The 66,304-nt window shown below is 43.0% G+C and overlaps 1 protein-coding gene, 1 long non-coding RNA gene and 3 pseudogenes across 6 annotated transcripts; 3 read left to right on the top strand and 2 right to left on the bottom strand.

Moving 5' to 3' along the window:
* The first annotated feature begins 5,570 nt into the window (after positions 1-5,570).
* ZNF350 (zinc finger protein 350) lies at positions 5,571-19,895 on the top strand. Of its 5 annotated transcripts, XM_045046243.1 has the most exons (6): positions 5,733-5,854; positions 7,871-7,964; positions 11,788-11,945; positions 12,326-12,452; positions 13,998-14,093; positions 17,701-19,895. In XM_045046243.1, the coding sequence occupies exons 3-6, from the start codon at positions 11,931-11,933 to the stop codon at positions 19,059-19,061; spliced, it is 1,599 nt and encodes a 532-aa protein (XP_044902178.1). In that variant the 5' UTR covers positions 5,733-5,854; positions 7,871-7,964; positions 11,788-11,930; the 3' UTR covers positions 19,062-19,895. The 5 variants fall into 5 exon arrangements, with proteins under 5 accessions (XP_019674137.1, XP_044902179.1, XP_023100744.1 ...); XM_019818578.3 differs by lacking the exons at positions 5,733-5,854; positions 7,871-7,964 and adding an exon at positions 5,571-5,719; XM_023244976.2 differs by lacking the exon at positions 7,871-7,964 and having other exon boundaries at positions 5,720-5,854.
* A 3,779-nt stretch (positions 19,896-23,674) lies between these two features.
* On the top strand, positions 23,675-42,102 carry LOC111558101 (annotated as a pseudogene).
* Positions 42,103-49,441: 7,339 nt separating this feature from the next.
* On the top strand, positions 49,442-52,527 carry LOC109494594. The gene is made up of 3 exons (XR_006590480.1): positions 49,442-49,581; positions 51,328-51,563; positions 52,470-52,527. It is a non-coding gene; the product is annotated as an uncharacterized LOC109494594 (long non-coding RNA).
* FELCATV1R-PS74 (vomeronasal 1 receptor felCatV1R-ps74 pseudogene) lies at positions 57,020-58,006 on the bottom strand (annotated as a pseudogene).
* FELCATV1R-PS73 (vomeronasal 1 receptor felCatV1R-ps73 pseudogene) lies at positions 58,194-58,645 on the bottom strand (annotated as a pseudogene).

The raw sequence follows: 66,304 nt of genomic DNA, 5'->3' as shown, positions 1-66,304 counted from the left end.
AATGCCCTTCAGCCAGCTGTTTCCAAAGGTAAAACTTACATAACCGTAGTCCAATATCAAATAGAGGAAAGTGAAATTATTATACTACTTTCAACCACAGGATTTACTTGGATCTCACCAGTTTTCACATGCACTCGTTTTTGTTCTTTATATATAGTTTTAAGAAACTTTATCACATATGTAGGTTTCTGTAACCAACACCACAGTAAAAATTCAGAATGTGTTGTCGACACAAACTCCCCATGCCACCCCTTCAAGTGACACTTTTCCCTGACCCTAAACCCTGGCATCAGAGATTCTATAAATTTGTCATTTATAGAACATTAATTAGAAAAGTAGAGTCATTTAGCACTTACTCTTTGAAGTTGGCTATTTGACCTTATGAGATAATAGGAAATATATAGGTCTCTGCCCCTTGTGGCCAGCTGCCCCTGGTTGCCGGCACACGCTCCTGAAACCCTTGTAAATTCCTAAGTGATAAGTGCATTAGGAGCAATTTTTATTCTAATGAGGTGACTCTGGGTGGGCTCCTGTAAGGCTTCTGGATGAGGACCAAGCCATAATTAAAAAGTTTGCAACATTCTGCCCAACACCCATCCTCCAGGGAGGGGAGCGGGAAATTGAGTCAATAATTGGTCAGTCCTGAAGAAGCCTCCATAAAATCCCCAAGGATGGGTGAGCTTCCAGGTAGGTGAACACCTGGTTGGGGGAGGGCAACATAACACAACTCCACCAGGACAGAAGCTTGTGCTTGGGACCCTTCCAGGTCTCATTCCATGTGTCTCCTCATCTGGCCGTTCACCTATATGCTTTAACCTAGCTTTTAATTGGTGTCCGTGTTTCTCTGAGTTCTGTGAGCTGCTCTAGCAAATCAATGGAACTGGAGGAAGGAGTTGTGGGGAACTCCCACTTGTAAGCAAGTCCGAAGTTGTAGGTACCCTGGGGACCTACTACTGGTCCCTGGGGTATGAAATGAGGAGGGGGGTTCATTCGTGGGGCCGAGCCCTTCACCTGTGGGACCTGACACTCCAGGTAGCTCGTGTCGGGATGGAGTTACACTGCAGGGCCCAGCTGTTGTCCTGGAGAATTGCGGGGGTGTGCGGAAATCCCCACACGCATTTGGTGACCGGAAGTGTCCCAAGGGTCGTGTGGCAGCCAGTGTGAGTAAAGGAGAAGCACGGGAGGAGGCCGAAACTGTAGGTTTGTCCAATACAGACCTCAGGAAAAGTCAACCCAAGATCCAGCCAGAAGCTCTGTGGCGTCTTCTCTGCACTTGGACGCCGGACTTCACGCAAACTGGCTGCACCCCAGGTGCTCCTGCCTAAGTGCTCAGCTTGCCCTTTTCCCCAAACTGATGATCAGAATGCGCCCCCACGGTCACATGGGCTTCGGGTAGGTTCCCGCCTCCGAAGAGGCCTGTGACCGTCTCTTTCGAGGAGGGGAAGGCCCCGGGTGCCCTCATGACGGTTCCGATTCTTCCCGCCGGACAGAGGGCCGGCAGCAAAACGACTGCTCCGGTCAGAAGCGCTAGGAGCGCTCAGTGAGGCGACGGGGTCACCTCCCACCCGAGTGCCCTCAGGCCCGGAGCGAGCGAGCCGAGACGCACATCCGGAAGCCCCGAGCCCGCCGCACACGCCCCTCGCCGCCCAGACCCCGGTGTGGGTCCCGAGCAAGCGAGGGGCCAGGCCCGGGAGGCGGGAATGCGCCTGGGGACGTCCTCAGTCCCCGAGGAAGGCGGGCGCGCGCTCGGGCGAAGTCTTTGGGGCCCGACGGCCGAGGGCGGCCGGTGGGGACCGGGGGCTTGTGTGTTAACTTCGCGGGGCGAGCTGCGGACCCACGAACACCGCGCCTCGGCGACCTCAGCGATTTCACCTGGGGCTCCGAAGGGGCAGGTGCGTCCACGCGCGAGGAGAGCTCCTGCGGTAACCTTGACATCGAATCTGAGGTCAATGTTGTTTTGGGGAGTGCAGGATTTGAGAGCCTAAGAGTCTAGAAGTTTTGAGACTCATAACCCCAGGCCTCTGTGTGTGTGTGTGTGTGTGTGTGTGTGTGTGTGTGTGTGTGATTTAACGTTCATTTTTGAGAGAGAGAGAGAGTACAAGTGGGAGAGAGGCAGAGAAAGGGGGAGACAGGGGATCCCAAGCGGGCTCTGTGCTGATAGCAGCGAGCTGATGCTAGGCTCCAACACAGGAACCACGAGGTCATGACCTGAGCGATGCTCAGCGGACTGAGCCACCCAGGTGCCCCATGAGGCTCAACCTTCTGGATGGGGGAAGTATTTCCTTTCAGTCTTTTGAGTCCCTTCTCAAGATTCCTAACAAAAATTCGAATCAAAATTTGTCTCCTGCATCCCCTCTCCTCACTGTCCCTGCAAAAATCAGAGAGTAGACTTCACACTTAAAAGCAGACTTGAACTCATGACCCTGAGATCAAGACCTGACCTGAGATGCTTAACCCACTGAGCTACCCAGGTGCCCCAGGATTTTTATTTTATGGCAAAAGTCTCCTCAGGTATTTCCTTGCAGGTTTGACACAAGCAACCATTTTCGTAAATTCCCCTTCTCCACGAGAGCTATTTCATTAAATTAAAAAAAAAATTTAATGTTTATTTATTTTTGACACAGAGACAGAGACAGAGCATGAGTGGGGGATGGGCAGAGAGAGAGGGAGACACAGAATTTGAAGCAGGCTCCAGGCTCTTATGTCACTATCACCACTATCCAATTTTTTTGAATTTTCATGACCCCCAAAAGTGACTGGATGGTTGTTTTGGTATTGTTGAGTTTTGGCAATTCTTAATATATTCTGAATATAAGTCCTTTATCAGATGTACAATGTGGAGATATTTTCTCCCAATTCCTGGCTCCACTCTTCTTAAATGTTGTGCTTAGAAAGTACAAATGTTTAAAAGAAAAAAAAAAGTACAAATGTTTTTAATTTTTTTTTTAAAAAAATTTTTTTTCAACTTTTATTTATTTTTGGGACAGAGAGAGAGAGAGCATGAATGGGGGAGGGGCAGAGAGAGAGGGAGACACAGAATCGGAAGCAGGCTCCAGGCTCTGAGCCATCAGCCCAGAGCCTGACGCGGGGCTCGAACTCACAGACCGCGAGATCGTGACCCGGCTGAAGTCCGACGCTCAACCAACTGTGCCACCCAGGCGCCCCTAAATGTTTTTAATTTTAACCAAGTCCAATTTATCACCTTTTATGGCTCATCCATTACTGTCTTGTCTCACGAACTCTCTGGCTAACTTATTTGGTTTATGAACATTACCTCCCATTTGCCTCTCTCCCTTATATTTAGGTCTGGGATCTATCTTGAGTGAATTTTTGTATATGTTTAGAGTTAAAGGTCTTAATTTATTTTTCTGCAAATAGAAATACAATTATCCCAGCATCCTTTGTTGAAAAGACCAATCCCATTCAATCATCTTGGTACCTTGGGAAAAAAGCTATTGACCTTAATATTTTTGGACTCTCAATTCTGGTTGTAACTTTCTCATTGACTCCAGACCCTTGTTGGCCACACTTTAGTGGCCTTTTCCTGAGGCCCCAATCTCAGTCCCAATTTAGGTTCCTCCCAGCTGCTCTTTCCTCTAGTTGGTGTTGGCCAGCCTCATGCTGATGAGGGACAGAAGCAGAAGAATGTTCACTTTTAGTCTGCAAGGCTGACCAATAGCCAGCATAGTTCTAATAAGGATTAAATATGTACTGGTTGCTACCTTCTTCTTTTTTATTTTATTTTTTTAAAATCTTTATTTATTTTTGAGAGAGAGACAGAGTGTGAGCAGGGGAGGAGCAGAGAGAGAGGGAGACACAGAAGCCGAAGCAGGCTCCAGGCCCTGAGCTGTCAGCATAGAGCCTGACGCAAGGCCCGAACTCACAAGCCGTGAGATCATGACTGAGCCACTCAGGCGCCCCTACTTCTTTTTTTTTAAAGTTTATTTATCTTGCGAGAGACAGAAACAGTGCCAGTAGGAGAGGGGCAGAGAGAGAGAATCCCAAGCAGGTTCCTCATTGTCAGCACAGAGCCTGACACCGGGCTCGATCTCTTGAAACCTTGAGATCATGACCTGAGCTGAAACCAGGAGTCTGACACTTACCCAAACTGAGCCACCCAGGCACCCCTAGGTTGCTACATTCTTTTTTTTTTTTTTTTAATTTTTTTTTTCAATGTTTATTTATTTTTGGGACAGAGAGAGACAGAGCATGAACGGGGGAGGGGCAGAGAGAGAGGGAGACACAGAATCGGAAACAGGCTCCAGGCTCCGAGCCATCAGCCCAGAGCCATCAGCCCAGAGCCTGACGCGGGGCTCGAACTCACGGACCGCGAGATCGTGACCTGGCTGAAGTCGGAAGCTCAACCGACTGCGCCACCCCGGCACCCCTAGGTTGCTACATTCTTAAAGGGCCTCATGACTGCCTGTAAATCTCACGGATAGTTACTATCAAACTGAATGATAAGCACCAGAGATATCTTGGGTAAGTAGTTTCATGAGTCGAAATTCTAAGAGAACATTTATGATCCAATACTCCCTGCGTGTCCCCTTGCCTTTGAGTAGTAAGCATATAACCACCAGATTCATACAGCAAAAGTGCAGCTTTTTCTGCCCACAGGTCCTGTCCGGGTGCTGCTTAAATTAACTTAGTAAGTTGCACCACAAAAGTCTCAAGAATTCTTTCTTCACCATTTAGCTCAACAATCTCACAATATTGTACCAGTTGCTCAAAATTTTTTTCTGTTCTTAAAAACCTCCTCCTGCAAGCAATTTTTCACCAGAAGCTTTCCGTGGGTGCCTGTTACCAGATGTATTTTCCTCTTTCCAGAAGTTTGTTCTCTGCTGCACCATCCACACTTGAACTTTTACTGTTTGGAAACTTTTTTTTTTTTCTTCCAGAGAGAGAATCCCGGAGGCACAGAGACAGGGAGAGAGAAAGTGAGAGAGAAGCGGGGCTCCAGCTCATCTAATGGGGGCTGGAGCAAACAAACGGTGAGATCATGACCTGAGCCCAAGTCCGATGCTGAAGGACTGAGCCACCCAGGTACCCGGAAACCTTTTTTAAAAAATAAGGCGTGGAGGGGCGCCTGGGTGGCTCAGTCAGTTAAGCATTGGACTTTGGCTCAGGTCATGATCTATCCTTCCTGAGTTCCAGCTCCAGGTCAGGCTCTGCACTGACAGCTCAGAGTCTGGAGCCTGCTACGGATTCTGTGTCTCCCTCTCTCTCTGCCCCTCCCTCGCTTGTGCTCTGTATTTCAAAAATAAATAAAATAAAATACAGAATGTATACTATACACTCGGGCCTTGTCACTTCCTGCATAGCTCGAGAATGCAATTTAACTCACACCAAGTTTGCCTCCAAGAAATTGAGTCTGAAAATCTACCCGTCTCCCGCAAGACCCGACTTTAAGTAAATGAGATAATTTCGGCGGCTTCTGACTTCCGGGCCATCACTGGCTCGCAACCGCAAACCCGCCGCCTTGCCTCGTGTACGTCACTTGTCCCCCACTCGTTCCAGGATGGCCGCCCCCAAAGCCACAGCCAGCGGGCGCGGACATACTGCTCCCGGAAATACCGGCCAACTGTTCGCCTTTCTTCGAAGTCTTAGGGTCCTCCTCGGCCGCCATAGGCTGTCGAAAACTTGGAGCGACGGTTCCAGGAATAGCAGCAGTTCGCGGAAGTGTTACCTTTAGGTCTCCTTGTTTCCTGGAGAAAACCAGGTCGGTGTGTGCTTTTGTCCCTTGAAGGTTTTCGGTTTGTCCCATAGGAGGTTTGTTTCTCATGGGATGACGCGGTGTCCACATCGTGGAAGTGGAGTAGGGTGGACCTGTGGAATTACTGGCTCAAAAGTGGAGGTATTTGAGGGGAACCACGTGGGAGTCTGTGACGCCTGTGTCTGTGGTTGGGGTACTTTTGGGGTCATTAAGACCGTTAAGGGTCGGTCTGTAGAGATCACGACCGTGTCCGCGCTGTAGAGCGTATGCAGTCCTGCAGCAGGCGGGGCAGATCATTTACGATGATCGAAGTGTCTGGTTCCGGGTGGGGGGGGTATTTAATTTGGGGCTCAGTGATGTTGGGGCTCCGGTGGGTGCTCATGACATGGGGGTGTCTCGCCCGGTTTTCGGATTAATAAGGGCGGTGTGATCGGTGTCTGGTACAGAGATATTTGTCAGGGCTGCAGCTTTGGACGCCAAGGACCTGGGGCTGGAGTTTGGGTTGAAGTTCTTAGCTGGGCTGCTGGGACCGAAGACTGCAGAGCGCAGGAGGGTAGTTCCAAACCCTCTGTGGTTTTGTTTGTTTTGTTTTGTTGTAAAGCCTTTTGTGCAGGGGTTGACTTATTGCAGACCGAGGGGCTAAATCGCCACCGCCGTCTGTTAGTCGTCGTCTATGGCTGTTTTCCCGGGGCAGAGGAAGAATTGAGTCCTTGCGACAGAGATCTTAAGTTGAAAATGTGTAATATCTATCCGTTTGCAGAAAAATGTTTGCCAGCGCCCGCACTCACCTCTTAATACAGAGCAGCGGGGAACACTGTTGCTTACTTGCCTGCCCTACGTCCACACTTTGTTCTTTGCCAACAGAATGCCCGTTTTGCTTAGTATCCACCCCTCTTGCAGGGTGACCCACATGTCGGTTTATTACTAAGTACCGGTTGGTGTTAGTCAGCCGTGGTGGCCCCAGTTCCGATTGCTAATGACTGAATTTCTGTGAAATGAGCTTAGTATGTGGTGCGGTTCCAGCTAGCTATCTGTGAAAATCTGCTTACTGGTTTCTGGGGGAGCATTTTCTCTTTTATGTCAGTAATTCTTTGAATCTCTTTTTTTATGTCCATGATGATGTTGTCTGAGTATAATCTTAATTTTCATTCCGGTTTCCAATGTTTATAATTTATTATAATTTATATTATTTTGAGCAAGGCCTCAAAAATAAAGGAAATATAAATGAAAATGCAATTTATTTATTTAAAAATTTTTAAAAATGTTTATTTTTGAGAGAGACAGAGACAGAGAGCAGGGAAGGGACAGAGAGAGAGGGAGACACAGAATCCAAAGCAGGCTCTAGGTTCTGAGCTGTTAGCACAGAGCCCTCCGCAGGACTCCACAGTTTGAACTCACCAGCCGTGAGATCATGAGGTGATCCGACATCGGTCGCTTAATTGACTGAGCCACCCCGGCACCCCAGGTCCATTTTTGTTGTATACGTTTCAAGGCTATGATGTTGCGTGCATAGAAATTCAAATTTTTATAATGTGGTGGATTGGACCTCTTAACCAGTGAGTGTTGTTTCTCTTTTTCTCTAGTAATTTTTGGGCTTTTTGGTCCATTTTGTCTGAGAATATAGTTAAACCAGATTATGCTTACTCTTTTCGTGGTATACTTTCTTCCTAATCTTTTTTTCTGGAGCTTTCCATGTCATTGTTTCAGACATGTAACCTATACTAGCATGTTATTAGGTTTTAAATTTTAATCCAGTGGGACAATTTTGAGGCATTTGTGTTTAATGTAATTAACTGGAATCCTGGTTATCCTTAATATAATTCTTATGTTTGGTTTGGTTTAAAAACAGTCATCCAAGTGCATTGTAGTTACCCCACTTATTCTCAGTTTCTTACTCTTTTTTGCCTTGTTTTGGGTGCGTTTCATGCCATTATATTTTCCCATTCTGTCAGCATGAAAATTGTGAACGTCAAGACAATTACTGGTTTTTGTCAGGACACTGGACATTATCTGTATGGCATGGAACCTTCCTTTGTCAGATTCTCATGTTAATTAGTTCTTTTACACTCTTCTCCAGCGATGCAGGAATCTTAGAACACTTCGACTTCATTTACCACTTTTCAATTTATTTTTATTTTTAATTTTTAATTTTTTTAGAGAGAATGAACTGGGAAGGGCCAGAGGAAGAGGGAGCGAGAGAATCCCAAGCAGGCTCCACACCCAGCCCAGACCCCAAGTCTGAGCCACTCAGGTGCCCCACCACTTTCCAACTTATTTGCAATGTTCTGTACTTTTGTTTCTTATGTATTGAAAACCTCCTAAGATATTACCGTTATTGCTGATAAAACCATGCTTCTGATTTTCCCAGTACTTTGGTTTTTAAACTGAAGTGCCTGTACTCACAGGCTGTACAAAAAGCTCTGAAGATATACTTGAGCACATGTGGTTTAAAGGAAAACAGTGCCCTGATCCTCTTCTGTGTGGTCTGTTGTGTGCAAGTGATCTGCCTGATTCCCCTTCTCCTGAGGCATGTGTTGGGTGGATCTCCTTTGCCTCGTCTCATGTCAGACTCCCCCACTTACACATCACACGATGAAGGAAAACCTTCGCCACATTCAGAACCTCAGGCTTTACTGAAGAATAAATCTTCTGGGGTATTAAATAAAGGGACACTGAGTAGAGGTGCCTGCGTGGCTCAGTTGATTAAGCGTCCAACTCTTGATCTCGGTTCAGGTCATGATCTCATGGTTTGTGAGTTCTAGCCCTGCATTGGGCTTCTGTGCTGTGTGGAGCATGCTTGGGATTCTATCTCTCCCTCTCTCTGCCTCTCCCCTGCTTGTGCTTTCCTTCTCTCTCAAAGTAAATAAACTTAAAAAAAAAAAAAAAAAAAAGGACACTTAGCAATACTACAGGTATTTGTTAAGGTGAGTGCCCAGGAGTAGTGACAGCATCTGGGCCCAGAGGAAGTGCACCACTCAGACTACGTCATCTCCTCAACCCACAAGTCCTGATGCCCCAGGAGTAAAAGGATCATGTGAAGGAGAAAGAAGTTACGGATATGGTGTCAGTTTTTATGGGATGAAGATTGAGATTTTTTTTTTTTAATTTATTTTCAAGATAGTTAACATACAGTGTAGTCTTGGATTCAGGAGTAGAATTTAGTGATTCATCTCTTACATATCACACCCAGTGCTCATCCTGAAAAGTGCCCTCTTAATGCCCATCACCCATTTACCCCATCCCGTCACCTACCTCCTCTCCAGCAATCCTCATTTTGTTCTCTGTATTTAGAGTCTTTCTCTCTCTCTTTTTTTTTCTAAATCACACTTCTCTTTAATAATGCTTCAAAGTAGAATTTTGGCTTCTTTTCTTTCTTTCTTTTCCCTTCCCTTCCGTCTCATCCCCTCCCCTCCCCTTCCCTCCCATCCCTTCCCGTCTCCTCCCCTCCCCTTCCCTTCTTTCCACCCAAGTTAATTAGCATATAGTGCATAATGATTTCAGGAGTAGAATCCTGTGATTCATCCCCTACATATAACACCCAGTGCTCATCCCAACAAGTGTCTTCCTTAATGCCCCTTTGCCCATTTAGCCCATCCCCCACCACAACCCCTCCGGCAATCCTCAGTTTGTTCTCTATATTTAGGAGTCTCATATGTTTTGTCCCTTTCCCTGTTTTTTTTAGCTTTAATTTTTTCACCCCCTTCCTGTTTTTATATTATTTTTGCTTCCCTTCCCTTATGTTCATCTGTTTTATACCTTAAAGTCCACATATGAGTGAAGTCATATGATACGCCTTTCTCTGACTGACTTACATTGCTTAGCAAAATACACTCTAGTTCCATCCACATTGTTGCAAATGGCAAGATTTCATTCTTTTTGATTGTCGATTAATACTCCATTGTGTATATGTATATATCACATCTTAATCCATTCATCAGTTGATGGGACATTTGGGGTCTTTCCATATTGGGCTATTGTTGATAGCACGGCTATAAACATTGGGGTGCATGTGACCCTATGAATCAGTAATCCTGTATCCTTTTTATAATTACCTAATAGTGCAATTGCTGGGTTGTAGGGTAGTTCTATTTTCAATTTTTGGAGGAATTTCTATACTGTTTTCCAGAGTGGCTGCACAAGTTTGCATTACCACCTAGCATTGCAAGAAGGTTCCTCTTTTTCCACAGCCTCACCAAGATCTGTGGTTGCCTGAGTTGTTAATTTTAGCAAGTCATACTGGTGTGAGGTGGTATCTCATTGTAGTTTTGATTTGTGTTTCCCTGATGATGAATGATGAGCATTTTTTTATGTGTCTTTTTTGGAGAAGTGTCTATTCATGTCTTTTGCCCATTTCTTCACTGGATTATTTGTTTTTTGGGTGTTGAATTTGATAAGCTCTTTATAGATTTTGGATACCCTTTATCTGATATGTCATTTGCAAATATCTTCTCTCATTCCATTGGCTGCCTTTTAATTTTGCTGATTGTTTCCTTTTCCATGCAGAAGCTTTTTCATCTTGGTGAGATCCCAATGGTTTATTTTTGCTTTTATTTCCCTTGCCTCCAGAGACATGTTGAGTAAGAAGGTGTTGTTGCCGAAGTCAAAAAGTTTTTGCCTGCTTTCTCCTTTAGAATTTTGATGGTTTCCCATCTTATATTTAAGTCCTCTATCCATTTTGAGTTTATTTTTGTGTATGGTAAGAAAGTGGTCCAGGTTCATTCTTCTGCATGTTGCTGTCCAGTTTTCCCAACACCATTTGCTGAAGAGACTATTCCTTTGGATATTCTTTCCTGCTTAGTCAAAGATTTGTTAGCCATACATTTGTGGGTCTATTTCTGGGTTCTCTATTCTATTCCATTGATCTAAGTGTCTGTTTTGTGCCAGTACCATACTGTCTTGATGATTACAGCTGTGTAATACAGGTTGAAATCCCTAATTGTGATGCCTCCAGCCTTGGTTTTCTTTTTTAGTATTGCTTTGGCTATTTGGCGTCATTTCTGGTTCCATACAAATTTTAGGATTGTTGGTTCTACCTCTGTGAAGAATACTGGTGTTATTTCGGTAGGGATTGCATTGAATATGTAGATTGCTTTGAGTAGTATTGACATTTTAACAATATCTGTTCTTCCAATTCATGAGCGTGGAATGGTTGTGTGTGTGTGTGTGTGTGTGTGTGTGTGTGTGTGTGTGTGTTTTTCAATTTCTTTCATAAGCTTTCTATGGTTTTCAGTGTATAGATTTTTCAACTCTTTGGTTAGGTTCATTCCTAGATATTTTATGGGTTTTGGTGCAATTGTAAGTGGGATCAATTCCTTGATTTCTCTTTCTGTTGCTTCATTATTGGTGTATAGAATGCAACCGATTTCTGTGCATTGATTCTATATCCTGCGACTTTCCTGAATTCATGGATCAGTTCTAGCAGTTTTTTGGTGGAATCTTTTGGGTTTTCCATATAGAGTATCATACTGTCTGCGAAGAGTGAGAGTTTGACTTCCTCCTTGCCTATTTGGATGCCTTTTACTTCTTCGTTGTCTGGTTGCTGAGGTTAGGACTTCCAATACTGTGTTGAACATGGTGAGAGTGGACATCTCTGTCATGTTCTGTTTAAGAGTCTCTTATGGTTTGCCCCTTCTCTTCTGTTTTTATTATGATTTTCCTTCCCTTCCCCCATGTTCATCTGTTGAGTTTCTCAGATTCCACATATGAGTGAAATCATGTGATACCTGTTTTTCTCTGATGACGTATTTCACTTAGCATAATACCCTCTAGTTCCATCCACGTTGTCGCAAATGGCAAGATTTAATTCTTTTTGATTGCCAAGTAATGTTCCATTGTATATATATACCACATCTTCTTTATCCATTCGTTAGTGGGACATTTGGGCTCTTTCCATACTTTGGCTACTGTTGATAGCACTACTATGAACACTGGGGTGCATGTGCCCCCTCGAGTCAGCGTTTTTGTGTCCTTTGGGTAAATACCTAGTAGTAGGACAAGCCCCATTTTAACAACATGTTCATGTTTTCATTCTGCTTTTTTTTTTAAATCAAAATATATTTATTTATTTTTTTCAGGAATAAAATTTAGTGATTCATCATTTACATATAACACCCAATGCTCATCCAGGACTGAGATTTCTGAAGAGAAGTTAAGAGTAGATCCAGAAGACACAAAGCAGAGCTTCCCCATTGCCAGCTATTTTCAGAGAGCAGAAAAAATGATCCAGGCACAGGTGACTTTTGGTTTATTTTATTCTTTCCTTTGTTCCCTACTGGTGTTGTAGAGACCTATAAAAAAATCAGTTCGATTAATCTGAAAAGTATACATACATATATCTTTTGTCTGTCATCTCCATATGGATGGTGTTTCTAGGTTAACAAGATTGAACTTCTACATGTTATAGAAACTTCTCATTGGAAGAATGGATGGATGACTGAGTGCATAATTACAGAATATTTAATTAGGTATTTGCTTCGTCCACATTGTACCAAAATAAAAGCACCACTACATGTCTAGATAAAACCTATAGAGTGGAAATAGGCAGAAAAATTTTAACATTTCTTCCATACCATCAAAAGGACATCACTTCATTAGAGAGCACTGTTATTACAGGAATCCCTGACGTTTGATGATGTGGCTGTGAACTTCACATGGGAGGAGTGGCAGCTCCTGGCCCCTGCTCAGAAGAACCTGTACCGGGATGTGATGTTGGAGAACTATAGGAACCTGGTGTCATTGGGTGAGGACAGCTCCCCTGTGTCACTCAGAGGGTCCCCATCAGTGGCCTTTCCTTTCTCGGCTTCTTAAAGCTCTGGAGTATGTATGCTGCTCTGAAATTAGATTCTCAGTCCCCTCCCTGGCTCCAGAGACATGGGTATGTTCTCCCTTCACCTAAGTGCACAACCTTTACTTTGTACAAATGTATGATATTGTGATATATATATATTTATGTATATACATGTATGCTTTTGTATACATATATACATATGTACATGTATATTTTAACATATATACCTACATATGCATATGTATGTATATGTACATATATGTATATCTTTTTGGCCTTCATCTCCAATTTTGGCACAGAGCTCCTGCAACAGTTGTGATTTCCTAGGTTATAAGAAGATAAATGTAAAATGGGTGTCTTTTGTTATTTATATAACAAGACCCTTTCAACCATATTTGGATTTATGTTGATGAGGTGATTTTGGAAAGCCACTATATGACCTAAGGATGGAGTCTGGTTGCCAGGGGAACCAACTACGATTAGAGGGTTGCAACTTTCAGTTCCACCTCACCTCTGGAGAGGAGAGAACAGCTGGAATTTGAATCAGTCACCAAAGGCTAATGATTTAATTTACTTAATCGTGCCTACTTAATGAAGCCTCCATAAAAACCCACAAGATGGGGCGCCTGGGTGGCGCAGTCGGTTAAGCGTCCGACTTCAGCCAGGTCACGATCTCGTGGTCCGTGAGTTCGAGCCCCGCGTCAGGCTCTGGGCTGATGGCTCAGAGCCTGGAGCCTGTTTCTGATTCTGCGTCTCCCTCTCTCTCTGCCCCTCCCCCGTTCATGCTCTGTCTCTCTCTGTCCCAAAAATAAATAAATGTTGAAAAAAAAAAATTAAAAAAAAAAAAACCCCACAAGAACAGGTTTAGAGACCTCTTGAAATGGTGAACACACGGAGGTGCGGGGAATGTGGGATGCCGAGACACAGCATGGAAGCTCCACACCCCTTCCCACATACCTTGTACTGTATATCTCTTTCACTGGGCTATGTCTGAGTTATATCTGTTTATAATAAACCAGTAACATAATAAGTAAATTGTTCTACTAAGTTCTGTGGGTTGCCCCAGCAAATTAATTGAACCTGAAAAGGGGGGTCATGGGAACCTCCAGTCCATATTTAGTCTATCAGAAGCTCAAGAAACAACTTGGACTTGTGATTGGCGTCTGAAGTGGAGGAGGTGTGCAGTCTTGTGGTAGTGAACCCCTAACCTGTGGGATCGGAAGCCGTCACCAGGTGGAGATTGTCAGAACTGATCTAAGTTGTCAGACACCCAGTCGGTGTCCTTTGGTGTCACAGAATTCCTTGATGTGTGAAAACCCCATGGATCAGGTGTCAGAAGTCAAGTACTTAGTAGAGTATCAACGGGAGAGGAGACATGCTGGGCAGTATGTTTTTCCTTTGTAATGTGAAAATTGTTTTGTCGTCACCTATAACATTTCTGTGGTCTTCAGAGACCCCAAGCCCAATGCTTAGTCTTCTGTCATTTCCCATGAACAGGTTTTTACCCCAGGAAACCAGATGTGCTCACCAAGTTGGATCAAGGAAAACCAACAGGGACAGTGGAAGATGACATCCCCTTTCGAACCTGTTCAGGTGAGTCAGAGAACCAGGAGGGGGCTGGGCTGTGGAAATCATATTCTAGTTGGCCAGATAAGAGTCATAGCTGTGAGAGGGTTTGAGGATAGGCAGGCAGTGCCTCCATGCATCTCTCTCCCAACATGCGACCTCTTTTTTTTTGTAGGAGTTTAGAGAAAAATATACTCTTTGCCTATTCTGGGATCTATTCCATTTTTATCTACATGTTAATATTTTGCTTATTTGCATAGTTTTCTTCTTCCTAAGATTCTCTGATCTTTCCCTTCCTCTTCATTCCCTTTGACCTCCCTTGCTATAAAATTCCATTGTCCAAAGGCCTCTCTCCAAAGAGAACACTTCGAATTCCTGTCTTCTGACTACTGCACCCCTCTGTCCCATTGGTAGTGTTGATTGTCCTTCCTAACCTCCACCCCAGCCAGGATGCTGGGTCCCCAAAGTCTTCACTGTGCCCTTGTCCTCACTCTGAAGTTCTCCCAAGGTTCTGTTTTCCATCTTTTCATCTGGTCTCCTAGCCCTTCACACTTTTATGCATTCTAATAAGCTAAGTTTCTTCTGTTCACTTAAGAAAATTCCCAAACTGACATCTCCTCAATGTGATCCACCAGACTTTAGGTCTGTATAATTCACTCGTCCCTGTGGCAACTCTCCTGAGTTCCCAATTACTGCAAGGAACTCATCTCCTCTCTCCTCCCAGGAAGCTCCTGTAAGTTTAGGTTCTTCTTTACTCCCGTGCATCTCACATCCTGGCCGTCCAGGCATGACCTCAGATATTCCCTACCTGCAGAGTGCTCTTCTTTAAAGGAGTCAGTTGTTCATGAATTTTAACTAAAAAGATATTTTAACATCCTTCACTCTCTGCAGATCTTACCTCATGCCTACTTTAATTCCTTTGTGTATTTACTAATTTTGAACTTTTTTCTTGTTCATTATAGATGTGACACCGCTGTGTTCATTTCCCTAAAACTTGTATTTTTTCCATTGGATTTGATGACATTGAATCCCAGTTAACTATGTTACCTGTCATGTGACATGAAATTCCTCTTTCTGTGATATCTATGATGTATCATCTCACTTACACAAAGGCAGAGTTTCATCATCTCTCCTACACTGTCCCCAGTGTGTTCCATACATGTGACTGCTTCCTTCATTCATTCCTTTAAAAATTAGTTTCTGGTGGCTTAGCAGTGTATACTTGAGGGTAAGAGCAGTAAGAAAAACACAAGAGCTTTCATTCTAAGAGAAGGAATAAAGAAAATAATCAAAATAAACAAATAAATATGTCTAGGGAAGTGAAAAGTACTGTGATAAAAATTTAGTCACCGGGGTGAAAAGTACTGTGATAAAAATTTAGCTACCAGGGCACCTGGGTGGCTCAGTTGGTTAAGCGTCTGATTTTGGCTCAGGTCATGATGTCATGGTTTGTGAATTTGAGCCCCACATCAGGCTCCACTCCTGTCAGGGCAGAGCCTGCTTCAGATCCTCTGTTCCCCTCCCTCTTTGCCCCCCACCTCAAATATAAGTAAGTAAACATTAAAAAATATGTAAACATTTAAATAGAAAAACTTAGTCACCATAATGGAACAGTAGGGTCTTGGTCTCCTTTTTAGGAATGGAACGCCCCTCTGATAAGGTGCCTTAGAGCCAAGAGGTGAGGGAAGTTAACAGGTTGCTGGGTTGGGAGTGTTCCAAGTAGAGACCATAGCAAGTTCATTTTTTTTTTAAAGTTTATTTACTTATTTTGAGAGAGAGAGAGAGAGAGAGAGAGAGAGAGAGAGAGAGAGAGAGAGGTCAAGCTGGGGAGGGGCAAAGAGGGAGAGGGAAAGAGAATCCCAAGTAGGCTCCACGCTGTCAGCACAGAGCTCACAAATGGTGAAGTCATGACGTGAGCCAAAATCAAGAGTCAGATGCTTAACTGGCTGAGCCACCCAGGCGCCCAAGAGCATAGCAAGTGACATGTAATAATTATGTTTTCAAAGAATCCCTCTGCTGTGTATATAGTAGACAGTAGCAGGCAAGGGTATAAGCAGGAAAGCCATGTAGGAGGCTGCTGTACAACATGACAGGTTGGTTGTCCTCAGAATGGGTGGAAGGGACGTGTTGGTCATGATCTGGATACGGTCATTACAGAGGGCCGATGAGATCTGACATTTAAGTAAATATGGGCTATAAGAGGAAGGAATGAATGGAGGTTGAAGGTAAGACTCTGGGGGTGGAAATGGCTATAAGGAACGTTAAAACAGCGTAATTGAAGAATGAGTGCTTGGTCTTGGCTGTGATTTGAAGAATAGGAAATCCTTAAGGTACATTTGAGCAAGTAGATGAGGGGATGTGAGCAGCTCCCTGGGTAAGGAATGTTCCAAAGTAAACCTGGAGAGTTCAGAGGCCCGAGGCAGGAGTGTGATCTGAAGAATTTAGGAAGAGTAGACAGAGCAAGACTGGAGAGAAGGTCACTGGGGTAGTGACAGGGGGTTGGGGTAGCAGGTCACATAAGGCCTTTTAAGGACATGTTAAGACCTTGATTTTATTCCTCATGAGATTAGAAAACGTTAGGGAGTTTCAAGTAGAGGAGGCTTGACATGATGTAATTTATGTTTGAAAGGATCACTTTGGCTATTGTACAGGAGACAGGACCCGGCAGGGGAGGAATAGGAAAGCCAAGTAGGAGGCTGCTGCTGTAAAATGAGAAAGAAATTGGCCTCCACGAGGGTGGAGGGTATTGGTGTTGGTTCAGTTCTGGTTATGATTCTAAAGAGGGCAGGTGGGATTGATCAATGAGGTAGGTACTGTGTGTGAGCAAGACAGACAGATGACAGGAGGCGCTGAGGAGTTCTGTCCTGGTTAAAGGGAAGACTGGAGTTGTCATTCACTGTGATGGAGGTGCTGTGTGGAGGAGGAGATTTGGGATGGGAAATTAGGAGTTCCCTTTTGGAATTTGTAGGTTACATGTGCTTGGAACCCAGTGTGTATCATTATTATTGCTCCCCAAGGCCAACCACGACAATGAATCCTATAGGGAGGCCCGTTTTCCAAGTGTAACCTGATTTCCTGCACCTCTCTCCATCTCCAATGTTCCTTCCCACCCATTTCACAACCTGCAGCTGTTTTCCTTGTGTCCTTCTTTGCCCTTTAAGTGGTTTTACCAAATGGCAATGTAGGCTCCCCGAACATGATGACTCTGTGTGTGTGTGTCCCCAACATGAGTACATGCCCCGTGCACTGTAGTCATCAGTAAGGATTTGTGAAGTGAAGGAGTCTCTTACCAGTTTGGATGAGGCGACCCTCCAACCTGTGGTTTGCTGCTCACAGTAAATTGTGTGTATTTCACAGTCTCTGCATGTTTTGTAAGGCCTCCTTTAGAAAGGAGGCAAATCTGTATTTATTCATTGCAAATGATCTAACCTTGTTTTTACGCTAACTACTTTTATCCTTTGGGTTATTTATATTATCGTTTTATCCGATGTGCGAGGAACATTAAAATGTATTTTTATTGATCCTAATTTCATAGGGTCATCACTAAATAGACACCTTACATCAAGATAGTTTTTCGGTGATCTTTCTTCCAAATCAAGATGATGAATGAATTCATTGTTCTTTTCTTTCCTAGAAATCTGGAAACTTGATGACTATTTACCGGAGCACTTAAAAAATGAAATAATGGAGAATAGCCTAGAACAATGGCATAAACATAACGCATTTGAAAATACTGTTCATCAGAGCACAGCTCATTCCGTGTTAAGACAAAATCATGATATGTGTGACTTACATGGAAAAACTATGAAACCAAAGTTAACTTTACGTAACCAGAACAGAAGCAATGAAATAAAGAACCCTGCAGATCCTAGTGGAGATGGAAAATCCTTTCTCCACACTAATAACGAACACTTTCATACTAAAATTAAATCCCCTGAAAGCAAGAAACTCATCATTACTAAGTCCCAATTCAGCAAGCATCAGAAAACACAAAAAACAGAGAAGCCTCATGTATGCAGTGAATGTGGGAAAGCCTTCAAGAGGAAGTCCTGCCTCACTGATCATCAGATCATTCATACAGGAGAGAAACCCCACAGATGTTGTCTCTGTGGGAAAGCGTTCAACAGAAAGTTCATGCTCACTGAACACCAGAAAATGCATACAGGAGAAAAACCTTATGAATGCAATGAATGTGGCAAAGCCTTCCTCAAGAAATCACGGCTCAAAATACATCAGAGAACACATACTGGAGAGAAACCATACATTTGTAGTGAATGTGGAAAAGGCTTTATCCAGAAGGGAAATCTCATTGTACATCAGCGCATCCATACAGGAGAGAAACCTTATATATGCAATGAATGTGGGAAAGGCTTCATCCAGAAGACCTGTCTCATAGCACATCAAAGACATCACACCGGAAAGAGTCCCTTTGTGTGCAGTGAATGTGGAAAATCCTGTTCCCAGAAGTCAGGTCTCATTAAACACCAAAAAATTCACACGGGAGAGAAACCTTTTGAATGCAGTGAGTGTGGGAAAGCCTTTACCACAAAGGAAAAGCTCATTGTCCATCAGAGAACTCACACAGGTGAGAGACCTTACGTCTGCAATGAGTGTGGAAAGGCTTTTGCCTACATGTCTTGCCTTGTTAAACATAAGAGAATACACACAAGAGAGATCTGTGGAGATTCAGTCAAAGTGGAAAATCCTCCCTCAGAGAGTCACAGCTTATTACAGACTAGTGGTGCTGTGCAGGAGAAAGGCCTTGTTAATACAGTGACTATGCAGGTGCCTTCTGTGGCTTGTCAGACGCCATTAAACATCAGTGGACTCTTAGCAAATAGCAATGTGGTCATAGTGGGACAGCCTGCAGCCAGATGTGCACCCTTAGGAGATAACAGAGGGTTTGCACAGGACAGAAACCTTATGAATACAGTGAATGTGTTCGTGCCTTCTGTGGTCAATTATGTCTTATTTTATGTCACAGAAAACCAGTAGGAGGAAGCTTGGAGACATTCTACTTGGAGAAGGATTGAGCAAAAATTTCTAGATTGTATTATGGCTGAAAAGTATATACTGAGAGGAATTGTATAAAGGCTGAGGCTGGGAAAGCCTGATTTCCTTATCCTATTAAAAATATGCATTGATACAGAGGCATAATCTGATGTTAACCCAAACACATACACATCAGTTGCTCTATTGTATCTGTTAAAGGAATGGAGGAAGTCTGAGTTCAACTAAGTGGAGGAAATGAGTAGGTGAATTTTAAAAACATACAAGATAATTTGTATCTGGAATGCTGCTATGAATGAAAAATCAGGAAAGGGCTAATATTGGGTGGGTGGGATATGGGACATGTGTATATCAATTCAGTTTCCCCAGGCCAAGATGATTCATTGGAAACTGGGATGTCTGCTGTAAGCTCTTAAAGTTTATTTTATGCAGAGGCACTCATGAAACAGCAGCCTTAGACTGAGTCAGTTCATTAGTTTATGGAGTATTTGTCAAATACTCCTTTTGTACTGGGTCCTGTTCCAGAAGCTGAGGATACAGTAGTGACCAAAAGTAGAAAAAGCCCCTAGTTTCCTGGAGAGAGCACTGAGGTTACTAGATTATCCTTAAGTGGTATGTTTACACATCAGCTAATCTAATAAGAGGATGTAAATATCCACACTAGGTGAAATAGTCTTGGTTGTTTGCTGTAAGAGGATACTGTAGCCTGGATGGCTTATAAAAAAAAATCTATTAAAAAAGTGCAAAGTTTCTACGTAACGAATGTTTCAAAACTTTCTAAGTATGAGAAGTCTTGAATAAAAAATGAAGAAAAAATTATTTCTGTTGTGGAAGCTGCAAAGTTGAAGATGAAGGCACTGGCAGATTTGTTGCCTAAACATCTGCTTCCTGGCTCACAGGAGGCAGTCATCTCACTGTTGTCCTCACATAGGGGAAGGGGAAGGGGAAGGGCGTTCGTGGGAGGTCTTACAGGGGCACTGATCTGATTCATGAGTGTTACATCCTTATGGCCTAATCACCTCAAGGGCCCACTTCTTTATTTTTTTTAATGTTTATTCATTTTTGAGAGAGAGAGAGAGACAGAGTTATGAGCAGGGGAGGGGCAGAGAGAGAGGGTGTCACAGAACTCGAAGCAGGCTCCAGGCTCTAAGCTGTCAGCACAGAGCCTGACGCGGGGCCCAAACAAATGAACCGTGAGATCATGACCTGAGTTGAAGTCGAACACTTAACCAACTGAGCCACCCAGGCATCCCATCAAGTGGCCACTTCTTAAAACCATCATATTTGGGATTAGGCTTCAATGTATGAATTTTGGCGGGGGGGGGGGGGGGGGAACACAAGTAGTCCATAGAAGATAGAGAGTATGGTGGTCCCCTCTTATATGCTGAGGATACATTCTAAGACCCCCAGTGGATGCCTGAAGCTAGAATAGTACTCAACCCTATACATAGTATGTTGTTGTTGTTTTTTTAATTTAATTTTTTTAAATGTTTATTTTTGGGAGAGAGAGAGGCACACAGAGCGTGAGTGGAGAGGGGCAGAGAGAGAGGGAGACAGAATCAGAAGCAGGCTCCAGGCTCTGGACTGTCAGCACAGATTCTGACGCAGGGCTCGAACTCACAAACCGCGAGATCGTGACCTGACCTGAAGTCGGACAATTAACTGACTGAGCCACCCAGGAGCCCCAATTTATTTTTTATTTTTTAAAAAATGTTTATTTTTGAGAGAGCGAGTGCAAGCTGGGGAGGGATAGAGAAATGAGGATAGAGGATCTGAAGCAGGCTCTGCACTGACTGCAGGGAGTCCAATGTGGGGCTTGAATTTATGAACCACAAGATCATGACCTGAGCCAAAGTCAGGTGCTCAACCAACTGGGCCACCCGGGTGCCCCCATAGTATGTTTTTTCTTATATGCAGACACCTGTGATAGTCTAATTTATGAATTACACACAGAAATTAACATCAGTAATAATAGGACACTTATAACAACATACTGCATAAAAGTTATGTGAATGTGTTCTCTCAAAACATTTTATTGTCTTGTCCCCACCCTTCTTCCTGTGATGATGTGAGATGATAAAATACCTACGAGATATAAAGTGACGTGTAGGAGTTGTGATGGTTTTAGCGTTAGGCTACTGTGGATGTTAGGAGGATCATCTGCTTCTAGACCACATTTGACCTCAGGTGATTGAACGCCTTGAAAGCCAAACCATGGATAAGGGATGATCACTATAATTGGCTCAAGGGGTTATGAGAATTTCTTGTCCAAAGGGTATATTGCTTCAAGGGAGGGCAAGGACTCTTAATGGACTTTAAAGCAGTTAGGATGTAAGTAAGTTATTTTTTTCATGTCCATGTCTTATCTCCCAAATAGGTTAAAAATTCCTTGGTAATTTTTTTTGCTGTTTAAATTGTAAAGTTTTAAAAACAAAAAAATCAGTTCCTCAATTGCACTAAACCAAGTTTCAAGTACTCAGCAGCAGTATGTAACTAGTGGCTACCTCACTGGACAGCTACCTATATGGCTAACTATATATAGCTAACTATATGGCTAAAAAGCACAGACTGAGAGAAATCTATTATAATTCCCAGAAAGTTATCTTGGGGAGTATTGGTTTACATGGTTTTATATTCCCAGCACAGAAAACTTAAGACAAGTATGTTGATTTGGAAAGTGAGTGAATTAGCCAATGGACTAGTTGGAATGTTTTGTCATCAAAAGAAGGGATGAGTCCTTCAGAGGCAATTCTAAATAATACAGATGTCTCCTTCCAAACTGAGTGTGATTAGCAACTCAATAACTGAATATAAACCAGGCAGAGCAGAAAAGAAAATGGATCCTCAGAATACATATCATAAACAGGAGGACAAGAACCTCAGTCTGTAAGAATAGAGAATATAGGGTCGCCTGGGTGGCGCAGTCGGTTAAGCGTCTGACTTCAGCCAGGTCACGATCTCGCGGTCCGGGAGTTCGAGCCCCGCGTCAGGCTCTGGGCTGATGGCTCGGAGCCTGGAGTCTGTTTCCGATTCTGTGTCTCCCTCTCTCTCTGCCCCTCCCCCGTTCAAGCTCTGTCTCTCTCTCTGTCCCAAAAATAAATAAACGTTGAAAAAAAAAAAAGAATAGAGAATATAGGAGATGGGAGGTGAGATCCCTAGGGGATGTCATGGAGAAGAACCTTCGTTATTTACCTACAGAACGATCACCCTTGAGAGTTGCCACCATATCAAAGATTCCAGCTCCACTGTTCGCTGCTGAACTGAGACATGTGCTTTCTCTTCATTATTTACTCTCCCTCTTCTGGGATTGGCCTCTCCTTATCAAGTAACTATCATATAGTTATTCACCTATCCAAGTTATAAACAGTGGGTTCTCTCTGGAAGGAGAGATTTCCCATCCCGTGTCTGTCTCAGAATTCAATATGAAATACTAGGATATTGGTATTCATTCCTTCAGGTATATTTTAAAGCACCAACACAACGCAGGGCACTGTTCTGTACAATGAGGATACAGGAGTGAATAAAATAGGCAAAGGAACTGCCTTTATGGAGGCAGAGTAAGTGTGTTATGTAATGTAAGAAAGCGTTAAGTCCTATGAAGAAAAATAAAGCCTAGTAATACTGATTTATATTAATGAATAGGTAGTTATATAGGCAAGGCTCTATTCCCTCCTCCTTACCCCTCCATGGGCTTTTCTGGATATAATTTGAGCTAAAACAAATCTACCGAGGGGAGTCACCCATCAGTATTTGTAACCACATAACATTTAATAATGGTTTCTATGGATTGTCTCTGACAAGCCTCCCGCGTCTGGTATCTGAGAAACAACGCAAACTCTTGAGTCACATCCCAACACCTCCCAAACCCAGAGCCTCTGGGGGCTGGAGTCCAGGACTCCGCATTTTTAACACCGGCCGGACATACACTTAATTTTGGCGCTCTCTGTCCTAAATCCTGGGTTACTAACCACCCCCACCCTCACATGATTGGATGGATTCAGGCTGTGCCTTTCTCATTGGCATCGGACCTTTGTTGGCCCGCTTTGGGTGGCCTTTCTCCCAGACACCAATCGCAATCCCAATTTAGGTTCGTCCATCCGCTCTTTCCCTCTGGTGACCAGCCTCACGCTGTACCAGTTTCTGGAAATCTTGTGTTCTTGAAAACCACTTTCTGCAAGCAATCTTCCGCCATAAGTTTTGCGTGGGTGTCCGTTTACCGGACGTATTACTTTTTCTTACCAGGTGTTAGTTCATTCTCTGCTGCGGTATCGATACCTAAACTCCTACTAGTTCGTTTGGAAACTTTTTTTTTTTTTTTTTTTTTTAACACAAAGTGGATAACATACGCCCGGTCATGTAAGTTCCTGACAAGCCCGTCCAACACAATGTAGCCCGCACCACGTGTGCCTCGCGAAGCTCCAGACTTTGAAAATTTATCAATCTTCCGCGAAAGTCGACGTTGAGGATAAGAGATAACTTCGGAAGCTTCTCATCTCGGCCACTCCCGCTTCTGGCCGCAAATCCACCCTTTTGCTTTGAGTACGTCGGACGCCCCAATATGGCCGCCCGCACGGCCACCGAGAGCGGACGCGGACACAATGCCTCATGGGAAATACCGGAAATTCGTCGTTCGCGGTTCTCTGAGGGCCTCCAGTGTTCGTCGGCCGCCGTACTCTGAGGGGTTGCCGGGAGATCCGCGTACAGGTTCTCCCCACGGATCTGACGGCAACTAGGTCAGTGTGTGGTTTTGTCCTTGGAAGGTTGTTTTATTATTGTTGTTGTTGTTGTTATTATTATTCACGGTGGGCGTTTTGCTTCTCACAGGGTGACGTGTGGACCTGCTGTAGCATGGATCCGTGAAATCACTGCCGGGGACGGTCGGGGAGGGTGGAAAGCGCCGAGGTGGAGGTATTTAAGGAGAACCAGGTGGGCCTCTGATTTGAGGTATTGGAGGGGAACCAGGCAGGTGTGTCTGTGGTTGGGGTACTTTTGGGGTCATTAAGACCGTTAAGGGTCTGTAGAGATCACGACCGTGTCCGCGCTGTAGAGCGTATGCAGTCCTGCAGCAGGCGGGGCAGATCATTTACGATGATCGAAGTGTCTGGTTCCGGGGGGGGGGGGTATTTAATTTGGGGCTCAGTGATGTTGGGGCTCCGGTGGGTGCTCATGACATGGGGGTGTCTCGCCCGGTTTTCGGATTAATAAGGGCGGTGTGATCGGTGTCTGGTACAGAGATATTTGTCAGGGCTGCAGCTTTGGACGCCAAGGACCTGGGGCTGGAGTTTGGGTTGAAGTTCTTAGCTGGGCTGCTGGGACCGAAGACTGCAGAGCGCAGGAGGGTAGTTCCAAACCCTCTGTGGTTTTGTTTGTTTTGTTTTGTTGTAAAGCCTTTTGTGCAGGGGTTGACTTATTGCAGACCGAGGGGCTAAATCGCCACCGCCGTCTGTTAGTCGTCGTCTATGGCTGTTTTCCCGGGGCAGGGGAAGAATTGAGTCCTTGCGACAGAGATCTTAAGTTGAAAATGTGTAATATCTATCCGTTTGCAGAAAAATGTTTGCCAGCGCCCGCACTCACCTCTTAATACAGAGCAGCGGGGAACACTGTTGCTTACTTGCCTGCCCTACGTCCACACTTTGTTCTTTGCCAACAGAATGCCCGTTTTGCTTAGTATCCACCCCTCTTGCAGGGTGACCCACATGTCGGTTTATTACTAAGTACCGGTTGGTGTTAGTCAGCCGTGGTGGCCCCAGTTCCGATTGCTAATGACTGAATTTCTGTGAAATGAGCTTAGTATGTGGTGCGGTTCCAGCTAGCTATCTGTGAAAATCTGCTTACTGGTTTCTGGGGGAGCATTTTCTCTTTTATGTTAGTAATTCTTTGAATCTCTTTTTTTATGTCCATGATGATGGTGTCTGAATATAACTTTTTTTTTTAATGTTTACGTATTTTTGAGAGAAAAAATGCGAGCGGGGGAAGGGCAGAGAGAGAGGGGTCAAAGGATCCAAAGGGGGCTCTGTGCTGACAGCAGAGAGCCCCATGCGGGGCTTGAACTCACCAACTGTGAGATCATGACCTGAGCTGAAGTCCATGAAATCTATGCTTAACTGACTGAGCCACCCAGGCGCCCAGATTGTCTGAGTATAACCTTAATTTTTCATTCCAGTTTCTAATGTTTATAATTTATTCTTAATGCTTTGGCTCTCCTCTGCAATATAGAGTTCAAAAGTGGGGTGGTAGTGGACATCTTTGTCTTATTGCCTATCATTAAAATTCACCTGCTATATTGTCTGGAGTTAACATGTTTTAGGAACATTAATCCAGGACTTTAAATTTAGCGGCATAAAAATATTCATAGTAATCTTTCAGACAAAAAAAAAAAAGCCCTTTATCTTATTTGAGTCATACCTCTCACTAATTCCTTATTTTCTTTGTTTACACTTTCTCCTTTGACTGGATAGGTATTTGTAGTGAGGCAAATACGTATTATTGGCCTTTTAACATAACAGTCTTTTAGTATATTTCAGCTCTTCCCTTTCTTTGTTAATTAAAAATATCTACAAGTTAATCAGTATAAAAGAAGTATACATATATAAACAGTCACTACCCAGGTTAAGAAACAACATTGCCAGCACCCCAGTGCTGTTTGTGAACCTCTTCCCAATTATATCCCATCCTCACACCCAAAGGTAATTACCATCTTGCTAGTGTAGCAAACACTTTCATGCTTTTCTTTATAATTTTATGATATAATTAACCATTCCTAAACATTACCACTGTGTATGAACATAATTATACATCATGCATTTTTGAAAAGTTTATTTAAGAGAGAGAGTGTGAGTGGGTTAGGAGCAGAGAGAGAGAATCCCAAGTAGGCTCTGCACTGTCAGTGCAAACCCCAATGCAGGGCTCCATCTCATAACTGTGAGATCATGACCTGAGCCAAAATCAAGAGCTGGTCACTTAATCCACTGAGCCACCTACATCATGCATTTTCTTAATTATTTTTTTAATGTTTTATTTATTTTTGAGAGAGAGAGAGAGGGAGGGAGAGAGGAGAGAGAGTGCAAGCAGGGAAGGGGCAGAGAGAGAGGGAGACACAGAATTGGAAGCAGGCTCCAGGCTCCCAGCTGTCAGCACAGAGCCCAATGCGGGCTTGAACCCACGAACCATGAGATCATGACCTGAGCTGAAGTCAAGTGCATGTAGGGGAGAGGGGCAGAGGGAGAGAATTCCAAGCAGGCACCAGGCTCAGCATGGAGTCCTCACGGAGCTCGATCCAATGACCCTGCAATCATGACCTGAGCCAAAATCGAAAGTTGGACACTCAACTGACTGAGCCACCCAGGCACTCCTCAGCTGTTCACAAATGTTAACTAAAAAGATATTTTAATATCCTCCATTCTCCATTCAAGCCTAAGGCAGATCATGCCTCATGCCTACTTTATCTTAATTCCTTTGTGTATTTACTAATTCTGATCTTCCTTTTGGTTATTGTCGATGTTACCATTGCATTCACTTCCTGAAAGCTTCCATTTTCCTCCCATTATATCCTGATGACATTAAGTCCCAGTTAACCATACTACTTGTCAGACATGAAATTCTTCTCTGTGTCTCTGTGATAATAGTTATTTCTTGCTCACGCAGAGATTTCTATTTTTTTCCCTAAACTCCCCAGTGTTTTCCACACACGATTGCTTACTTGATTCATTTTTTTTAATGAATTTTTTATTGATAGCCTAGTGTAACAGCAGTGAGAAAAAGCATAAAAACAGAGAAAGAGCTTTCATTCTAAGATGACAAAACATAAACCTGATCCAATAAGAAGATATATTGTATGTCTAGAGGGTGAAAAGTGCTGCCATGAAATGGTATTTGGAATATGATGATGGTAGTAACGGAAGAGGAGGTGCTGGGACTGGGGCTTCTCTTTTAGGAAAGGGGACATGTCTCTGAGGTGTAGGTTACATGTGCTTGGAGCTCTCTGCTGCGTCATACTGTTGCTCCCCAAGGGCAACCACGACAATGACAATGAATCCTCCAGGGAGGCCCGTCTTCCAAGTGTAACCTGATTTCCTGCACTTCTCTCCATCTCCAGTGATCCTTCCCACTCATTCTCACAACCTGCAGCTGTTCTCCTTGTGTCTTTCTTTGTCCTTTAAGTGGTTTTACCAAACTGTAGTGTAGGCTTCCTGAACACGAGGACTCATGTGTGTCCCCAACATGAGCACCATGCCCAGTTCACAGTAGTCATCAGTAAGGATTTGTGAAGTGAAGGAGTCTCTTACCAGTTTGGATAAGGCAACCCTCCAACCTGTAGTCTGCTGCTCACGGTAAATTGTGTGTATTGCACAGGCTGCATGTTCTGCAATATTTGGAAAGTTGCCAAATTTGTGTTTATTCATTATTACTGTTTTTTTCTAATATATAAGGAACATTAAACACAGAGTTTTATTTATATTCATATAATAGGTTCATCATGAAGTCACCTCAAATGAAGCTATTTAAAAAATACTTTTATTCTAGGGGTGCCTGGGTGGCTCCGTCAGTTAAGCATCTGACTTCAGCTCAGGCCATGATATTATGGTTTGTGGGTTTGAGCCCCACGTCAGGCCCTGTGCTGAAAGTTCAGAGCCTGGGGCCTGCTTTAGAGTCTGTGTCTCACTCTCTGTCCTTTCCCTGCTCACACTCTTTCACTCTCTCAAAAATAAAAATAAACATTTAAAAAATACTTTTATTTTAGTCAATATGGTGGAAGAATTAATTTTTTTTTTTTATTTTCTAGAAATCTGGAAACTTGATGGTCATCTGCCATAGCACTTACAGAATGAATTCATGGAAAATAGCCTAGAACAATGACCTAAACATAACACATTTGAAAATTCTCTTCTTCAGAGCAAAACTCATTTGGTGTTAAGCCAAAAACATGATATGTTTTACTTACATGGAAAAAGTATGAAATCAAATTTAACTTTACTTAACCAGAGCAGAACCACTGCAGAGCATACTGTAGATGGGAAATCCTTTCTTCACGTTAATCATGAACAATTTCAGAATGAAATTAAATCCCCTGAAAGCAAAACACTCATCAGCACTAAGTGCCAAATCATCAAGCATCAGAAAATTAAAAAAACAAAGAAACCTCATGTATGAAGTAAATATGGGAAACGCTTCATTCAGAAGTCCTGGTTCACTGGTCACCAGAATCTTCATGCAGGAGGGTAACCCCACAAATGCAGTCTTTGCAGGAAAACATTCTCCAGAAAGTTCATGCTCACTGAACACCAGAGAACGCATCAACAGGAGAAAAACCTTATGAATGCACTGTATGTGGCAAAGCCTTCCTCAAGAAATCATGGCTCAGTGTACATCAGAAACACACGAGAGAGACTTTTTATGTGCAGTGAATGTGGAAAAGGCTTCATCGAGAAGGGAAATCTCATGGTACAGCTGCGGATTCATACAGGAGAAAAACCTTATATATGCAATGGGTGTGGGAAAGGCTTCAGCCAAAAGACGTGCCTGGAGCCTGCTTTGGATTCTAGCACATCAGAGATTTCGCACAGGAAAGACTCCCTTTGTGGACAGTGAATGTGGAAAATCCTGTTCCCAGAAGACAGGTCTCATTAAACATCAAAGAACTCACACAAGAGAGAAACCCTTTAAATGTAGTGAATGTGGGAAAGCCTTACCCAGCTCATTATACATCAGAGAACTCATACAGGAGAGAAACCATATAGTTGCATTGAATGTGGGAGATCTTTTTGAGGGAAGTCAGTTCTCACTAAACATCAGAAAGTTGATTTAGCCAAGGTAGAAAATCCTCCTTCAGTCACAGGTCCTCACAGACCAGTGTTGTCCTGCAAGAGAAAAACCTTTTTAACGTGGTGACTGTGCAGGTGGCTTCTGTGGCTTGTCAGACGCCATTAAACATCAGTAGACTTCTAGCAAATAGGAATGTGGTCATAGTGGGACAGCCTGCAGCCAGGCAGGTATTTGTTAAATACTTCATTTGTACTGGGTCCTGTTCTAGGAGCTGAATATACAGTGGTGGCCAAAACAGAAAAAGCCCCTGGTCTCCTGGAGAGAGCACTGAGGTAACCTGGATCATCTTTAACTTAACTTTTTTCAAGTAATTTCTCTGTTCACCATAGGGCTGGGGAACTCACATCCCAGAGATTAAGAATCACATGTTCTGGGGCACCTGGGTGGCTCAGTCGGTTAAGCGTCCGACTTTGGCTTAGGTCATGATCTCACGGTCTGTGAGTTCGTGCCCCGCGTCAGGCTCTGTTCTGACAGCAGGCTCTGTGGAGCCTGCTTCGGATTCTGTGTCTCCCTCTCTCCCTGCCCCTCCCTTGCTCATGCTCTGCCTCTCTCTGTCTCAAAAATAAATAAAAACATTAAAAAAAAATTAAAAAAAAATCACATGTTCTACAGGCTGAGCCAGCCAGGTGCCCCATGGATTATCTTTATGTGGTACCTTTACACACCAGCTAATCTAGTGAAAGGACATAAATATCTATATTAAATGGAACAGACATGGACGAATTGGTTCAAGGAGCATATTTTGGAAGATGGAGGAAAGACTAATGATTAAGATTATAGTACACAAGTTACTTAAAAATATTTTTTTTAATGTTTATTTATTTTTGAGAGAGAGAGTGTGTGTGAGTGAGGGAGGGGCAGAGTCAGAGGGAGACACAGAATCCAAAGCAGGCTCCAGGCTCCGAGCTATCAGCGCAGAGCCCAATGCGGGGCTGGAGCTCACAAACCATGAGATCATGACCTGAGCCAAAGTTGGACGCTTAACCGACTGAGCCACCCAGGTGCCCCATAAATAAATTTATTAATAAAATTAATAATAATTTTATTTTTTAAATGTGTATTTCTTTTTTGAAAAAATGCTTATTTCTTATTTCCTTAAGGAGATTATAAATTCCCTAATTTTAGTGGCTTTACTTAAATTTTAATGTTTAAAAAATTCTGAACCAGGAAGATGAAAAATCATTGCCTCAGTAACACTGACCGCATTTGAAGTGCTCAACAGTCATATGTGAATAGTGGCTAGAGAACTGGACAGCACTGGCACTGAGCAAAAACGTGAGACAATGAGAGAATCTGTCATCATTTCCATCACACCAGAAGATTATACTGGAGTGTTGGTTTCCATGATTTTATATTTCTAGCACAAAGAAAAAAACCCTAATTATATATAGATTTGGAAAGTGAGTGAACATATTAATGGGCCAAAGTATATTTTGTCACTGAAGGGAAATAGGGTTCTAAAGAACAGGCTTGTTACCCCAGAGTGTTTTCATTGTGACGTGAGAGACTTAATAACTGTTTATAAAGGGACAAAGCAGAAAAAGTGGTAATAATAAAAGTACTCTTATTCCTTCTGAAGAAGGACTCCTCCTTCCCCTCATTTTTTGGTTTCTTCATCCTTCATCATCTTCAATTATCATTTCTTCAGTGCGGCTTTCCCTCAGTTGGCCAGGTTCCCCAGTCTCTCTGTTTAAGCCCTTTATAGACTTGCAGTTTCATGTATTTTTTGGTGGTGACTGTGAAGATAATACATAGGTTATGTTCTGGGTTGATCCCTGATGTTGTCATATCAACCTCCAGTGATCTACAATCCAGGTAACTCTCATACTTCCATTCTTGATTTATTGCATAACAGTGATGCTGGATGAGAGAATAAGGGAAGGTCAGTCTGGAGGGGAAAAGGACTTCCATTTTAGAGCTCCCTAGTTTGAGGGGCTGTGGCCATGCATGAGGCAGTATATTTGATACTGTTAATAAATCTCTTGATTAGAACTTAGTGGATACATACTCAGTGAAGAGTCTCTTGATCTCAAGTCCAAACCCGTAATATACTCAGAATTATGTTTTACTTAATCCATTCAAAATTTTGAAATGCCTATGTTTATGATTTTTTGCCATAAGAAGATCATATAAATACTGTGTAGAGATCACTATGCCATGCTTTCAAGAAGTCATTAAAAAAATACTGATAGTTTTATAATTGCCTTATTTTTTAAGTTTATTTATTTTTGAGAGAGACTCAGAGAGAGTGAGCAGGGGAGGGGCAGAGAGAGAGAGGGAGGGAGAGTGTCAAGCAGGTTCTGCACTGTCAACACGGAGCCTGATGTGGGGCTCGAACTCACAGACCACGAGATCATGACCTGAGCTGAAGCCAAGAGTCAGACGCTTAACCGACTGACCCACCAAGACATCCCTGTAATTGGCTTTTGTAACGGCTATAGACCTGACTTCTGGTGAAGGGATGTGTTTAATTCACCAAACTGCCTGCTGATGTACAGTCAGGTTATGCCTCCTTTTTTTTTTTTTTTTTTTAAGAGAGAGGCGGGGGGAGAGTGGCAGAAGATGGGGAGGGAGGCTCCCTTCTACTTACTAGAAGTAGCCTCCAATCCAGCCTCCTAGACAGGCCCCGAGGGCATCCATTTTCGCAGCTCCCTCCCTCCAGTAGGTCTCTGACCTGCCTAATCCAGACCCGCGTTACTGATTCTCACACGTTACTGATTCTCACCCGCGCTGGGCCCCGTTGTCAAGTTTTGGCAGAACTCGGAGCCTGAGCCTCGGTTATTTGGTCCGCGGTCTGGCCTCCGCCTTTCCTACGTCTTGGCTTCTGCAAAGCTTGAAGGCCATGGGAAGGCCTCTAGCCCGCAGCTGCCGGGGTCTTCCCCGCCAGCTGCACTTCCTGACTGTGGGAGTGCTCCTGCCTAGTCCTCACGGGCACCGCCATCTTCCGAAAGGCTCGGTAGAAAACCGCAGGGCCAGTGCCGGCCCCTGAGGCATTCATCACAGCGCTGGGAGCCAACAAGACGGCAGGAAAAGGCAAGGTGACACCCCTAAAGCGATTTCAATTTCTTTTGGCAGCCCTCCTGCTGGCCCCTTGGACCCAGATCGCCAAGGTGGGGGTGGCCACTTCTGTGTTGAGCATCTGGGGGCGGAACTCGACTTCCAGGAACGTCGTGAAGGTTCCAGCTCCACCTGAAGCGTCCCTAACCACCATGGAGGTGGGGGAGCTTGAGAATGGGGGTCATTTCGGAAGGCGGTCCAGCCTGTGGTAGATGCGGTGGAGTGTAGAGAAGTTCAGCGTCAAGTGGGTAGGGCTCTGCATGTGTCTCTGGAGTGAAGTGCCTGTGAGGCCAGTAAAGGGCCCTTCTGGGATTTCTTTTGCTTCGCTGGAGAATCTGGCCTTTAGTAATAGACCCAGAATGTATTATGCTAAGTGAAATAAGTGAATCAGAGAAAGACAAATACCATATGATTTCACTCATATGTGGAATGTAAGAAATAAAACATGATCATATGGGAAGGGGGGGAGAGAGAAGAGAGGGAAACAAACCACAAGACTCTTAAAAAAATTTTTTTTAATGTTTATTTGTTTTTGAGAGAGAGAAAGAGACAGAGGGTGAACAGTGGAGAGGCAGAGAGAAAGAGAGAGAGAAAGGTAGACACAGAATCAGAAGCAGGCTCCAGGCTGTTAGCACAGAGCCCAATGCAGGTCTCAAACTCACAAACTGTGAGATCATGACCTGAACTGAAGTGCGACACTCAACCGACTGAGCCACCCAAGCGCCCCCACAAGACTCTTAATGATAGAGAACAAACTGAGGGTTGATTGAAGGAGGTGGGTGGGAGATGGGCTAGATGGGTGATGGGTGTTAAGGAGGGCACTTTTGATGAGCTCTAGGTGTTGTATGTAAGTGATGAATTGCTGAATTCTACTCATGAAACCAATATTGCACTGTATGATAACTAAAATAAAAAAGATGAAACTAAAAAAAAAAATAATGGCAGAGGGTCTGTTAGTGTTGGTTGTCAGTGTGAGTGATTCTGTTTGTGGGGCTCAGCGACCAAGAACTGGAGTGGTAGGTATGTATCAGTGAATGTGTTTTCTTGTCCAGGATCACACTCCACTGTGGGGCTCAGACACAGGGAGGCCTGGGGTGAAGGGTGTTAGTGAACGGGTGTTTCTGGTTTGGATTTCGGACTTAACTTGGAGTCAGTTTTTGTTTTTGTTTTGGGAGGAAGCCATTTTATGTCTGGAGACATATGTACAGAAGAGGCAAGAGGCTGGAGCCTTGGAGACCCTGCATCTCTGGAGAGTAGGTAGGTTAAGGTTGAGGCTTAAATGTTGACTACTAGGAATAGACTTGATGATACATTCCTCCAGCTGATCCAAATCCATTTCACTCCTTCAAGCCCATATATTGCTCAAGGTACTCATGAAAGTCTTTTGTCTTGCAGCATTAACAATCTTGTCCTTATCTTCCTAACAAACAGTAATGAGGTAAGATCTAGTGAAGTGTTATAAGAGATGTGTTTTGTCCTTCTTGTCTCTGAGTTTACCCTACATTTTTTTCTTGAGGTTTCCTTTCAGGTTTGTTCTCTACAAGTAAAAACATCTCTGTTAATTAGCCTGAGCTCTGATGTCCACTGAAAACCACAGCATGTTTAATCTCTTTGTGCTACCTTCACATGTGGAATGATCTGTATAACATAGATACCACTTAATTTCTAATTATAAACATATTTCCATAGTATAAAAAGGTTATATAATAGTGTCACATCAGGTGGGTGAACCAATGGCAAGTTTACTAGAGTCATATTAAATGTATACATTACTTTAAATAGGCTTGATTTATATATTTATACTTTTTTTATAATATGATTCTCTGCTTATCCAGATTCTCCTACCCACCACCTCTACAATGTGTTGTGTCTTTTTTCATGTGTGTCTCAGAAATTTTTGGTTATTCTTTTCCCTAGGTTATGCTTCGTTGCAGTTGTTAAGTAGTACCTTAAAAAAATTCCGTTTCTTGGGGCGCCTGGGTGGCTTAGTCGGTTAAGCATCTGACTTCAACTCAGGTCATGATCTCACAGTTTGTGAGTTTGAGCCCCGCGTTAGGCTCTGTGCTGACAGCTCAGAGCCTGGAGACTGCTTCGGAGTTTGTGTCTCTCTCTCTGTCTCTCTGCCCCTCCCCTGCTCATACTCTGTCTCTCTCAAAGCAAATAAACATTAAAAGTTAAAAAAAAATATTCCCTGCTTCTCAATGTTGCACTGTAAAAGAGCAATTGACTTGCTCTTGGTATTATTGAAAGTGAAAGTTTCAGTGAATTCCTTTACATTATTTATTTATTTTTTATTTGAGAGTGAAAGAGGGCAAGCCAGGGAGAGTTGCAGAGAGAGAGAGAATGAGAAACTTTTTTTTTTTTAATTTTTTTTTTAACGTTTATTTATTTTTGAGACAGAGAGAGACAGAGCATGAACGGGGGAGGGGCAGAGAGAGAGGGAGACACAGAATCTAACAGGCTCCAGGCTCCGAGCCATCAGCCCAGAGCCCGATGCGGGGCTTGAACTCATGGTCTGTGAGATCGTGACCTGAGCTGAAGTCGGACGCTCAACCGACTGAGCCACCCAGGCACCCCGAGAATGAGAATCTAAGCAGACTCCACGGGCATGGAGCCTGACGTGGGGCTTGATCCCACTACCCTTGGATCATGACCTGAGCTGAAATCAAGAGTTGGACACTCAACTGACTAAGCTACCCAGGCTCCCCACATTTACATTTTTTAAGTTGAGTAGTCTTATTATCTGCAAATAATTTTGGCTCAAGAATAAAGGGTGTGAACAAACCTGTTGTGTTTTTAATAGTGCTTTTCCCCTTATCCATGCGCCTTGAATAAATCTTTCCAAGGGGTGTGAAATTAAGTGAACTAATGTACATAAAAGTAGATAGCATATACCAGGATATAAATTTCTCCATGTATTGCCTTAGCTGCTTCTCACTAGTTTTGATATTTAAAATTTCTATCTCATTCAGTGTATTAGTGTTCCATTGCTGTATAACACAAACTTAGTGGTTTAAAACAATGCACATTGTCTCAGGGTTTCTAAATTTTTTTTTAATGTTTATTTTATTTTTGAGAGACAGAGAGACAGAGTGCAAGCCAGAAATGCTGACAGCTCAGAGCCTGGAGCCTGCTTCGGATTCTGTATCTCCCTCTCTCTCTGCCCTTCCCCTGCTGGTGCTTGATCTCACTTTCTCTCAAAAAAAGAAAAAGATTTTATTTTTAAGTAATCTCTGCACCCAGCGTGGGGTTGCACTTACAATCCTGAGATCAAACATTTGATGCTCTACCCACTGTGCCAGCCAGGCGCCCCTAAAGTATTGAGATTTTATGTTAGGGGACACCTATATGAGTTTTCTATTGGTTCTGTAATAAATTAACATAACCTTAGTGGCTTAAACGACGCAAGTTTATTACCCTACAGTTCTATGGATTATAAGTCAAGCTAAGTTAAGGATTTTCCTGTCAGTAGGAGTACTTTCTTCTCTGTAGGCTCTAAGGGAGAATCTGTTTCGTTGCCTTTTCCAGCTTCCAGAGGCCGTCCCTGCTCCTTGCTTCCTGTCTCCCTTTCCTCTTGTCTTCACAGCCAGCAATGGTGTGTGGATTTCTTGTCACATCACATCTCTCTGGATTCTTCTGCTTTTCACTTATGGAGACCCTTGTGATGACATTTGGCCCACCTGAATAATCCAGGAAATCTCCCTGTTTTTGGGTTATCTGATTAGCAACTGTAATTTCATCAGCATCCTGAATCCCCCTTTGCCATGTGATGTAGCATGTTCACAGGTTCCAGAGATTAGAAAGTGGATATCTTCCGGTGGGCACGATTCTGCCTACCACAGCACCTGTGGTACCACTGACAAGGTGTGTGGCTCAGGGAGTTATACTGCTTAAAGTGAATTTGCTTTTGAGTCCTTAGAATCAAGTGAAGTCAGGAGCAGGGAGCATTATTTCTGGGGACGTCATTAACATGACCTGTGAAATCTGTGACCAGAATCCGAGTGACAATCTAGAAGAATAAAAGGACAAAGATCTCAGTTCTGGCCATTTTCTAAGAGCAGAAGGAAAGGACCAAGGTCCAAGTGAGCTTTACAGATTTCTTTATCCCTTCTTTCTTTCCTGTTGCATTTGTGGAGGCTTATACAAATTGATTTGACTAGTGGGAAAAATACACATTGATAAAGGCCTGAATTTGTAGAAAACTAAATATTGACTATAATGTCAAAATCAAGGCAAACTTGGAATGGTGGAAGTGTAGGTCATAGAATCTGCTCAGAATTTTAAAAGTCAGAATATTAATTAAAAAAACAAAGACTCTGAATTATTTATGTTAAGCTACCCAGATTATCTCCAATATTTTTGGCAGCCATTTCCAGCAAGAGAAGCACTAAATGTTACGTGATTTGCAGTTTTGTACAGAGAAAGTAGATCCTTTACTCAGAGACATAAATATTTCCTGGCATTGAAATTTCAATAAATTTCTCGATGGCCCTACAGCGGGTAGTGGCTTCAATAGCAGCTTTCTGGTGTATGCATGAAGAGGCTTTCTGTGGTTGTTTTTCTATTTCCTGTATGTGTGTGTCCATGCACGTGCATACGCACACACATATGCACGTTTGTGCTTTCTTATTGGGGGATAGCATACACATAATAAAGTGAATTTTTATACATTTGTATACCTGGCCAGCATAAAGCATTTATTAAACCAGTGGTTGTTCCTTCTAGAGTTCCTTTAATACCTTCTGTTATCCCATCTTTTTCAAGATATAAAACCTAGATTTATCGAGATGAATTAAGGTTTAAATGGCCTCTCAAACCATTTTGCTGAATTGGATTTTGAGTATAGAACTACCAGTAGAATTTGTTTTTTTCTTTCTTTTTAAAAAAAATTTTTTTTAAATGTTTTTATTTATTTTTGAGACAGAGAGAGACAGAGCATGAGCAGGGGAGGGGCAGAGAGAGAGGGAGACACAGAATCCAAAGCAGGCTCCAGGCTCTGAGCTGTCAGCACAGAGCCCGACACGGGGCTTGAAACCACAGACCATGAGATCATGACCTGAGCCGAAGTTGGACGCTTAAGCGACTGAGCCACCCAGGCGCCCCTTTTCTTTCTTTTTTAAAAGTGTATTTATTTATTTATTTAGAGAGAGTGAGCGAGTGTGGAGGGGAGGTACAGAGAGAGAATCCCAAGCAGGCTCCACACTGTCAGCACAGAGCCCAATGTGGGGCTCAAACCCATGAACTGTGAGATCGCGACCTGGGCTGAAACCAAGACTTGGACACTTAACCGACTGAGCCACCTAGGTGCCCCCTTTAATTTAGAAAACCTTCTGAATTATTGAGTAAATGGATGACTGAATTATAGTAGCAGGATGTCTATATAAGACTTCCCTCTCTTCCACAATATGTAATGTAAATTCACACGTATAGATACAGCCTATACATTAGAAATGATTAGATTTCCACAGATCTCTTCCAAACTGTCAAATAATCACCTCAGATGAAAGAAGAACTTACTGCGAGGCACCTGGGTGACTCAGTCAGTTGAGCGTCTGAGTCTTGATTTCAGCTCAGGTCGTGATCCCAGGGTCGTAGGATTGAGCCCTGCATTGGGCTCCATGGTGAGTATTGAGGCAGTTTAAGATTCTCTCCTCTGCCCCTCTCCCCTGCTCATGTGTGCTCTTTCTCAAATAACATAACAAAACATACCATCTAAAAAAAAAAAAGAATTTACTGCTGCAGGATCATTGTTATTTGAAGATGTAGCTGTGCAATTCACCTGGGAGGAGTGGGCAGCTCCTAGCAATGTGGCGGAGAGGACTGGTTCCCTGTGTCACTCAAGGTGTCCAATTGACACCTCGTCTTTCTCAATTGTGGACTGATTTTGGGGGGTATCTGAAGTGCTGAATAATGTAAGAGAGGTTGCGAAAGTTTTTCTGGAGGGCCAGGTAGTAAATACTGTAGGCCCTATGGGCTACTAACTGTCCTCTGTATCATATTCTCCTTTTTTCTTTATAACATTTAAAATGTAGAAACTCTTCTTAGTTACAGTCATGGGCCTTAGTCTGCTGACCCCTACATAAGACTTGAACTTTGTAAGCGGTAGATTCTCAGTCTCCTAGATGGATGGGGGAGTGTTCTCCCCACTCTTCAGGATAAGCCCTAGTCCAAGGTATACTTGCACAATCTGTAAAAAGTATTATGTAACAATGTCTGCATATCGTGCCCAAATATATTTTTCCAAGTATTCTGTAATTTTTCCTAATAGGGTACCAAAATACCAGACCATGGAAATCTTCAATTGAAGCTAGGAGATAAACCGTAAATGGAAAAGGAAAACCATGCTTGGAGCTTTCCAGGTAAGTGAATGAGAAGCATCCAGGTAGAAGAGAAATAGAAGTAAATTCCTTGGTTCGTGAAGGCCTCACACCTTTGAAATACTGTGGAGGTGACTCATCTTCTAGTTTCTAAACTTTTGATGGTCTCTAAGGATATCTAAATGGAGTCTCTGGTTATTGCTTTCCTATGTTATTCATCCCTTATGCATTTAGAGGAGAATACTTCTGTGTTCCCACCTCTGGATTTGGTCCTGATTTACTTCATCTAGGGTCTTGATTTGTTTTGCGTAGATTTTTTTTCGTACTGAGGATTCTCAAATCTTTCCCTTTTTCATTGCCAACCATAGGACCATTGTATGTTCCTTCCTCTTCTCTTGTGTTGGAAATCCAGTCTTCCATGCCTCTCTGCAAAGAATACTTCAGATTCATCGCTGTCTTCTGACTAGTGAACTTTCCTGCTTCATTGGATAATACTGATTTCCCTTCCTGACCTTCAACCCACTTTGAGTGCTGTGTTTCCATAACAACCTGGTCTTTTGATGTTTATGTAGTTCCTCATTCTGGATGGGCGAATATGAGATAGAGCAAGTGTAGCAAAATGTTAACTGTAGAATCAGGGAGGTGGGCATATGGCTGTTCAGAGTATAATTCTTTCAACTTGTGTGTATGTTTGAAAATTTTTATAATGAAATGGTAAGGGAGGAGCTATAAATATTGTAATTTTCAGGATGAATTATAGCTCCCAGATGTACTGAAATAATGGAATTCACTTAAACAAACAAAAAACAAAACAAAACAAAGAAATTCACAATCTTAGGTTTCACCTGAAATCAAACCATAAAACTCATGGATACTTTGCTGATTTCCACATATATTTACGGGATCAGGTCTTTCTCTTGATTCATCTTCGTTGTTACTCTTGGTTTAGTTTCCCTAGTCTAAAAAATCCTAGTTATAACCCTGTTACCAACTATATGATATTTAAATCCCTCTGTGATCCAGAGACTCCAAGATACAATATTTTGCTTATATTTAATTTTCTCAGGGTGCCTGGGTGGCTCAGTCAGCTGAGTGTCCGACTTGCGGTCAGGTTGTGATCTCACAGGTCTTGACTTCGAGCCCCACATTGGGCTGTGTGCTGACAGCTCAGAGCCTGGAGCCTGCTTCAGATTCTGTGCCTCCCTCTCTCTATGCCCCTCCCCCACTCGTGCCATGTCTCTCTCTCTCTCTCAAAAATAAATAAACATTTAAAAAAAATTAGTTTTCTCTCTATTCCTTGAATTCCAAGTTAGCTTCCTTTAAACCAGTCTCTACAAGTCGAAGATTAAGTGCCCCAATTTCTTGATCTAGAATGAGGACCCCTTAATTGATGAATTCCAGATCTGCAACAACTAAGGTATAAATACAGAATTCAGGAAGAATAAGGAGTGTCATTGGCAAGAAGAGGGCTTGGGGAATGTAACAGGAGAAAGCCAGCTATTATAGTCTGTAGTTCCATTATTTAAGGGACTTGAAAGGAAAAAGTGACAGTTCAGCAGTGTTGTGCTAATGGATGCTTAGATGGTTTAGATGGTTCTCTGGCCTAATTTTATTTTTTACTTATGTATGTATGTATTTAATATTTATTTGGAGAGAGAGAGAGAGAGCACAAGTGGGAAGGGGGAGAGAGAGAGGGAGACAGAATCCCAAGCAGGCTCCGCACTGCCAGCGCAGAGGCCGAAGTGGGCCTCGAACCCATGATGGTGAGATCATGACTTGAGAAATCAAGAGTCTGAAGAGTCGGACGCCCCACCAACTTTTTGGTTTTAAAATTCACAGGATTTAAAAGACACATGGATGATCCTCTTCTCGTCCTTATATGAGAATAACCTCAGACAGAAAGTTAGAGCATTGACTACAGGAGTCTTCCCCACATTGTAAGAGAAGGGCACTTTAGGGAAATTAACTTGGTAGCAGTATTACTGAATTAATAAGAGAGACAAGATTCGGGAGCAGGATGTCCACTGAAAGAAATTTTGCTTTCTGACCTGCCTCTTCCAGAATTTGTTCTAAGTAAATACCTATACCTGCTTATTTCCCTGGTCATGAGTCACTTCTCTTTTGCTCCTGGAAGGGCCTCCCTCATTCTCTGGGCATTTCCTCTTTACAAAACCCTAAACGTAAGAATGCGTAAAGGCCTGAGTCATCATTTTCCTGGTTTTTAACTCTCCCAGAGAGACCTCACCTAGTCGTTTCTCTTCAGGTAATATTTCTATATAGATAACACCCAAATTTGTCTTCCAGCCAAAATCTTCCTCCATATTCCTATCTCCAATTGAGTCTGCACTTAGATATCCAATAACCATCTCAAAATGTTTGTGCCTCAAAATACAGACCTGGTTTTCCCCACATTCAAAACCTATCTTCCTGACGCTCCTTAACAGTACAGCCAGTACTTAGGCATTTAAGCCAAATGCCTAGGAAAACCCTGCGATTCCTCCCTTTTACTCACAGCCCACATTGAATTCAACATTGAATGTTGTCTTTTCTTTCTCCTAAATGTATCCTGAGTTCATCCACTTGACATCTCCACTGTTGTTGCTCTTGACCCAGCCACCATTATCTCTTGGCTGCCTTACTACATTAACTTCCTGTTTCCTCTCTCTCCCACACTCCGCCTTCTCCCATCAGTATCTGTGTAACAGTCAGGAATCCTTTGGAAATGTTAAATCGGAACATGATGCCACCTGCTCAAAACTCCCAGTGGCTTGTCACTGGTAATAGCGTCAGATTCTGATTCCTCCTGTCAGATCTACATGATCTAACTCCCATCTACCTTTTGAACATTAGCTCTTCTTTCTCCCTGTATTGGGATTGTACTCAGGACCTACTGGCTACCTTTCTGTGTATTGATCTGGCCCAAACCTCTGTCTCCAGGCCTTTGCACTGCCATTGTACTTGAACAAAACCTTCTGTAATTCTTTACATTCCTTATTCCTGGTTTCTTGGCTCAACTTTTATTTTCTCATTGCTGATTATCTATGTAAAGTTGATCAACTTCCATTCTTTTTCATATCCTTTGAACCACTTTTTGGTCTCTAGTTGTCTTATTTCTTTCCTTCCATTTTGTTCTCTTTTTGCCCACTGGAATGCGGAGAACGTTTCTCTTCAGTCTGTACCCCAGTGCTGTTTACAATACATGATACATAGTATACATTCAATAAATATTGGTAGAATGAATGGCTATGTCCCCTCATCATGTTAGATCAGATGTCTCTCCAGCTTACCTGATCTTGTGTTAATGAGATACATTTCTGCTTCATCCTCTTTGCCCATTTTGCAAGGATCTATTCGAAGAGCACCAAAAAGTTTTACTAATTGGAAAATTTCTGCCACTGATTCTGTATCAACTGTTTTTGGTTTGGTTTGGTTTGGGTTTTTTTTTTTTTTTTTTTTTTTGTATGTTATGATTTTACTTCATTGTGTTTCTCCTTATGTCCAAGAAAGAAATTTACGCTTAATGATTTCTTTCATGTGACAGTAGAATTGTCAGAGAGCTAGCCCAAACCATGGTATTTTAGAAGCAGTTATGTTCTGTAACATTATTGTGAAAGAATTCATTTTTTTCCCTAGAAGTTTGAGAAGTTGGTGATCATATGCAGTGGCCTTTGGAAATCCAAAACAAGCTAAAGAACATGGAAAGATGTACCCCAATGTTTATAGAAGCACTTGCAACAATAGCCAAATTATGGAAAGAGCCTAAACGTCCATCAACTGATGAATGGATAAAGAATTTGTGGTTTGTATACACAATGGAATACTATTTGGCAATGAGAAAGAATGAAATATGGCCTTTTGAGCAAGGTGGATGGAACTGGAGAGTGTTATGCTAAGTGAAATAAGTCATACAGAGAAGGACAGATTCCATATGTTTTCACTCCTATGTGGATCCTGAGAAACTTAACAGAAGACCATGGGGGAGGGGAAGGAAAAAAAAAAGTTAGAGAGGGAGGTAGCCAAAGCATAAGAGACTCTTAAAAACTGAGAATAAACTGAGGGTTGATGGGGAGTGGGAGGGAGGGGAGGGTGGGTGATGGGCACTGAGGAGGTCACCTGTTGGGAGGAGCACTGGGTATTGTATGGAAACCAATTTGACAATAAATTTCATATTAAAAAAAAAAACCATGGAAAGAGGTCATGAACACAGTTCATCTGGAAATATGTTTAATCTGCAAAGAAATCTTGTTACTTTAAGGCAAAGTCATGGTAGTTTTGACATACTGAACTCGAATTCAAAATTAGTTAACCAGAATAAAAGCTGTGCAGTGAAGAATACCGGTAAGTTTAATAGATAAATCATTTCCTCGTATTAAGCATGAAAAATGTTACACTGGAATTAAATGCAGTCAATACAGAAACACCATCAGCACCAATTGACAATTCATTACACATCAAACTGGAAAAGGAAAAGAAACATTATGAATGTATTGAATGTGGTAAAACCTTTATGAGAAGGTCTCTGCTCACTGGACATCAGAGAACTCATACAGAACAAAAGCCCCATGGATGCAGTGTATGTGAGAAAAATTTCTCCGGAAGTTTTAGCTCACTGCACATCAGAGAACTCATGCAGGAGAAACCGTGTAAACACCTTAAATGTGGTGAAGTATTCTGTAGGATACATCAGCGAACTGAAAGAAGAATGAAGCCCCATGGTTGCAGTGAGTGTGGGAAAGCTGTCTCCAGGAAGTCTCGCTCGGTACACATCAGGGATTTGACACCGGAAATTCTCCCTATGTAGGCAGTGGCGCTGGAAAATCCTGCTTTCAGAAGTCAAGTCTCGTGAGACGTCAAAGAACTCATACAGGAGAGAAACCTTATAAATGTAGTGAATGTGGGAAAGGCTATTTCACAAAGTCAGTACTCAGTAGACATCAGGGAATCCGTACAGAGAGACACAATATGGATGCAGCGATTGTAGGAAAGCCTCTCACAAATCATGCCTCATCAAACACAAGGCAAGTCACAGGAGAGAGACACATGTAGATTTAGTCAAGGTGAAAATTGTTTCTGTGGAAATCCCAGCTCATTGTGTATCACAGACCCCATACAAGAGGAAACTCTGTTAAACAGTGACTGGAAGGCCTTCTGTGGTATTCCAGACATTAAACACAAGTGGGGATAGGAATATAGTTCTTGTAGGACAACCTGTTGTTAGATGTGCACTTTTAGGAGACAACAGAGAATCTGCACAGGAGAGAAACCTTATGGATACTGTCAATGTGGTAGTGCCTTCAGTTACCAATTGTGTTTTATTTTAGGTCACAGTAAACTCATAAGGAAAATTTGATACACTCATTATGGAAAAGCCTTTGAAAAGGTGAAAGATTTATACGGTCTGAAGAGAAACCAGAGTATTGGAAAAGTCTTTGAATAAAAGTTTTCGCTTTTTATGCAGTTGAAAACTTTCACTGAGAGTACCCTAATGAAGCACCGATAATGGAAAGATAAACGTCATTAAATATCAGTGGCTCTTAGAAGGTTGAATTGTAGTGAGCTTGACTTCCAAATCATCAATAAGTTCTCATAGGAAAAAAATTATAGGAAGACAGTTATATCAGGTCCTTAAGGTCACTTTCCCATTGGATTATTCTCAAAAAGGGCTGATAAAGCTCTTAAGAACTGCTATGCTTATGGTTATAGTTATTATAGTGAAAAGTTACAGATTGAATTAGCAAATGTAAAATGCATAGGGCAGAATCCAGGAGAAACCAGGTATATATTTCCAGTTGCCTTTTCTCAGTGGAATTGTATGGACACTGCTTAATTCTTCTGCCACAATGTGACACCTCATATGGAATATTGCCAACCAGGGAAACTCACCTTTATCTCAGTGCCCAGGGTGTTTACTTGTGCTTATGTAGGAATGGAGTAACCATATGTCTGACCTGAACTCACACTCCACACTCCTCAAGGTCAACAGGTGAACAAAAACAGGTGTTTACCAAAAACATTGCTAGCATAAACTACACCGTGTGGCCCAAACCCCAGATATACAAAGACGCTCTTCTCAGGCAGTATACTCCAGGGGCTGAGAGGTTCTCTCCAAGGTGCTAGTCAAAGGTCAGTCCATTTGGGGGTGCCTGGGTGACTCAGTCGGTTAAGTATCCGACTCTTGATTTCGACTCAGATCATGATCTCACAGTTTGTGGGATTGAGCCCCACATCGGGCTCTGTGCTGACAGCATGGAGTCTGCTTGGGATTCTCTCTCTCTGTCTCTGTGTCTGCCCCTCCCCTGCTCATGTGCTCATGCACTCTCTCTCCTAATAATAAACTTGGAAGAAAGCTCAGTCCTTTGGAATGTGCTGGGTTTGAACACCCAAAACCTGCCAAGTTACAGGGGTGAATAGGATAAGGTTTTCAGTTATATTCTGTGGCCTCGTGTCAGAAACGAGAAATGTCTGCGGATACGTTAAGTGTGTGGAATCTTTAGCCAAATGGCAGAGATCTCACAAAGGAGATAAACCTATGGTTGCAATGGATATTTGGAGGCTTGTCATACATCCACCCTCATTTTTCATCAGATAAATCTCCTAAATGTGTATTTTGAGATAGAATGCCTTGAGCTCTTCCTCATCGCTATGTGAATGACTCATAACTCATTTGAAGATGGTTTATAGACAGTATCACATTGTGCATATGACATCTAAATCCACTGTCTCTGCTATCATCTTGTCTCAGAAGCAAGTTGCTAGGCCAGCACATGCTGAGGGCGGGGAGAGTTTTACAGAAGAGTATGAATACCAAAAGTTGGGAATCATTGAGGGCTTTCTTGGAGTCAGCCTGCCAGAAAAAATGATTTTCAGGAAAGAAAAAAAAAAAGAAGAAGATTCTTTGCCAAGAGCTGCCGTGGTTTCCTGCTTCAACAGTGCTTGGACAGTACCTGTGGCTTGCCTCCTCGCCTTTCTCAATAATATCCCTCTGAAAGCGGATGGTATTGGTTCTATGCTAGTGTTTCCCAAATTGACAAGTATTGCCACATTTGGCCTCTACTCCCATATTTGCTTGCCTCCAGAACACCTCCCCTCCCCTGTGATGTTCTTCCTTCATCATAAAGATCAGAAATAGAAGTTATCTCCTCTCCCCCAAAATTCCTTATGTCTTTTAAAAAATTTATTCATTTTGAGACAGAGGGCGTGAGTACACATGTGGGGGAGGGGCAGAGAGAAAGGGAGTCCCAAACAGGCTCCACGCTGTCAGCACAGAGCTCAATGTGGGGATTGAACTCACGAATCATGAGATCATGACCTGAGTGAGATCAAGAGTCAGATGCTTAACCTACTGAGCTGCCCAGGCGCCCCTCCTTCCTCTCTTATACTAGCTACTCTTGTACTGTTATATATATATATATATATATACACACACACATATATTTAACGTTTATTTATTTTTGAGAGAGAGAGAGAGACAGCACAAATGGGAGGGATATATAAAGAGAGAGACACAGAATCTGAAGCAGGCTACAGGCTCTGAGCTGTCAGCACAGAGCCTGAAGTGGGGCTCCAACCCATGAACCGTGAGGTCATGACTGAGCCGAAGTCAGATGCTTAACCAACTGAACTTAACCAACTGCCCCACTCTTGTACTATTTATCCGGTAGCCTGGCTATGTTAACTTTTTTCTCCCCTAAACTATGTTTTTTAGACCAATTTTAGATTTACAGGAAAAAAAATTGCATAGATAGAGTTCCCATATATCCCACATCCAGTTTCTCTGTAACTAACATCTAACATTAATGTGGTACATTTGTTACAATGAATGAATCAATACTGGTACATTATTGTTAACTAAAGTCCATACTATGTTTTTTACCTAATGTCCCTTTCTGTTCTAGGATTCCATCTGGGATACCATATTACGTTTTGTTGTAATACCTCTTAGTCCCTTCTTGGCTATGACAGTCTCTCAGATGTTCCTTGCTTTTAATGATCATGACAGTTTTGAGAAGTGCTGGGCAGGTATTTTGTAAAATGTCCCTCTATTGGGATTGGCCTAATATTTCTTATTATTAGACAGGTGTTCTATGTTTTGGGGGAAGACCACAGAAGTAAAATATCATATCATGCCAAGGGGACATACTGTCAACATCCTTGAACCTAAGAGATGTATTTGTCAGGTTTCTCCATTATAAGGTCATTCTTCCCTACTTCCCCCCGTCCCTGACCCTTTGTGTACTATGCTTTTTGGAAAGCAATCACTGTGCATGATAGCCCGCAATTCCAGAGTAGAGAGTTAATGCTTTATCTCCTTGAAGGTGAGGTAGCTACATAAATTATTTGGAATTCTGCATAGGAGATTTATCTGTTCTACCTTATTTGTTTAATCATTTATATCAGTATGGATCCCTGGACATTTATTTTATACCTTGGGTTATAATCCAGTACTAGTTTATTTTGTTCCTCAGATTTTTTCCAATTTTGGCCATTGAGATTGTTTTCAGTTGATTCCTGTGCCCCTTTAAAATATTCCCATCACTGTGGATTTGTTGTTGTTGTCACTGAACACTCTCTATTTATCTATCTATTTATTTATTTTTGAACTACAAGGTGCTCCAGACTCAACTTATATATATCCTCAGTCCTCCAGTCAGTCATTTCTCCAAGGAACCCTGGTTCATTTTATTGGAGAATGTTATTAGAAACCAAGATCTGGGTCCCAGGTGCCATGCAGTTATTTTGAATTTTCTGTAAATAAGAAACCCTCCCTCTTCAAAGCCAGACACATAGCATCTTCAAATCTTTTTGACTCTGATTTCTGCTTCCATTTTCACATCTCCTACTCTGACTCTGACCTTCCTGCCTTCCTCTTATAGAGTCCCTGTGATTATATTGGGCCCACCACATAGTCCAGGATTATTTCACCAACTTCAGATCCTCAACTTAATCACATCTGCAAAGTCCCTTTTGTCATATAAGGTAACATGTTCACAGGTTCTGGGGGGTAGGGCATGGGCATCTTTGGGGGCCATTATTCCTCTGCCATAGCTTTTTAATTCTTTAAATTTTATTTATTTTGAGAGAGAGAATGTGGGGGGGGGGCAGAGGATCCGAAACGGGCTTTGCACTGACAGCAGCAAGCCTGATGTGGGGCTCAAACTCAGGAACCAAGAGATCATGACCCAAGCCAAAGTCAGATGCTCAACCATCTGAGTCACCCAGGTGCCCCTCTTATGAAATTTAAATAACTTGATGTTTGCAAAGCATTTAGAACTGTGCCTGGAGCATTGTGCAAGTGGTAGATTGAATTATCATTATCATCTTTTGTCCTTAGATGGTTTATGGTGGTCCAAAGCAACTGTTTTGGACTCTGTTCTTTGGAGGCCACAGGTAGTTCATGACAATTAGCAAAATCAATTTGGTGGCTTAGAAAAGTGTCCATTCATTTCCTCTCCAAAATTGTTGAACAGATATTAAAAGAGGATGCATAGACTGAGTACTATCCCAATATTTAATGGTCAAATATTTTCATACACCCCCCACAAATGCAACCATTTTGTGAGTAGAAAGAGGGGTCCACAGAAAAAGACCAGTTACTGGTGTTTTTTAAATTTCATTTTCTAAAATGACAAGTCATTTTAGGCCCCCAGCTATTTTCTGTAATCTGTGCCCTACTTGCCTTAGCACAATTCTTGCAGAACTTCCTAGGAGGTGTCTAGATTACAAAGAAATGCAAGAACCTTAGTAGTTAAGAATTTTTAGGGAACAAAGGTAGCGCAAAAACTAAGTCTGTAGCCTAACCATTTAAGAGAAAGTCAGTGGTAAAAACAAAAACAAAAACAAAACTCTTAAGTGCTGTTTCAAAAGTAAGCTAGGCCCTGAACCCTTTGCCCAAGATGATGAGGCCAAGAATCCAGTTTATGCTGGCTCTTGGAGCATGCACATAGCCCCTTCTCCATGTCTGACATTTATTTCTGCTTCATTATAATGTTAAAATCTCGGGGCGCCTGGGTGGCTCAGTTGGATAAGCAACTGACTTGATTTTGGGTCAGGTCATGATCCCAAGGGCCATGCGATCCAGCCCTGCAACGGGCTCTGCCCTGAGTTGGAGCCTGCTTAAGATTCTCTCTCCCTCTCTCTCTCTCTCTCTCTCTCTCACTCTGTCTCTCCCTCTGTCCCACTCCCTTGTTTGAGCTCTATCTAAAATACAAAAATACGTATTAAAAAAAATCTCTGCCTAAGGAAGAGCACAAACCTCATTAACATAACATACAATGTATGTATAGGCCAATTGCCTTAAGATGCAGGCATGACCTTATTTCCACCTCTACACAGGATGACAAAACTCCCCTTTCTGAATATTCATCCTAACCCTAAATAAAAGAAACTCACTCCTTGGAAATTCAGGGCGTTGGGAGTTAATCCCTGTAATCTCCGTATTTGCTGAAAATAAAACTTCCTTTGTGACAATTCCACTTGGAATTGCTTTTTTTTTTGTTTTTTTTTTAAGTGTATTTATTTTGAGCATGATAGGGGAGGGGCAGAGAGACGGAAAGAGAGAATCCTAAGCAGGCTCTGCGCCATCAGTGTAAAGCCCTGTGAGGGACTCCAACTCACAACTCACAACTCACGAGATCAAAACCTGAGCGGAAGTCAGAGGCATAACCCACCGATCCACCCAAGCTCCCCTTGTGTAGTTTGTTATCTGTAACTCACCAAGGAGCAAATGCGCTAGTTCCTTAATAACTGGAGGTTTGGGGAATCAGTGCTTGTGGAATATCTGGGTGGAGATCATTGATGATGGGGCTTTATGTGAGAGGACATTCATGGAGACGTCTGTGAAGGGATGGCTTGTTTTCCTCACACGTGCCACAAACACGAACCACCTCCGTGTGCCAGGCGGAGCGTGCCGCTCAGCTGGGTAAGTGGTGGTGCTCCGCTGATAACAAGCAAGACCTACTGACGGGTGGCTAGTTACAATCGCTTCCGCCCAAGCGGGACAGCTTTGGACTCCGGGCAAGGAAAAAGTGGTTTTACCAAAGCTGGCACGCTTCCTAAAGCGGCTGCCGCCAAGGGCAAGTAGGGGTCAGGGCGCGGCCATGTTGCCTCACAGGTGGAGGTGGGAAATCCGGGAACCAGATGTCCCCACGGGCTCTTCCACCCGCTGCTGCGCCTGCGCGTCAGGGGTACGGGGAGCCGAGCGGAAGTGCGGTGGGTGGGCGGGTAGCCGAAGGTGCACGAGGAGGTTCCGTCCTTGACCTTTGGTCTGGTGGCCCAGCAGAACCCCCGGAAGCCCTGTGGTGAGGCCCGAGGTCTGAGCTCGGGATTGGGTTTTGAGGAGGAGGCTGGGTGGGCACAGTGACCCTGGGCTCGAAGGTCCCTGGGTGGTTTGATTCAGCGTCTGAGGTGGATGAGAGATAGTGCCCCGGATGGGAGCGTGGTTTGTTGGAAGTTTTTGTGGGGGCGGGGTGTCTCATTGAGCCTGGGGGACAAGACATGTGATGATAAAGGCAGAATACCTTTTTCTAATTAATTCGTTTATTTTGAGAGAGAGAGGGAGAGAGAGAGAACGCCAGTCGGGAAGGGGCAGAGAGAGAGAAGAGAGAGCGAGAGAAAGAGAGAATCCCAAGGTGGCTCTGCCATGTTAGCACGGAGCCCGATTTAGGGTTCGAACTCACAAACCGCCCCATAAAGGGAGAATTTCTGGCAGGGGGATGAAAGAGCTGTTTGACAGATGCTCGACCTGTACATTGCACGGTAAAATTTGCTTTATGTATATTAAACTACATCCTAAAAAGTTTTTCAAAAGGAATAAAGTAGGGGGCGCTTGGGTGGCTCAGTCACTTAAGTATCGGATTCTTGATTTCAGATCAGGTCATGATCTCACTGGTTGGTGAAGAGAGCCCATTTGGGGCCCTGTGCACGCACGTGCGCGTGATGGCTCACACTCTCAAAATAAATAAACTTTAAAAAAAAAAAAAGGAATAAAGTTCTGATACAAGGCACAGGCCAGATGCACCTTGAAAACATTGTGCTAAGTAAAGGTCATTTCCTACAGATGATAGATTTCTTTTATAGAAAATGTCCCGAGTGAGCAAATGTATGGAAACAGAGTAAGCTCATGTTGCCCAGAGATGGGAGGGATAAGGCTACTTAGGGTGATGGCCGAGGGCTACAGGGTTTTTTGTTTTTGTTTTATTTGTGGTGATTGAAATATTTAAAAAATGGTTGTGTTAATACGTGCACAGCTGTATGATAAAAAAACCACTGAAACCAGTGTGCACTGTGGGGTGTGCAGAGTGGGGTGTCTGGGTGGCTCAGTTGGTTAAGCATCCAACTTTGGCTCAGGTCATGATCTCGCAGTTTGTGAGTTTGAGCCCCATGTTGGGCTCTGTGCTCACAGCTCAGAGCCTGGAGCCTGCTTCGGATTCTGTGTCTTCCTCTCTGCTCTTTTCCCGCTTGCACTCTGTCTCTCTCTCAAAAATAAATAAACATTAAAAAAATTAAAATCTTACAAAGTAGTGGCTCCTGGGTGGCTCAGTTGGTTAAGCATTTGACTCTTGATCTCAGCTCAGACCTTGACCTCATCAGGGTCGTAAGTTCAAGTCCCGCCTTGGGCTTCACGTTGGGTATGGAGCCTACTTAAAAAAAGAAAAAAAATCTTACAAAATTCTGGAACATAAAACAAATCTAAACCAAGGAAAGAAATTACACAGTCTTTGATGTAATGGGATGAAGCTAGAAGTCAGTAGCAAAAAGATATTAGGAAATTCTCCTAAATAATCTGAACTCAGAAAACACTTCTGAATAAACATGAATCAAAGTGGAAGTCTTTAGTCAGGTACCATCTTGAACTGATTTAATAAAAGTGGTACATGTCCAACTTTGTGGGCTGCAGCTAAAGCAGTGTTTACAGGGAAACAAAGCTTGAAATGTTTCTATGGATTTTGTGTAACTTTGCCAAACAACTTTATTAATTTTAGGAGCTCTTATTATTTATTTATTTTTCAAAGAAACCATCTATTTTCCATCAATTGTATTTCAATTTTGTTCCACAGATTGTACAGGAACAGCTTAAGACCACTCAGTGGTCAATACTATCCATTCGGTGGCCTGAACAGGGGGAGCTGCACCCCAGTCTTCAGTGGGGTGCTGAACACTCCAGTCTTTGGTGGGGAATTGCTGAAAAGGCACAGAGGCACGTGCCTGCCTGCAGAGCAGGTCTGGGACCGCAGGTGGAGCAGCCATGAACTCAGGAGCCGGAGCAGTCCATTCACCCTGAAATTCTTCCTTGGTCAGTAGTTAAAACTATTTAAAAGTAAAAAAAATTATTTTTTAAATAATATTACTTATTTATTTTTATATAAATATAAATTTTATATAATAAAACTAAAAAAAATTATTTTTAAATTCCATCTAGTTTTCTATGTAAATGACCTTGTCATTTGTGAGGGAAGTGAGCTTTACTTTTTTTCCAGAGGAGAGACCTTTTATTTCTTTTTCTTCCCTGACTAGCGCAACCAGAACAAGGTAGACTAGAAGTGGAGAGAAATCCTAATTTTAATCCTGATATTAGAGCAGAGCACTCAGTATTTCATTGTTAAATATAACCTTAGCTGTAGGAGTGCCTGGGTGGCTCAGTCGATTAAGCATCCGACTCTTGGTTTTGGCTCAGGTCATGATCTCATAGTTTTGTGAGTTTGAGCCCTGCATCAGGTTCTGTGCTGGCAAGGAGGAGCCTCCTTGGAATTCTCTCTTCCTCTCTCTCTGCCCCTCCCCCACTCACACTGTCTCTCTCAAAATAAATAAATAAACTTAAATATACAATGTTAGCTATATGTTTTCATTGATTTTCTTTGTGAGGTTGAGGTTGAGGAAGTTCCCTTCTGTTACCAGTTTGCTGGGAGGTTTTTTTTTTTTTTTTTTTTTTTTTTTTTTCCAGAAATGGATTCTGGCATTTGTCTAAAGCTTTTTGTATGTCTATTGAGATGATCATGGGACTCTTCATTTTAGTTTCTTAATGTGGTCAATTACATACATGGCTTGAGTTTTGAATGTTCTTCTAATCTTGAATTCCTACGATCAAGTACAGTAAAACCTTGGATTGTGAGTAACTTGCTCTGTGAGTGTTCTACAAGATGAGCAAATATTTCTTTTTTTTTTTTTAATTTTTTTTAACGTTTATTTATTTTTGAGACAGAGAGAGACAGAGCATGAACAGGGGAGGGTCAGAGAGACGGAGACACAGAATCTGAAACAGGCTACAGGCTCTGAGCTATCAGCACAGAGCCCGACGTGGGGCTCGAACTCACGGACCGCGAGATCGTGACCTGAGCCGAAGTCGGACGCTTAACTGACCAAGCCACCCAGGCGCCCCAATGAGCAAATATTTCTAATAAACTTTAACTTGATAAACGAACAATGTCTTGCAATACTACTAGTACTTGATGCCAAGTGTCACATGATCACAACTCGTTCTTCTCTCTCTCTCTCCCTGCGGGATTGTGGGTGATTGTCAATGCAGTGTCTCATTTCCGTGAAATCCTCAAGAGGAGGCAAAAGGAAGTGTCATTGGATAGGTTCCTTGTTAAAGTTGAACGAAAAGAAAAAGATTCCATTGAGCCAATAGATGGCAGTGATTCCGTTAGTGATGGTGAGAGTCGTTCTACACAATAACCGTTCTCTCGTCTCCCTCACACCGGCCGTGAAAGTTTTCAAAGGTAAGTGCGTGCTAATTTGTTTATATTTCTTTGTATTCTGTATATTCTTTACTGTTTTGTATTATATTACAGTATTGTAATCACGTTTATATGGATATTTTTGGGTTGTGGAACGAATCATCTGAGTTTCCATTATTTCTTAAGGGGAAATTCACTTTGATATCCAAGTGCTTTGGATTACAAGCATGTTTCTGGAACGAATTATGCTCGCAAACCAAGGTTTTACTGTACCCTGCATCAAAGATGTCTTTTAAAATACATTGTGGCATTTTATTTGCTAATGTTTGGTTAATGAGAGATGCTAATCTATAGATTTCTTGTAATGGTTTTGGTGTCAGAGGAGTGATAGATTCATAGAGTAAGTTGGGATATATCCCTTCCTCTTTAAATTTGGTTAGCGTTTGCTAGAATTGGTTTGAATCTCATTATTCCTCTCTCCACCTGGTCATGCAGTGGCATCTACATGCCCTGGGTCAGCCAGGATGTTCTCCCAGACCAGGCGAACATGATCTGAGGCCTCAGAGTCCCTGGTGGGACCACCCACACATACCAAGTGACCCTTCCCTGACCTCTGTAGACTGGGGCTGGTTCTGAGATCTCAAAGGTTGCTGCAAGAGGGGCGCCTGGGTGGCGCAGTCGGTTGAGCGTCCGACTTCAGCCAGGTCACGATCTCGCGGTCCGTGAGTTCGAGCCCCGCGTCGGGCTCTGGGCTGATGGCTCAGAGCCTGGAGCCTGCTTCTGATTCTGTGTCTCCCTCTCTCTCTGCCCCTCCCCTGTTCATGCTCTGTCTCTCTCTGTCCGAAAAATAAATAAACATTGAAAAAAGGGAAATTAAAAAAAAAAAGGTTGCTGCAAGAGCAGAAGCCAGCCCAGCCCCCACCTGACTTCACTTGGACACCCTGCAGAAACGTGACCAGAGAGTCCGATTGAAAGGAAGTGGAAGATCATAATTTCTGCATGTGGGGCCCCAGTGTCTGTTTTAGGAGATCCATAGGTGATTGGTCTGTACATTAAAGTTGGAGAAGCCATGCTTGGCAAAGTGGTTCTCAGTGCTGACGTCCTGTTGTGATCCCTGGGTAGTGTTGGGAACTACCATCACCTGTGTGCCTCCTCTGGAGATTCTGTCATTTGGTCTTGGCAGGGCCCAGAATCAGCACTGGTTTAATAAAGTAGTCCAGGTGCAGGGTTCAATAAAGTAGCCCAGGTAATCCTACTGTGAAGCTCCCAAGAAGGTAGGTTTCTGAGTAGTGAGTCCATATTGTAGTCTATGGGAGGTAAGGGGGGGCCCTGCTCTCCATGGGCTTTTTAAAAAAGTGTTTTCTAGTTGTTATTTTTATTTTTGTTTTACAATCATAGGATAACACTTTGTGTATTATTTCGCCACTTGCTCATTTCACTTCAGAATCTATCATGTGATATTTTCATACCAAATGGTTAATGGCTGTAATGCTTAGTCACTCTCCTCTGGTAGGCTCCAGGTTACAGAGTGTTACAGAGAAAAACTCATACTAAAGTTAAACCTTAACTAGGCTGTAAGAAGCTACAGTTAGCATAAAAATACAGCACGAAAGTAACTTTAACATTTCCAGCCACACGATAGCTAAGACCCAAACTGGGATTAGATACCCCACTATGCTTAGCCCTAAACATAGATAGTCTAACTAAACAAAACTATCTGCCAGAGAACTTCTAGCAACAGCTTAAAACTCAAAGGACTTGGTGATGCTTTATATCCCTCTAGAGGAGCCTGTTCTATAATCGATAAACCCCGATACACCTCACCATCTCTTGCTAATTCAAAAAATAAATAAACGTTGAAAAAAAAAATAAAAAAAAAAGACATTGTAAAAATGAGAGAAAGGTACTATGGTACACTATGGCAAAGAATTGATACCTTTTAACTGAAAAAAAATGTTAATGTTTATTCATTTTTGAGAGACAGAGACAGCGTGAGTGGGAGAGGGGCAGTGAGAGAGGGAGACACAGAATCAGAGGCCGTCAGCATAGAGCCTGACACAGGGCTCGAACCCATGAACTGCAAGATCATGACCTGAGGTGAAGTTGGGCGCTTGACCAGCTGAGCCACCCAGGTGCTCAGTATCATCTTTTAGTAGTTGTTTTTCTTCCATGGTCCTTCCGGGCTGCTCTGCCTAGGAGGTGTCTTGGTCTTTGCCCTCTTCCTATGCAGTGCTGGTCCTGCTCTTCTCTCTGCCATGTCATCAGCCTGCCCAAACAACCTATATTCTTCTACATTTGGATAGGGATCAGTTGGCTCTTTCAAGTCTCGTCCTGACCTGAACACCTAAATTTATTGTGATTTAGAGAGTAGGTAAGCTTTTGCTTCAGGATAATCCAACTTTTAAAGAGTTCTATCTATTTATCTTCTATCCTCTATGTGTTTCTCTCTGGATCTATCTTTTGTTTGTTTTGGGTGACAGCTATGGTTATTTCAGGAATAGTGAGTGTTTAAGATTAGCCTGCAACTCATTTTTATTCCATTCCATTCCATTCCATTCCATTCCATTTTGTACATATAGAGGGACTGTGAGCAGGGGAGAGGGTACAGAGAGAGGGAAAGAGAATCTTAAACAGGTTCCAAGCTCAGCACAGAGCCTGACATGGGCCTCGATCCTATGACGCTGGGATCATCACCCGAGCCGAAATCAAGTGTTGGACACTCAACTGACTGGGCCACCCAGGCACCCCTGGCCTGTAACTCTTATAGCTACTGGCAAAAACTGGGAGATTTACAGATGAAAACAAAACACTTTATTGCTCAAGGCACAGGAGGCAGCGTGAACATCCTGATAGCAAGTTTCTCTTGGCTCCCTTCCTTGTTCTGACCTAATTCCAATCATGGTGATGCTGAGGGGCCCAGATGAGTGCTACACATGCAGTGTGTTTGCATCACAACCATGGAGGCCTGAGTACAGCAAAATGAGATCTTTTAAAGAGAACTGCTAACACACCTGTTGTACTCTTTTCCATGAGGAAGACATTATCTTTGTTCCCTGTACAGCAAATAAGTCAGCCTAATGTTCCAGAGAGTGACACGGTCCCTGTCTTCCAAGGACCTTTTCTAAACACACATAAGGAAACGGTCTAGAAGAAAAGCTGTCCATACTTCTGTTCATAAGACATGAACATAATGAGAAACCCATGGTAGACCTGTCTTCCAACAATATCCAGCAGTCATTTCTAGACTGTATTAGCTCCTGGAAGAATTTCCCATGAATTTATCACTCGTTCAAGTGCTCTGATTAATCAGGACAAGTCTGTTGCCAACATTGAGGCTGGAGTTCTCTGTTGTCCAGCAAGAGAGTGGATGCAGAATTGAATACGAGAGAGGCTAATGTCAGGGAAGAGACAATAGCCCTGAGTAAGGGTCTTTGCACCGTATTTATTAGGATCAAAGGACTTATAAACGTGACGGACATGCAGAAAGAGACAATAAAACAGTGATCATTAACTCACGTGTGTGAGAGAAAGGGGGTTTTGAAGGTATTTGGTGTTAGGAGTTAGGGTCAAGACAAATCAAAGTCCTGGCATTGAGTAGACGGGCCGTTTATTACAGGCACCAGGCACCTTGTCTGTTTATCTTATTTTTTCTAGGGGCTAAGATAGGGCATGCTACCTCAGGGTGAACAAGATATTTTTCTCACTAATTAGCTCTGCTGCAGTGACTTTCTGCCTATTCCTGGTCTCAGATGCTTTTGTCCTGTGACAGCGGCTTCCTCTCTCTGCTTTGTTCTATGCTGGGGGCACTTTTGCCCTCTGGTGGCTTTCCATCCTAAGCCTTGTTAACCCATTGGTGCAAGCTCAGAGAATTCTTAAACTTATTCGCCACGTGAGGCTACCCTGATTCATTCACCTTGACTATGCTTACGTAGTGTCCACATTCAGACATCTGAGGATCCCAAATACTTATAGGCTCCACCTTAGAAAGATATGTGTCTTCCCTTTAGGATTCTGTATTGACTTTTTGTGTCTGATGAGAATAAACAATTGAGTTTTATGCAAAACATAGCATTTAAATTTTTCTGGTAAGAGTAGGGGATTTTGTGTTTCTTACCCTCACAAAGCAGATGCCGGTTATAGCAGGAACTCGTCTCATAAGCAGAAAGGGGCTGACAGTTGGAAAACATATAGAAGTTAGGGCAGAGGTGTTTATTAACCACCATGTAGGATTATAAATAAAAGCAATATAAACATGAGAGATGGAGGATATGATGTAAAAGGACACAAAGGTGCTCACCAGGATGTGGGTGCTCTGGGTGGCTCTGGACTTAGCAGAGGATCTGGGGCAGACATTAGTGCTTCGAATGTGCTGGACCCGCTGCTTATGTCTGTGCAGGAAGAAAATCATGGAGTCACTGGCCCAGATTGTGAGCCCACACAAGGAGGCTTCAGGAAATACTATCAACACTGCATATACAGAAACTGTGATTGTCTCATGATTGAATGTAGAACAGTATCCAAAATCCCTTTTCTTTGTGATGTTCTGCTCCTCCGTTTCCCAGACACATACAACGCATACAGAAGAATGATAAAATTTGCTATCAGGCACATGATCCAACAGAGGGAAATGGAGAAGCCAATGTACTTTGGGGCTTTGACTTTAAGCTCCTTCAAACAGGAGTTCATGGGGCTGATCATGATGGTCTGGAAGACACTCAAGAGGCAGGTGCTGCTAATGAACACCCTCCCGCCCACTTTCTGAACTTATGAAAGAAGTTTACATCCCAAATAATCGAAGAAATACTTCAATCCCAAAGCTGTCAATGCATGGGCAGCTCCTTTAGAGAGAATTCCCAAGGAGTTGGATACAATCAGGTGCTTCAGAACCAATTCTGTGGGTCTTAACCTACCTTCAGTGTGGTAATAGATAATGGTGAAGAAGAGAGACATTGCCCAGGATTCCAACTATTGTCTGTGATAAGAATAGTATTACTATTGCCAAATCCCTAGAAGCTATTTTGCCATTCAACACATTTTCCTTTATATTAGAGCAACAGTCATTCCTGTGAACAAAAAGACTCATTGAAAATGTTGACATCAAGAGCAACTTTGGTGGTTTGCTCCTGTAGGATTGCCAGAGACTTAAAGAGGCAGGAGGAGATGGAGAGAAGTACCAGAATATTCCATGGAAAAGTCAGCTTAGTATATGCTTAATACAACATTTTCAGAAAACTGAAATTTGCTATCTACATTGGAAAAAGCACAATGTGAATCATTAGATACATCATGGGATAAATCAATTCTGAATCTATTACTGATTTAAATATTAAAGAGAAAATGTGAAGCCTGTCATTACTTGAGCTGATCAGAATGGCTGGAGATGCTTAGGAGGCCAGTGGTGCCATTGGAAACGCTCTGTCAACATTGCGTGGAAGAAAACAAAGTTACATTCCGAAGCATTGAGGAAGTGTTTCGCTGTTTTTATCTTCGAATACCTTTAAGGAGAATGGTCAGAAAGTGGGTGCCAACAGGTACTTGCAGATCAGAACCATGGACCTGAATCTGTAATGAAGGTAGAAAAGGAAAAGATGGCAGTAAGGAAGAGAGAAAGTGCCTGGAATCCCTGTATGGTCTGTGCTAAGTGGGCCATTCCTATTGGCAAATGCTTTGATGCCAATCAGTCAGTTCCCAGTGACTGATCATCATCTTGAGAGCTTGAAGAGCCTACCTGAGCACTCGTCGTGTGGACAATATTAATCATATCAAATAAAGTCCAAGATTTTCATTGAGAAATAATTAAGTTTTTGTGGTTATTGTTAAGGAGATTCCAAGAGTTCAAGTTAAAATATTTATACAGCATTACTTTGCATGAATCGTCCTATCATGCTGTACCTGTGGTATTTTGGTAGGTCTTAATACCTGAATGAGGTACACATTGGCATTGCATAATTTTCATTGTACAGAATATGAGAATTTTGGTACACAGAGGTTGAGCAATCGAGCAATCTGTCTAAATTCACCCCAGAGTGGGGACCAGAAGTTGACAGTGAAGTTTTCATAGACTGTGCTCTGACCACTCTGCTCCACTAACCATGTCAGCTGTGCCTTGACATAATTCACCTCTCTCTTTAGGTTTAGACCTTGATATTGTAGTTTACATCATTGGGAGTTTTGTTTGTAACAGGTTTCCATTTCTATTTAATTACTTGTTGTATAATTCAATGTGACATATGAATGAAGTTTTGAGGATTCTACTAAAACACAGATCCATTAATCACAGCATCATCCTAAAGTAACCTGCCCTTGCACAAGTTGGATTTTATCAACACAAGATTGTGTCACTCTTAACTTTGGCAGCAGAAAGTCTTGTTTGCTGTCCTGCTGGAGCACAGATACAATGGACATTAGGGAACAATGTCACTTTGTTCCTAAATCACGATGCGTGAAACACCTAATATGTGATAAAACATGGCAGGCCAGACACCAAATAATTACTTATTTCAGATCACATACTCCTTAGTTTTTAATGCACAAGTTAGTGTAACTATTAGCTATGGGGCAGGATTTGTGCAGTGCGGTAAACTACAAGAGACATACATAACATGGAATGTGACATTTTATGCACAGTAGAAGTTGATCATAGTGAAGTGAGTAGTGAGCTTGGGAGTGAGATTAGAATATAGTTAAATCAGAGAGAATAATATACATGCATTAGGTCCTCCCAAGTGTTTTCTGAAACCATAATGAGTGAGTTCACTTTTCCCCAAATGCTGCTTCCCTAACTTGAAGCAGGAAAGCAGTCTCATGGTAACCTTTAGAGCACCGAAAGTGCACATGTTTTCAGTAGAGACACAATAACTGTTTCTTTTTTTTCTTTTTCTTTTTCAATGTTTATTTATTTATAGGACAGAGAGAGACAGAGCATGAACGGGGGAGGGGCAGAGAGAGAGGGAGACACAGAATCAGAAACAGGCTCCAGGCTCTGAGCCATCAGCCCAGAGCCTGACGCGGGGCTCGAACTCACGGACCGCGAGATCGTGACCTGGCTGAAGTCAGACGCTTAACCGACTGCGCCACCCAGGCGCCCCCACAATAACTGTTTCAAGTGTCTCACAAACCCAGAACTAGAGTTTTACAACACACTTTCTTTATTCCAGAAATAAATTCAGATACATGGTTTCTGCACAAAGTGAGGTTATTCCGATAGTTCTGTTGTACTCTTTATTATAAGCATGAAGGCATTATAAGTACCTCTCTCATAATACAGTGAATGTAGCCCATGGTTTTTGTAAGGGAATGTGAACAGCACATCAATTTCTTAACTACAGTGTTTGAGCAGCTATGAAAACCCATTTTATTATCACTAGTATCATTCACCAACGATCATTCTTGGTAAGAATTTCATTACATTATATTAGGAGGGATCAGGAATGGGTGTAGGGACTAGGACACCCATGTCTTCACTTTCTCAGTTCCTTACTGAGGAATTATTCCTCCCCCTCCTCTAGATCAGCCATTGGATCTGTTTCTACCCCAGAAGAATCCTTTTGGTCACACAAGTACTTATTCAGATTTCATTTCGTAAGAACTCTGCCTCTTAGGCTGAAATACAAATATTCACTGAAATCTTTCCTGTTGTCAGGACAGTTGGTTCTGTGTGGAGGTCATGACAGCCAGTTCATGTCTGCAAGAGGCAGCCAGACTCAGACAAAGGTTTGTGAATTTGTGACCTCACCTCCCCTGAAAGTGCAATGACCATTTCTCCTATAGACACAGTTACAGTTCAGGCTTGTGGAGCTGAGAATCTTCATGAAAAAACATTTTCCCAGTTGGTACTTATCAGGACCAATTAAAAGTTCCTTCTGAATATCTTCAAATCGACCCTTTTATTTTTTCATGATCTCTAAAGGCTGACAGGTTCTCCTAGGAAAGAGAGAGGAAATCCTGAGGTCTGACTCACGGGAGACAGCAAAACAGGTGTATCTCACTGGATTCACTGCATCCTTTAGAAGTTCTCTACCCCAAATCAATTTGAGTGGTAATCTTCAACCCCTGAGCTGCATCATTTTTGAAGTATTCAAGATAAGTGATCTCAGAGAAAGTAACTAAAAACAGTGTCCAGTGACAGAAGAGTAAAAGTGAAAACTTGACATGAGTCATTTATCTTAGAAATGATTGGACTCATTAGTAGAGCTAAGTACAAGTTGACTTGGAAATGATGATAGAGAAATTTTATAGGAAAATAGTGTCTCAATCCCAACTGTGTGAGGAAATCCGAACAAACCAACAATCCATCGAGACAGATGTCCATGAAATGTCTGTCACAAGTGAAAGCACCCGTTTAACAGGCAGATTGTACCATTCTTTGAACGATCAGAGAAGCCAGTACTACTTCCTTAGTTCAGCTGTAGTGAATGGTTAGCAGAGTTCTCTAGACTTACGCTGAAATTTCGTTAGGGAGCATTCACTGAGTATGTAATGAGTGAAGAAACCTAAAGTTAAGAGCCAAAATAGATTCTTGAGGCTTTCCAATAGAGAAGTTACCATTTGGCCTATTCTACCATCCCTTCCCCCTGAGCATTTTATTCCAGCTGAGAAGTTAGAGGGACCACGGTCCACACAAGACCACACTCACAGCTGACACCAGCAGCAGGTTTGGAGGTTCCCCAAACCTCATTCAGTTTCCGTAGGTCTCTAGAGGGACTCACAGAACTCATCGAGAACTGTTCTCCTCACTGTTGTGGTTTATTACAGGGAAAGTGAACAGATGAACATAGGATGGGGAAGAGATGCATGGGGCAGAGTCCAGGAAATGTACCCAGTGTGGATCCTCTCATTGTCCTTTCCCTGTGGAGTCATGGAGTGTTACTTTCTCGGGTTGAGTTGGGTTAACATGGACTACTGCCAAACATGGAGTATTGCCAACAATGGAGGCTCACCCAAGCCTTGGTGCCCAGAGTTTTTAGTACAGCTGTTCCATTTACCTTCTGTATGGCTGACCTTAGTCCCCATTATGTCCCCAAGGTGAGCTGATACCTTTCATCTCCAGCCCTTCCAGAGCTGACATGATACTTTTGGCCTAAAGGCCCGTTGTAAATCCCATTGTTAGGCAGTCTGGTGGAGAAGCCTCTAAGCCAAGACGCTTCCGTGGGGCAGGACATTAAACACTCAAGAGGTCTCTCCCTGCAGCAGAGGCAAAGGCCACACCTCCCTTTGGGTGTGGTTAATTCTTCTGTACTCACACCCTAGTTCACACATCAGGGAAGAGAGCCATTTGTCTGACAACCCATCTCCAAACACAAATGCACACACAGTGTTTACTCAGATTGTGTGCAAACATATACATGCACACTTACAGATTCAAACACTGAAATATGTACTGAAATAAGTCCTTCTCTCACTCCCTCACACGCACACTCACCCCATGCAGATGTCCATGTTTCTGACGCATTCAAGATGCACACACCCACCAAGATGACATGTCCCACTCGTCCACAGTCACTCACATGGTCACCAGGTGGATATGTATCCCAGTAACATTTTCGGAGACGAAAGTTTCATGCATATCTCCAGTCCTGTGAGACAAGACAAGAGGATCCTAATTGCCCTTTGGACTCCTCACCACAGGCCACAATGGCAACATTTAATGTGTTCGGCATTGAAAAAGTACTCTGAGCTTTGCCACTGGAAGTGGGGAGTGTGGTGGGAAACTTTGAGTGTGTAGGATGTGACTGTTTTGGGTAAGAAGCAGAGCATTGGGAAAAGGGGGCTCAGGAGAAGGAGGTGCCAGGAGGGGAGGGTGGGAGTGACAGTCAGGGGTTAGAAATGTTCGGGAGGAGGTGAAGCGTTTGGTGTGGTCCCAGGGCACTGAGGGTCCCTGATGGAACAAGGGGACAAGCTGTGCCTCGAAATTGAGAGTATAGCACCCGCTGGTCTCTGTGGGGATGAGGGGAGATAATGGGGAGGGAAGAATGCTCACAAGTGTGAGTGGGGAGCAGGCCTGGGTAAGAAGCACAGGAGAGTTCATGTCCATAGTATGTTCAGGAGCACAGCAGGAAAAGGGGTATGGATTTATAAGATTGAAACATTCCTTTTTTCCTATTCATTCATTCATTCATTCATTCAATAAGAAAAGGCCAAACATTTGGATGTATCTGCAGTCTCAGAACCTTGACCCCCTACTTTCTCCTACAAATTGGTTGAGAGTTTGTCTGGAGCTGTATGAAAGCGGTATCATTATGCCAATAGAAATAGATCCTGAATTCCCGAAACATTGCTGTTTATTCAATGGAAATGATTAATGACTCATGTTATCAGAACCCTCCTTGTTTCACATTTAAAGCGTTGAATGAAAAAAAATATTGATAGTGATTATCTGGGTAGGGTTCTAAGAGCTTTAAGTTTCTCTGTATTTGGGGGGAATAACGTACAATATTCCTGTATTATTGGGAAAACATAGTGATATTTCCTAATAAAAAAAAAAAGAGTTAAATGTTGGCTCTTCCACACATGGTGGGGAGTGGATAATTGGTCACATTGCTTTGTGCACATGAGGATGGTCTCAGTGGTTCTTGAGATGGGATGACTTCACCATTTTCGCACATTCTCACATTCTCTGCATACTTGTGAACTTGACCTTCCAAATGGCTGTAACATGCAAGATTCCACCATCCGGATACCCTCTACCTTTTATTAAATGGTCACTGTCCATTTTGAACAGTTGAACCGAAAATGTAAAGTAGAAAATGTAAATCTACATCATACTCTGACCCATGGGGAGGTAAAAGGGGTTACTGTGCCTGAGTTTTGTTGGAGGATCTTGGTACAGTCTGGTCCCCAGTGCTATAGCAGGATTTGAGATGTTTCTAGGAGGGCAGTGTCTCTGAAGACAGGAGAAGAGAAAACCCATGGTATGACCTTCAGATCAGAGCTGTTTGTGTTTGAATCCCCCCTGTGGCAAAGGACATGGAAAGGTGACCTTTTCTTTTTCTTTTTTTTTTTTTTAATTTTTTTTTCCAACGTTTTTAATTTATTTTTGGGACAGAGAGAGACAGAGCATGAACGGGGGAGGGGCAGAGAGAGAGGGAGACACAGAATCGGAAACAGGCTCCAGGCTCCGAGCCATCAGCCCAGAGCCCGAGGCGGCGCTCGAACCCACGGACCGCGAGATCGTGACCTGGCTGAAGTCGGACGCTTAACCGACTGCGCCACCCAGGTGCCCCAAAGGTGGCCTTTTCTGCGTTCATGTCCGTCTGCCTGTGGGGAGGCAGGTGGAAGGGAAGGTGTGACAGTTGCTGTGGTTGTCATAACAAGGACCTTATATGGAGTGGCTGAAACAACAGAAGTGTATTGTCTGGTCATTCTAGAGGCTAAACGTCCAAGATCAAAGTGTCCTCAGGCCCGAGCACCCTGTGAAGGTCCTGGGGGGTCTGCTCCAGGCCACTTTCCCAGCTTCTGCTTCCTTGACTTGTGGAATCATAACTTCATGTGGTGTTCACCCTGTGTGCATGTCTGCCTCTAAATTTCCCCTTTTTGTTTTTTTAAAATGTTTATTAATTTATTTTGAGAGAGGGAGAGGGAGAAGGAGAGAGAGCGAGCGAGAGAGAGAGCGAGCACACAGGGAAGGAGCAGAGAGAGGGAGAGAGAGCATCCCAAGCAGGCTCCACACTGTCAGCACAGAACCTGTCTTGGGGCTCCATCTCATGAACCATGAGGTCACAACCCGAGCTGAAATCAAGGTAACTGATGAGTCACCCTGGAGCCCCTACATTTTCCCTTGTTTGTGGATGCCAGTCATGTTGGATTAGGTGTACCCTTCTCCAGTGTGATCTCATCTTAACTCATATCATCTGCAGTGATTCCATTTCTAAAGAAGGTCGTATTCTTTAGATATTCTGAGCTACCAGGGGATAAGACTTTAGTACATTCATTTTAATTTTTTGTTTGTTTTGTTTTTGCTTTTGTTTTTAAACATTTATTTATTTTGAGAGACAGGGTGCGAGTGGGTGAGGGGCAAAGAGAGAGAGACACACACACACAGAATCTGTGAAGCCAACTCCAGGTTCTGAGCTGTCAGCACAGAGCCTGACACGGGGCTCGAACCCATGAACCGTGAGATCATGACCTGAACTGAAGTTGGACACTCAACCTACTGAGCCACCCAGGCTAGCCCCTAGCACATTTCATTTTGATGGGACACAATGCAATCCATAAAGGTATGGGTATTTTAATGGCATAAAATAGGCCTCTTTGCAAAGTATGGTTTTTCCAGACAATAACAAAGAGGCCTAGAGATTTGAAGATCAAAGGGAAAAAGTCTGGGGCACCTGGGTGGTTGAGTGGGCTAAGCATCCAACTCTTGATTTTGGCTCAGGTCACGATCTTGGGATTTGAGAGACTGAGCCCCGCTTCAGGCTCTGCACTGTCAGCCTAGTGCCTGCTTAGGATTCTCTCTCTCTCTCTCTCTCTCTCTCTCTCTCTCTCTCTGGTCCTCCCCCACTTGCTCGCTCTCTCCCTCTCTAAAAATAAATAAACTTAATGGGGCGCCTGGGTGGCTCAGTCGGTTAAGTGTCCGTCTTCAGCTCAGGTCACGATCTCGTGGTCTGTGAGTTCGAGCCCCGTGTCGGCCTCTGGGCTGATGGCTCAGAGCCTGGAGCCTGCTTCCGATTCTGTGTCTCCCTCTCTCTCTGCCCCTCCCCTGTTCATGCTCTGTCTCTCTCTGTCTCAAAAATAAATTTAAAAAAGTTAAAAAAAATTAAAAATAAATAAATAAACTTAAAAAAAAAAAAGTCTTTCTCAGACTAATACTGATTACCAGGTCAGATACCATGTCCTTTCTTCCCCCTGAGAGGCCATGTGTTTATAACTTAAAACCTTTACTTCTCTCTCTCAACCCTGTCACCCCAGCCCTTGACCTGGACTCCGTGTCTCACTCATGCCCGCTCTCCTGTCCAGCGCTCTCTGTTCTGGGCCCATGGTGCCCTCCTGCCCAGGCTTCTTTCCCTCAGGCTTTACATCCTTTCCCACACACCAGTGGTTTCTAGAGGTGCTAGCTAGAAACTTGTAGTTGTTCTTGGTAATTGGCCAGTGGGGAGAAAGTTGGCAAAAATATTCTCAGGTCCCAAGCCTGTCACTGCCAGTGCTGCTTCAGGTGAAATGCTGATTGCTGTTGTGAGGTGGGGGGGGGGGGGGCGGTCACACAGTCATAAACACATCTCAGGGCCCGGTTGCCCATCTTGCACACGCACTCACTTCTCTGACCATCAACATGGAGCCCATCATGCAGGCAGCAGGAAGAAGTAGGTGGGTTTTCTCTGTGTTCATCTGAGAGGTAGACTCTGTAAGGGAAGGAACTGTG

The sequence above is a fragment of the Felis catus genome, chromosome E2, assembly GCF_018350175.1.
Source record: "Felis catus isolate Fca126 chromosome E2, F.catus_Fca126_mat1.0, whole genome shotgun sequence".
Classification (NCBI taxonomy): Eukaryota; Metazoa; Chordata; class Mammalia; order Carnivora; family Felidae; genus Felis; species Felis catus.
This window is presented reverse-complemented; position numbering and strand designations above follow the sequence as displayed.

What these genes read in the sequence shown, in the direction of transcription:
- ZNF350 (XM_019818578.3), top strand. An exon ending in TAGGAACCTGGTGTCATTGG is followed by an intron (nt 12,453 to 13,997) that starts GTGAGGACAGCT and finishes TCCCATGAACAG; the next exon opens with GTTTTTACCCCAGGAAACCA. An exon ending in CCCCTTTCGAACCTGTTCAG is followed by an intron (nt 14,094 to 17,700) that starts GTGAGTCAGAGA and finishes TTTCTTTCCTAG; the next exon opens with AAATCTGGAAACTTGATGAC.